Source organism: Miscanthus floridulus, unplaced genomic scaffold (assembly GCF_019320115.1).
Source record: "Miscanthus floridulus cultivar M001 unplaced genomic scaffold, ASM1932011v1 os_2624_4_5, whole genome shotgun sequence".
Taxonomy (NCBI): Eukaryota; Viridiplantae; Streptophyta; class Magnoliopsida; order Poales; family Poaceae; genus Miscanthus; species Miscanthus floridulus.
The window spans coordinates 21,059-93,147 of record NW_027098416.1 but is presented as its reverse complement, the minus strand read 5'-3'; the positions used below and the strand labels follow the sequence as shown (position 1 = coordinate 93,147).

The 72,089-nt window shown below is 43.2% G+C and overlaps 2 protein-coding genes and 2 pseudogenes across 2 annotated transcripts; all 4 read left to right on the top strand.

Annotated features, from left to right (window-relative positions):
• The window catches only part of LOC136535242 (wall-associated receptor kinase 5-like), an 8,711-nt pseudogene extending 2,738 nt beyond the window's left edge, over positions 1-5,973 (top strand).
• A 653-nt stretch (positions 5,974-6,626) lies between these two features.
• Positions 6,627-7,866, top strand: LOC136535243 (uncharacterized). Its single transcript, XM_066527542.1, has 2 exons — positions 6,627-6,757; positions 7,151-7,866. The coding sequence occupies exons 1-2, from the start codon at positions 6,723-6,725 to the stop codon at positions 7,632-7,634; spliced, it is 519 nt and encodes a 172-aa protein (XP_066383639.1). The 5' UTR covers positions 6,627-6,722; the 3' UTR covers positions 7,635-7,866.
• Positions 7,867-37,253: 29,387 nt separating this feature from the next.
• LOC136535241 (wall-associated receptor kinase 5-like) lies at positions 37,254-45,964 on the top strand (annotated as a pseudogene).
• Positions 45,965-46,617: 653 nt separating this feature from the next.
• On the top strand, positions 46,618-47,859 carry LOC136535240 (uncharacterized). The gene is made up of 2 exons (XM_066527541.1): positions 46,618-46,748; positions 47,142-47,859. Exons 1-2 carry the CDS (start codon positions 46,714-46,716, stop codon positions 47,623-47,625), a joined length of 519 nt encoding a protein of 172 aa, XP_066383638.1. The 5' UTR covers positions 46,618-46,713; the 3' UTR covers positions 47,626-47,859.
• Positions 47,860-72,089: the final 24,230 nt, after the last annotated feature.

Here is a 72,089-nt window from a genome sequence, read left to right as displayed (position 1 = left end):
ATTAATGGATTAAAGAAAATAGAAAAAGCAATTTTCCCTGTGGGTAAAATTCAAGGAAAAGAGAGTTTTTCCACGGCCAAAGAAAATATTGATTCTCCAGTTATTTTGAACCAATGTGGTATTTAATTGTAGAAAAAGAGATTTAACATGATTATGATGTTGTTATTTTCTGACCAACGTTGTTAATAACAATATCATAATTTTAATGATTTATGCATTAATTCTACTTCTGCCCAATGGTGATGTAGAATTAGTGTATAAGAAAAATTGATAATTTTAATGATTTATGCATTAATTCTACTTCTGTCCAACGGTGATGTAGAATTAGTGTATGAGAACAGTTGTAAAAGTTAATGATTTATGCATTAATTCTATTTCTGTCCAACGGTGATGTAGAATTAGTGTATAATAATAGTTGTATATTTTGATTTTGACCAACGTTGGAATCAAGGCATGCAAATGGTGTTATTTTTATGATAAGAAAAGTTTTGACATAGTTTTCATCTTGTCTAAGGTGGACTAGGTAGTCACCTCACCATGTTCCACTGAGTTTGTGGCACCGATGAGGGAGACAAAAGAGAATGATGCCACTTGGGCAACTAAAGAGAGAGATTTTGAATCTCAAAAGATAGTCCTATGACTTTTGTGCATAGGAAGTGGATCACTACCAACAAGAAATGTTTTGGCTGTGATAAAGAACATGATTGAACCTGCAATTGTGGGCTCAATCCCAGAATGTGACACAGTCACCGAGTATCTCGATAGAATAAAGAGTCAGTTCATTGGCTCTTCAAAGACATATGCTACCCAGCTGATAAAGCAGCTGGTGATAGAGTGTTACTCTGGAAATAGTGGCATAAGAGAGCTCATGATGCGTTGTCGAAATTATAGCACTGGTCGTTTAAGTCATATTTCGAGGGGGAGAATAGAAAGACAAGTTAAGAATGATATTCTTCCTCCATTAGAGCTCTCAGATTAAGAACAATGCAGGGAATGCATAAAAGGAAAGTATGTAAAGAAGATTAAGAAAGATGACAAATGAAGCACAGGAATTTTACAGATTATTCACACAGACATCTGTGGTCAACTTTCTTGTAAAGAGTGTGGGTGGTTATGATTCATTCATAACATTCACAGATGATTACTCTCATTATGGCTATATTTATCCAATCAAAGAAAGAACAGAAGCATTGGATAAATTTAAGATATTAAAGATTAAGATAGTCAGGTCTGACCATGGGGGAGTACTATGGTCGACATACCCTAAAAGAATGGCATAGTAGCACAGTATTCTATACCGGGTGAACCTCAGCAGAATAGAGTAGCTAAAAGAATCAATCGTACCCTGATGGATATGGTGGGCAGTATGATAAGTTACTCCACTTTATAGTTGAGCCTGTGGATAGAGGCGTTAAAAACCCCCCATTCATATTCTCAAAAGAGTACCAAGTAAGTGGTTGCCCAAAACACCGTATAAGTTGTGAACAGAAAGTGTACCCTCACTAAACCACTTGCGTGTGTATGGGGGAGCCCTACTGAGGCTAAAGTATTTAACCTAAACATTGGGAAGTTAGATCCCAAAATAGTAAGGTGCCATTTCTTTGGTTACCCAAAAAAGTCAAAAGGTTTTTATTTTCTACTGTCTAGAGAGACATACAAAGTTTGTGGAAACGAGACATGCTGTCTTTCTAGAGGACGAATTGATGAGGGAGAGCATGGTAGCTCGAGAAATTGACCTTGAAGTGAAGCGGGTGTAAGCGCCCACTCCAATGATTCATGAGCCAATTTTCTCACTACCTACTATAGCTGCACCGACAGTGCTAGATACTGTGGTGCCAGCACCTATTGTTATCCCACCTATGGCAACAATGAATGACGATAAAGAACCTGTTCTTTAGGATTCTATAGAACCTATTGCCACACATGAGAGGGAGCAACAATAGCCTCAAACAGAAGATGTGCCAAAAGTGGAGGTCCCTAAAAGGTCTCAAAGAGTTAGAAAATCAGCTATTACTGCTGATTATGAAGTGTACAACACTGAGGAATTTCAAATGGAGGATGATCCCACCTCATTTGAAGAAGCCATGAGAAGTGATCATTCATCAAAGTGGCTTGAGGCCATGGAAGATGAAATAAAATCAATGAATGCCAATATAGTTTGGGACTTGGAAATAATTCCTAAATGAGCCAAAACAGTAGGCTATAAAATGGGTCTACAAAACAAAACTTGACTCTCAAGAGAATATAGAGAAATATAAAGCGTGACTTGTGGCAAAAGGCTTTATGCAAAGAAAAGGGATTGATTACAATGAGACCTTTTCTCTAGTCTCATGTAAGGATTCCTTCAGAATCATAATGGCATTAGTGGCACATTACGATTTAGAATTACATCAGATGGATGTAAAGACGGCATTTCTCAATGGAGACTTGGAGGAAAATATTTACATGGCACAACCGAAAGGTTTTGTCATGGAAAGAAAGAACGAATGTGATGCCGCCTAAAGAAATCCATTTATGGATTAAAACAAGCTTCAAGACAGTAGTACTTGAAGTTTAATCAGACAATAAAGAATTTTGGGTTTAAAGATAATATAGAGGACAATTGTGTCAATACAAAGTTTAAGAATGGGAAGTTTATCTTCCTTGTCCTGTATGTAGATGATATCTTACTTGCTAGTAGTGATGTCAGTCTACTACTAGAGACAAAGAAATTTGATATGAAAGATCTTGATGAAGCCTCGTTCGTTTTAGGGATCGAGATTCACCGAGATAGAAGAAAAATGGTATAAGGACTATCACAAAAGGCATACATGAAAAAGATCTTACAGAAATTTAGTATGCACAAATGTAGTCCCTCACCTGCTCCTATAGTCAAGGGCGACAGATATGGGGATTTTCAATGCACCAGGAACCAATATGAGCTCAATCGATAAAGTGAAAGTGGTTCCATATGCTTCAGCTGTCGAAAGCTTGCAACATTCTCAAGTATGTACGCGCCCTGACTTGGCATTTGTTACCGGGTTTTACTTGGCAAATTCCAGAGCAATTCTGGAATAGAACACTGAAATTAGTAAAGAAAGTCTTGCATTATTTGCAAGGAACGAAATGCCTCATGATGACATATAGAAGATCTGATTCACTCCACATGGTGGGATATTTATATTCTGATTATGCGAGAGTGAATGCATATCCAGACGTGGATTTTCTATCATCTCGCAAAGGGGAGCTATTTCATGGAAAAGCTCAAAGCAAACTGTCACTATATCGTCCACAATGTTTGACAGTTTGTAGCATGTTATGAGGCAACGGGCAGGTGAACTGACTAAAGAAGTTCATACCCAGTTTGAAGATGGTTGACGACATCTATAGAGCACTTAAGTGATACTGCGATAATAATCAGGCAGTACAGTATACTCACAATATAAGTCAAGTGGTGCTGCCAAACACATTGACATAGAGTATTATATTGTGAAAAATAAAGTCCGGGATCAAGTCATAAGTCTTGAGCATATAAGTATCAAAAAGATGCTCGTGGATCCGCTTACAAAAGGCTCACCACCCAACATGTTCAGAGAACATGGTGTTCAGAGAACATGTAGCTAGCATAGGTTTAAGGGGAAGCCTAAAATTCTTGGACAAAAGAAGGCACAAAGATAAGTATCTATTTCAGAACAGAGTAGTGTGTTGTAGCTGTTAAGTCTATCGGCAATGGACCATGACGATGAGACATGCTCTATGCGCTAATCTATAATGGAATGAACAAAAGTAAATGATATGAAATTGAAAGATGGAATGAGATCAAGGGGGAGAATGTTAGTTGATCTTCACCGATAGGCCCAACGGCCTATTGGACCCTTGCCTCTGCACCCTGATCGGGGGCGTCCAACCCTAACTGGTTGGTGGGCCCTGTCGTACATCACATATATATAGAGGAGTGGGGGACTGGGCTCAGCTCACGAGGTTCGAAGGAGCCGCCACACCCACCTACAGAAAACCCTAATCCGATCAAAGGTCGTGCTGCTAGCGACGGGATGTGCCCCGCCACCGCCGTCGTTCCCCTACAGGTCTACACCGGACCGCCGTCTCGCCACCGAGCCAGAGCTGCCCCTACACTAGCGTCTACGCTGCTGCTGTGCCACAACAACAGTGAAAGACGATAAGAGTCTTCCCCGAATCTACGGGTTAACACACAGAGGTACTAATCATATCCTAACACCGGCAACTCGTCATGCCCCTCGGATGCGGCGAGGAGCGCCTGCCGCAGCAGCCACAGCACCTGCCACAACGTCACCAACAACTACCGGACTGGCTATATGTGCCGCTGCCAGAAAGGCTACGACGGCAACCCCTACCTGTCCGGCGGATGCCAAGGTACGCATGTTGGCATGTTGCAAGGGCACAGCACCGTTGGGTGCAGTAGTACTACTAGCACACAGCCTGTGTAACATACTCCAGTGCTTGTTTGCTTCATCAGATATCAATGAGTGCGCACTCCCGGGCAATTGTTTCGGTATTTGTACAAACACGGACGGATCGTACGAGTGCCGGTGCCCACGCGGTGCTGCTGGTAACCCGAACGTGGAACGTGGCTGTGTCAAATCTTCTCTAGGTGAGCAGAGAGCCACTCCGTCAGACATATTACTCAGCTTTTGTATTGCAATACTCCTTGATCGTTTCCTCCTCTGTTTCAACATGTACTTGCACGGAACAAGCACCAACTGTGGTCACTCTGACTGAAACTTTTTTTGTTTGTTATTGTATTATCAGGGTTAAGTATTGGCCTGGGAGTTGGCAGCGGGGCAGGTCTTTTGGTGCTGGTACTCGGTGCGGCCTTTGTGACTCGTAGGATTAAGCATCGCAGGGCAAGAATGCTGAAGCAGAAGATCTTCAAGCAGAACCGTGGACATTTGTTGCAACAATTGGTGTCTCAAAAGGCTGATATCGCTGAGAAGATGATGATCCCCTTGACAGAGCTGGAAAAAGCCACAAATAACTTTGACAAAGCTCGCGAGCTTGGCGGAGGTGGACATGGTACTGTCTACAAGGGCATTCTATCCGACCAGCAAGTTGTCGCAATAAAAAAGTCAAAAGTGGCAATCCAAAGAGAGATTGACGAGTTTATTAATGAGGTAGCTATCCTCTCTCAAATCAACCACCGAAATGTGGTAAAACTCTTTGGATGTTGCCTTGAGACACAAGTGCCACTGTTGGTTTACGAATTCATTCCAAATGGCACTCTTTATGATCATCTTCATGTTGAAGGACCAACATCACTACCATGGGAGTGTAGGCTTAGAATTGCAACGGAAACCGCTATAGCACTAGCCTACCTTCACACCGCCGTGTCATTCCCTATAATCCACAGAGATATCAAGTCCCATAATATTCTTTTAGATGCCTCAATGATAGCAAAAGTGTCTGACTTTGGAGCTTCAAGATGCATTCCGGCGGATAACACTGGGATTTCAACTGCTATCCAAGGAACATTTGGATACTTAGATCCCATGTATTCCTACACTGGGAGACTCACAGAGAAGAGTGATGTTTTTAGCTTTGGCGTTGTTCTTATAGAGCTGCTGACGAGGCAAAAGCCATACTCGTATAGATCACCTAAGGATGATGGTCTTGTTGCCCATTTCACAGCATTGCTCTCGGAAGGCAATTTGGTCCATGTACTTGATCCTCAGATCATAGAAGAGGCAGGTGAACAAGTGGGGGGAGGTAGCTGCAATAGCAGCATCATGTGTCAAAATGAAAGCAGAGGATCGACCGACCATGAGACAGGTGGAGATGACCCTTGAAAGCATTCAAGCACCCGTACAACAGGTTGTGCAACGTACGGGTACAAGGATATGTGATGAGAAACAAAAGGCTGTGATGTATCCATTACTGGAGGGTACAAGCAAGCAGGAGTCAAGTAGACAGTATAGTCTTGAAGAAGAGTTCCTCTTGTCAGCAAGATACCCGCGATAGTCTTTCATGGCTTTTATCTTTTTCTAGTTTGAAGACCTTTGCAATATTCATTTTTGAACACACTATCTTTAGTAGGCATTTATGTACATTTAAGTAATAAAGTCTATAGGTTTCCATAGGAGTAGCTTCGATAGCCCATCTTACTAAGACAGTCTGGCACTATTGCAGAAATCCTCATTTGTGCTAGTTCTAATTCTTATCCCAAGTTATCAAAGTTGACACTGTTAGATATTGTTAGATATTATGGGCTTGGCCCATTTATTTAATATCTCTATTAAACTCTATGGTCCGTACATGTACATTAATGGTTTTGTACCATATGGGAATTTAATCGAGAGACGACTCTACTTAAATACTTGATCATTGATCGATCTATTTGAGAAGTAAAAGTGGGTCACCTGGATGCCACACGCGCGCGCGCGCGCGCCGCCGCCGCCGCCGCCCGGCCCGAGCCCGTGGGCGTGGGCGTGGCGTGGCGTGGCAGGCAGGCAGGCAGGCGGGCGGCGGCGAGTCCAGCAGCGCAAGTTCTTCCCGTTCCACCTCCGGCGAGCACCAGAGATGGAAGAGTAGGCCTCCGAAACGCGTCTCCGTCGTGGGCTTCACCTGCTCGGGTGAAGACGGGCGATTACGTTTTTGGGGAGTGTCAGTGGTGACACGACTACTCGCTGGTGAACCAGTAGCGGTGCTTCTTCACGGCGTCCTTGTCTGCACTGCATCGAGCGGGACGACTACAACAACAAAGCACCACCATGGCCTTTCCTGGTGCGAGCGGCTCCGCCGCAGGGTATAATCTTCTTCACCCTCTTCTGAGTTTCATTATCAATATCATGATGTTTCTAGGCAATACTGCTTTCATATTCAACATGTTCTGTTTGGTTGATTTGGATGATTATGCTGGTTTTCTGGTTCCTTTTATTTTTGTGATCATCATGGTCTTGATATTTGAGAACACATTTTTAATATTTATGATCATGTCTGTGATGCTTCAGCTATGTAAAACAATGTTTCACATATGTTTCGGCTCTATAATTTGTCTTATCATCATGTTAACTTTTGTCATGAACTGTTTCTGTCTTTTCATTCATGACTTCATTCTCTTTTTTATTGCGTTATTTTTATGGATTAAAATAAATATGAAAATGCCTTATTTGTCAACAATCCAAAAACGTAATTTCAGGCCATTTTCATCTGTTGGCTTTGCGGGCATGCTAAAGCCTACGCCGTTTGAGGGCACTCACTACAAGAGGTGGCGTGAGAAAGCCCTTCTGTGGTTGTCGGCCATGCGCTGTGGTCATGTGCTCAATGAGCAGCCTGCTACTGTGAGATCCGATGAGGATGAGCAGGCTTGGGGACATGCTGAGACCATGTGCAAGGCTGCACTGTTGAGCATCATCAATGATTCTCTGGTTGATGCCTACATACCACTCCCGACTGGCAGAGCTGTGTGGGAAGCCCTTGAGGCCCGGTACGGTCTTTCCGACGCCGGTTCTGAGCTGTACATCATGGAGCAGTTCCATGACTACAAGATGGTGGATAACCGTCCTGTAGTCGAACAGGCTCATGAGATACAGGGACTGGTGAAGGAATTGGAGCTGTACGGCTGTCCTCTCCCTGACAGGTTCGTGGCAGGTTGCATTATTGCTAAGCTGCCACCTTCCTAGACTGATTTTGCTACTACCTTGAAACACAAGAGGCAGCAGTTTAGCATTGCTGAACTTGTTGGCACTCTTGATGTTGAGGACAAGGCAAGAGCAAAGGATGTTAAGGGAAAGAGCAAGGGCGGGAATGGTGAGGCGACTACTAGTGCACATGTGGTGCAAAAGTTTCGTCCTAAGCCACAAAAGAAGAAGCCCCAGCAGGAGCTTAAGCAGAAATCCACTACCTTCTTCAAGAAAGGTAATATTAAGAAGATGGGATTAGACAAGGCAAAGATGAACTGCTTCACTTGTGGGAACACTGGGCACTTTTCTAGAGAGTGTCCTGAGGCTAAGTGGAAGCCCCCACCAAAGGCGAAGACAGTCAACACCATTGAGACTGATGCAGACGCTGCTGGGTATGGTAATTTATCTGCATTTACAGTTTGTTCCTCACCTGATTGGTGGGTTGATACAGGTGCAAATATACATGTGTGTGCTGATAAGTCCTTGTTTTCTTTTTACCAGGTCGGGAGGAGTGGAGCCTTGCTGATGGGGAATGGCGCGCGTGCTGGTGTTCATGGTGTTGGTACGGTGGATCTGAAGCTTACTTCGGGGAAGACCGTGCAACTCAAGAACGTGCATCATGTCCCCTCAATAAGGAAAAATCTTATTAGTGGCTCTCTGCTATGTCGAGACGGTTTTAAACTTGTGTTTGAGTCGAATAAATGTGTTATGTCAAAGTATGGAACCTTTGTTGGAAAAGGCTATGAGAGCGGAGGCTTGTTCCGCTTGTCTTTGGTTGATACTTTACCTCTTGCAGTGAATAATGTCGTTAATAACGTTAATGTTGAGATGAATGTTTGGCATTCTCGATTATGTCATGTTAATCTTGGTTGCATGTCCCGCTTAGCTGGTTTGAATTTAATTCCTAAATTTGACGTTGCCAAAAGCTCCAAATGTCATACATGCGTTGAGGCAAAACAACCTCGCAAGCCTCACAAGGCAGCTGTGGCGAGAGAGTTGGCACCACTTGATCTCATCCATTCCGATATTTGTGAAATGAACGTAATTTTGACAAAAGGTGGTAAGAGATACTTCATAACGTTCATAGATGATTGCACTCGATATTGCTATGTGTACCTAATTAAAACAAAAGATGAGGCATTACATTATTTTAAAACCTTTAAAGCCGAGGCTGAGAATCAACTTGAAAAGCATATCAAACGGTTGCGGTCCGATCGCGGGGCAGAATATTTCTCTAATGAATTTTCTGAGTTTTGCGCGGTGCACGGTATAATTCATGAGAGGACACCTCCATACTCACCACAATCCAATGGGATTGCTGAAAGAAAGAACCGCACTCTAACTGACTTGGTGAATGCCATGTTGGAGACAGCTGGTTTATTTAAGGAATGGTGGGGTGAGGCAATTTTAACTGCGAATCATGTCCTAAATAGAGTGCCCACAAAGAACAAAGAAATCACTCCATTTGAGGATTGGGAGAAAAAGAGATTAAATATTTCTTATCTTCGCGTTTGGGGTTGTTTGGCCAAAGTGAATGTGCCAATAAACAAAAAGCGAAAGCTTGGACCAAAAACTGTAGATTGTGTTTTCTTAGGCTATGCCATTCATAGTGTGGGCTATCGTTTTTTAATAATAAATTCTAGTGCTCCTGATATGGCTGTTGGAACGGTCATGGAGTCTAGAGATGCCACATTCTTTGAGAATGAATTTCCAATGAAAATAGGTGCATCTAGAATGTCTAGTCATGATTCTATTCCTGAACTTCATGAATCAAATATACACGCTGATGATAACACCTATGAGCTTGAGCAAAATCCTGAGAAGGATGATAATACTGTCACTCGAAGGAGTAAGAGGCAAAGAGTTGCAAAATCCTTTGGAGAAGACTTTATTATATATCTCGTGGATGACACTCCCACAACCATTTTTGAGGCATACTCTTCTCCTAATTCTGACATGTGGAAGGAGGCAGTGCAAAGTGAGATGAACTCCATTATGTCCAATGGGACGTGGGAAGTGGTTGATCGTCCATTTGGTTGCAAACCTGTGGGCTGTAAATGGGTGTTTAAAAAGAAGCTGAGGCCTGATGGTACAATTGAGAAGTACAAAGCTAGGCTTGTTGCTAAGGGTTATACACAGAAGGAAGGTGAAGATTACTTTGATACTTACTCACCTGTTGCTCGATTGACGACCATTCGTGTGTTGCTATCCCTGGCTGCCTCACATGGTCTTTTCATTCATCAGATGGATGTTAAGACAGCCTTCCTAAATGGAGAGCTTGAGGAAGAGATCTACATGGATCAGCCTAATGGGTTTATTGCAAATGGTCAAGAGGGTAAAGTCTGTAAGTTATTGAAGTCCCTGTACGGCCTAAAGCAAGCCCCCAAGCAGTGGCATGAGAAGTTTGATAAAACTTTAACATCAGCCGGCTTTGTTGTGAATGAAGCTGATAAATGTGTATATTATCGGTTTGGTGGTGGTGATGGTGTGATACTATGCTTATATGTGGATGATATATTAATATTTGGCAACAATCTAAATGTGATTAAAGAAGTAAAAGATTTTTTGTCGAGTAACTTTGAGATGAAAGACTTGGGAGAGGCTGATGTTATTCTCAACATTAAGCTTTCAAGGGAGGAAGGAAATGGTGGGGTAACTCTTATGCAGTCTCACTATGTGGAAAAGGTCTTGAACCGATTTGGGTACAATGAGTGTACGCCTGCTCCTACTCCGTACGATCCAAGTATTCATTTGAGGAAGAATCACAGAATTGCAAGAGACCAATTGAGATATTCACAGATAATTGGTTCTCTTATGTACCTAGCTAGCGCAACCAGGCCTGATATCTCGTTCGCTGTAAGCAAACTGAGCCGGTTTGTGTCAAATCCGGGAGATACTCACTGGAATGCTCTTGAGAGAGTGCTGCGCTATTTGAAAGGGACAATGAGTTACAGCATTCACTTTTCCGGGTATCCGAGGGTACTAGAGGGTTATTGTGATGCTAATTGGATTTCTGATGCGGATCAGCTGTATGCCACGAGTGGATACGTGTTTCTACTTGGAGGTGGTGCTGTTTCTTGGAAGTCTTGCAAGCAGACTATCTTAACGAAGTCTACAATGGAAGCAGAACTGACCGCATTGGATACCGCTAGTGCTGAGGCAGAGTGGCTCCGTGATCTCCTGATGGATTTGCCGATTGTTGAGAAACCAATCCCAGCAATTTCCATGAACTGTGATAATCAAACTGTGATCACTAAGGTAAACAGTTCTAAGGATAACATGAAGTCCACAAAGCATGTGAAGAGACGTTTGAAGACTATCAGAAAACTGAGAAACTCCGGAGTAATTGCATTGGACTATGTCCATACATCAAATAATCTGGCAGATCAATTCACTAAGGGTCTGTCACGTAATGTGATAGAAGGTGCATCGAGGGAACTGGGTTTGAGACCCACATAGAGCCATCAACAGCGGTAACCTATCCTATGTGATCGGAGATCCCGTGAATTAGGATGGCGAAACAAGCTGTTGATTGACTGAGGGAGAGACCCCTTAGATTATAGCTCAGTTCGTTGGAGATGCACCGTCTCTCTAATACTGTTAGGCAGGATGATTAAGTTCTTAATGTGATCCGAGCGGCTTGGTATAGCGGGGATGTTGTCCTACAGAACATCCTATAAGGAACACACCTATATGAGCTCGATTGTTAGTCACAATCTATGAGATGTGGGTAATCTCTAGATGCTCATGAAAAGGCCTCGAAGTGTGACTTATATGCTTCAAAACAGAGGGAAGGCACTTGGCAGCCTAGTATCAGTTAAGAGGTTATGTGAAACTCATCTCGCACAAAACTGTCAATTCAAGGTTCTGTCCATTGTTCAGTTGTGGATGAGTGTAGCTAGCTTTCTAGATGGATGTTCAACTTAACAGTCTCCATCGAAACACTGGTATATAAAAGGAATGTGGTTCTGAGAATTTCAAACTGCGTACCCTAGAGTTTGGTGGGGATTGTTAGATATTGTTAGATATTATGGGCTTGGCCCATTTATTTAATATCTCTATTAAACTCTATGGTCCGTACATGTACATTAATGGTTTTGTACCATATGGGAATTTAATCGAGAGACGACTCTACTTAAATACTTGATCATTGATCGATCTATTTGAGAAGTAAAAGTGGGTCACCTGGATGCCACACGCGCGCGCGCGCGCGCGCCGCCGCCCGTGACTCCTGGTTCTCCGTCTCCGTCTCTTCCACCGCAGAAGGGAGGTGTGACCCCTTGGTGCCGTCGGCTTCTCGTCTTCTGGCCTCTGCCTATAAAACAAATCCTCCCCTCTCGGTTAAGCTCTCTTGGCGAAGTACACCACTCTCCAGCAGCGCAAGTTCTTCCCGTTCCACCTCCGGCGAGCACCAGAGATGGAAGAGTAGGCCTCCGAAACGCGTCTCCGTCGTGGGCTTCACCTGCTCGGGTGAAGACGGGCGATTACGTTTTTGGGGAGTGTCAGTGGTGACACGACTACTCGCTGGTGAACCAGTAGCGGTGCTTCTTCACGGCGTCCTTGTCTGCACTGCATCGAGCGGGACGACTACAACAACAAAGCACCACCATGGCCTTTCCTGGTGCGAGCGGCTCCGCCGCAGGGTATAATCTTCTTCACCCTCTTCTGAGTTTCATTATCAATATCATGATGTTTCTAGGCAATACTGCTTTCATATTCAACATGTTCTGTTTGGTTGATTTGGATGATTATGCTAGTTTTCTGGTTCCTTTTATTTTTGTGATCATCATGGTCTTGATATTTGAGAACACATTTTTAATATTTATGATCATGTCTGTGATGCTTCAGCTATGTAAAACAATGTTTCACATATGTTTCGGCTCTATAATTTGTCTTATCATCATGTTAACTTTTGTCATGAACTGTTTCTGTCTTTTCATTCATGACTTCATTCTCTTTTTTATTGCGTTATTTTTATGGATTAAAATAAATATGAAAATGCCTTATTTGTCAACAGACACTTGTAAGGATTTAGATGGTAGGGGGGGGGGGGTTTAAATAGTCTATAAAAATTACTTCTATAATTCATAATTCTACAAGCACTGGCTCTAGTTGACTTCAAGCAAGCCCCCTGCACTTGGTTTATAATATTTATCCCGCTACAAACTCTATGTATTTGATATGATGTTGCTTAATCGAGTACGGTCTTGGTTTTGAAGTGGATATATCAAGGTCCTTCATGCGTGACACTTGATAGACTATTAGGTTTATATGGGTTGAAGTGCGAATGTGTTGATGTCTTTAGCATTAACTGTTGTACTTTAGCTCTTATAAATTGGACGGTTTTATTACAACAAGAGGCTCAAGCATCTCTATTGGTGTGAGGCACTTGAAAGTACGTGCACACCTGCACCATTACAGTGGAGGAATCTACATCTATTCTCGGTGTGATATGCATGGTAATGCCACCTATGGTCGACATGAGTGGCCGTAAAGGTGCTGAAGTAACCGTGATCCATGCTGGTTTAAAAGATATATAAGATGATGGGGATATTTAGTAATACCTTTGGTATAGAACCTAAAGCCAATAATCGATCATATGGAAGACCGCTATCCTAAAAATTAAGATTATGTCACATATCCTGGTCTTTTCCAAATTCAACAGTGATGGTAATAGAAGTACCAAGGTCCATGGAGCACATAGGACAATTTTATTATACAATGTGGTGAAGCTAGCTCTATTGACATTTGCAAATAAAAGATTCTTCCCCATATCTTTATCGAGTGTTGCAGTCACAGTTTTATTTCCTTGCTATTCAACTCAGTTTACACCTTTGTTAATTTAGAACAAAAATTTCATGATTATTTCTTTACTAGTGAACGTGAGTTGAAACTATCACATCTTAATCGGTTAAGCATAAATTACATAAAAATGCTTTTGAATACATTAGAAGGTTTAGAGACACTAGAGACCGATGCTAGTTTGATAATTTCTGATATAGATTTGGCCAATTTATCTTATTCAAGCCAACTAGATCATCATAAAGAAAGACTAGAGGGTCAAAACTTTATAGATATTAGTCAAGTTTTGCATAAAGCTCTGGCTAGTAAAAGATGAGTCAAAGAATTTATTAGTTCACATAAATCAATGGAAAAGTCTAGTCGTCCTATTTACATTTGGATGTGAATCAGATAATTTGAATGACAAAGGCAAAGATGTGTATGCTACTGAATTTGTGTGGTCTCCCGAAGATAAATTGAATGTTTGTGCTCCTCTCAAGATAAAAAGGACGTTCTCAGTGCAGAGAGCTCCCGCTCTATGCGGGATATGAGGAAGGGTGTCAGTGGCAAGCCTTACCCTCGCCTGTGCAATACGAGGAGACCGCGACTCGAACCCGGGACCTTCCGGTCACAGACGGTAAGACTCTACCGCTTGCACCAGGCCCGCCCTTCTTATACTTCTCTCAAGATGATTAAAAAATCAGTAAAAAAATATTAAGTTTACTTTGGATGTAGGCAAGTGTGATAAAATCTTCAATGAGCTATTGGGCAATAGGAAAAATCTGAATATCTCATGCTATGCCGTCACCTGATGAGTAAAAGTGGCGAGCCTATTATAAATGACATAGTCCCTATTCTCCTGCAACCAAGGATTGCAGCACCTTTCGTCGGCAAATACAAATCGGCCATTAACGATGATTGATTTGTTGTTTAAGGATGCAAGTTGATCATATTATGTTCGCTATAAACACTATTGATTGCAAGATGTAAAAGTGTTAGTTCAGCCCAGTGAAGCCGAATCAACCATAGAAATAAACTGTACAGAAAGACCAGAGCCTTTGGAAAACAAAAAGGTGCTGGGGTAGGACGGAACTAAAACCGCTGGATTTGCCAATTTTAATAAAAAAAAGGTATATATAGATGCCTCAAAATTGAAGAAGAAGATGAGGCCGAGCTTTGAAGGGGCCAAATATCAAAAAGTGGAGGATACTGATAAGCAAAAAAAAATTTGCCAAAGAAAGTTGAAGATTCAAAACTGCTTGCAAGACAAAAGGTACAAGCTGACTCATCAATCATCGCAAGGTATTTTGCCATATTATTTTTCTGACTGGCTACACCATGGTCTTGGTCATATCCTTGAAATTATTCACCATGGAACTACAGTAATATGTATGTATGTGTATATATATATATATATATATATATATATATTTGTGGAGCATCACAATGACAGATTCTTGTTGACAATAATCGAGTCACGATTCGTTGACATCGAAGAAGGTGAGAAGGGCAACGTACAAGATGTTGATTATCTACAATCAAGGTGGTGTCCCTCAATCCTGTCTCACACACAAAAGAGAAGGCTTAATTCAACGAATACACAAGCAAGGATCAAGGGACTGACAAGTGGAGGTGTTTCTAGCAAAATCTACATCCATCAAGAAGGTACGAAAGCAAAACAAGTTGTTTCTATTTCACATTGAAATTGATCAAGTGCTATGGCCGATACATTAATAATCGCTCTCACAACAAATATGGTCGATGAGTTGTTGCTTATCATCACCCTTAGGTAACTTCTGTATAGAATATTGTTTTTTGGAACATAAGCCTTGCCGAAAAGCAGGGGTATATGTTTGCAGTCAAAATTGGCATGCCTTAGCCGAATACATGCACCAGACGATCTAGTGCGTTACACCGAATGGTCCTTTGTGACTTCCCAGGTCGAGTCTGAGAAGGACCCAATTTCCTTGTTTGATATAGGTCGATTTTGATAATGCATTCGTGATGTATTTGGACTCTACCTCGGGATAGACCTACCACCCTATAATTATAAAGGGCCACACCCGATTGAGGGAAAACACATATGTTTCATCTATTTTACCTTTTCCATCTCCTTTTGCCGGCCCTAATCTCTTCCAACCCCATATCTGCTGTTCTTCAAGCTTTGCAATGAAGTTTGTAGGCGTTAGTAGTCTTGTTGATCTTAGAACAACCCTAAGTGCACCAACCCCGATGGGGTTCTTCCCGGGTTGGTGTCCGATGGTCTTCCCGGTAAAACAGAGAGCACCAGATGGTCTGGAGCGAACGGTCAGATGGCTCTTACCGGACAATCTAGCGTGCTTGCTCCAATGCTGTGGGGATTGTCTGATGTGTACACTTCCACTTTTGTTGGATGGTCTAGTGTCCACAAATTCGCGGAGAGTTCATCGATCTGTGATCCACATGTTCTAGCATCGAGGGTACTGTCTGGTATGCATAATATTGCCATCAATAGACTGTCCAGTGCTTGCGATCTCGCTGATGGTTCACCAATCTGCAATCTGGGCGTCTAGCATTGTGGTGTGTGGCAGCCTTGTGCGCCAACACTTATTGAACTAATTTTTGTGCTCGATCGCTACATGTGTGACTAATGTGGTTAGTCTTGCAACGGGAAGCAGGAATATGCACACTAACTATAGAGACAAGCACAATATCAACTCTAGTAGTAAAATGGAATACGGATATTATACGATGACTTAAATCCTACATGTAATAGGACTCAACAGAGATGTGCTATTATGACTCATTGGTAGATCTTCAACGCTCAATAAATTGGAGGACGATGGGGGCATCCGCGTGAATTTGGCAAATGCGGTTTCGACGCCGGGCAATTTTTACTGACCCGGGCCGATTAATCGACTGATTTGCAACTGGTTCTCTTGGTTGCCTGTTCGTGTGCGTGGCTTTGTCGCTGCCGTGCGGGCCCATCGGCTGGCCCAAATCCTCACGCAGTCCCGTTTGTTGGCTGAGAAACCCATTTACCAGTCAACCGTCCTGCCAGCACATCGCCGACGTCGTCAGGGGCCAGGGTCAGGGCCGGGACCCGGGATTGGGGGGCGCTCATTTCCAGGTCCTCCTAATCATACTCTCTCGTCCAAAAAAAAAAGTGTCATTTTTTATTTTAAGATATCTTGTTTGACTATCCGTGTTATTTAAATTTTTTATATAAATATTATGTTATGACTTATTTTATTATTAGAGATACTTTAATAATGATTTATTTATTTTATAATTTATACAAAACTTTTTAAATAAGATAAACGATCAACCTCACCCCCTCCGCTCGGGAGGGGTCTCGGTTCGTGTGCATCCGGACCTCGCCCGCTCTGCTTGGTAGGTTCGTCGACCTCGTCGGCCTCTTCACGAAATCATGAAACTTCTTCGGAGATTCTTCGATTTGCAAGCATCGTACGTGACAACTTGCGCGAAACCTTCTCAAATTTGTATCATAGCCTCCACATATGATATCATGACATCTTGACAAGTTTCATGATTTTCGGACTTCGTTTGCTTTTTATAGAATTTAAAAACAACTCGACCGCAAGTTCGTGATCATGTTTCATGAATAAGATGTTCGAAATTGGTGGTCTGGTCCTGGATACGGCCTCACATTATACTAAATAACATGAATATCATTTTTTCATTCATTTTTTATTATTCAAATGACTACCAGTTATAATTTGAATTATCCAAGAAAATTCAATTAAATGAAATAAATTAAAGAAATATAGAAAAAGTCCGAGAAATGTGCCACATTAGAACATGGAGTATCAGGTATTGTATGAGGACTGCAGAAAAAGTTTGGAGGTCAAAAGTGAAAAAAAATATATGGTTTGCCGAGTGTCAAAAAAATGACACTCAGCAAAATCACCGATTTACCGAGTGCCAGGACGTATGACACTCGGCAAAGATTTTTTAAAAAAATTTAAAAACCCCTCTTTACCGAGTGCCAGTCCGGGGGCACTTGTCAAAGATTTTTTAAAAAAAAACCCTCTTTACCGAGTGCTAGGCCAGGTGGCACTCGGCAAAGAATTAAAAAAAAAACTTCGTCGAGTGCTAGATCGGGGGCACTCGGGAAAGGGGGGATTTAACCTCCCGGCCCAGCCGGCCCACACACACCGCACACACGCACCCGCTGCAGCCACTCTATCAGGGCTATCGTCTATGACATATGCAACAATGATATTATTTTAATGAGTCCATACATATTATGAAACAACACTTATTACAGAATTTAAACTACAATTATTAATTAATTAGCATAAAAAATAAGACGTTAGAAAATATTTCATACGATAGCTTGAATAGGGTGGTTTGGAATGGCCACATCAGGATCGAATGGATCATCGCTAGAGTGGAAACCTGGTTCTTATGGTGGGGGAGGTTCATTCATCCCACCTAATAAAATTCAAGAAATATGACTATAAATATATATTTCATTATATAAAATGTGCCAAGTAAAATGTAGCAAACTAAATAAATATAGAGCGATGCATATATATACATAGCTAGAATATGGAAGATGAGAATATATATATTGCATTGTACCTAATAAAATTCAAGAAATATGAATAGAAAAATATATACTACATTATATAAAATATGCCAAGTAAAATGTCACAAACTAAATAAATATAGATCGACGATGCATATATACATAGCTATAATGTGAGAGATGAGAATATATATACCTGTAATGAAATATCTAGGAGCCATGATCACGTAGAGTGAAAAGAGTGAGAAGTGAGAGTACATAAAACTGAGAAATGAGAGTGAAGTGAGGGTGTGTGCACGTGTATGTTCCTAGTGCCTTTTTATAGGGGCTAGACACATCACTGTCGGTTTTAAAACAAAACTGATACTGATGGTGTCCATCACTGCCGGTTTTGTAATGAAACCGCTAGTGATATAACCGTATCACACTATTAATTAATAAGATAGAAAAATATTCTAGAAATTAGTTTATATTCTATTTTCTTTTATTTAGACACACTATTAAAAGTTTTGTTCAATTTTCTTTTATTTAGACTGGGATTGATTTTGTTTTTCTTTTATTCGTTTATTGTTTGTAAATATTATTAGTTTATATTATAAAATAACACAAAAAATTGTGTCTTGATTATTTAATTCTATGGTAATTAATTAATGGTCTATAATTATCAAATAATAGTGTTTGTGAACATCATCTCAATATTTGATTACATAGTCAATAATTAAATTATAGAGATGCGCACAAAATATAAATTAGATATTAAGTGTGAATTACTGATACAACATCTGAATAATGATTACATAGTTAATAATCCTAACTATCTTCAACAGTGTGACAGAACCGTCTAATTTATAAGAGCATAAGTACAATGGCAGCCTACGAATGCAGTCGCACTATCATACTTGAGCCCATATAAATCCGGTAGTCCATCGAGTACCACGAATGGTCTTGATTAATCGCCAACATACAACCAAGATCATACATGATTCAATATACATGCCACATATTACATAGAGTTCACAAATACATTGCCATACATCAGAGTATGATTAAAGTAATTACAACTCAAGTTCCAAATAAAGTAGTAGTAGAAGCAAAGTAGTTTTAAAACCAACATCTCACACCATTGTTTAATACAATCTAGTTTGTGATCACCACCCACAAAAGCATCATAGATAAGATATATAAATAGAAGCACCATGCCCTGGCTTACTCCTCTTCCACAGCGGGCGAGAAGCAGTTCTTATAATACCCATGATACACTGTGTTATGTGTAACAAGTGGGAAATAAACCCTAAGTACAAGAAGGTACTCAACTAGACTTACCCGTCATAAACCAAAAATAAAGTGATTCTAAGGATCATGCAAGGCTTTATAAGTGGAGCTAGCTTGAGCCACTAGTTGAGCTATATATTTTGTAATTTGGTAACCAAGTTGATTATAGCTATTCATCTCTAGATTAGCAACTAACATATGTCAAACATGTGAGATATCATTAGTAACATACAATAGTAACCATAGCCGGTGTAATATTTTCCATGTTCATCATAACCATCACATTCCATAGTTCAATTATTACGATGAATGGTCTCCACCAAGTTTCTCACTATCCAGGATAGATGATGATTCGAATCGATTGCAACCAACTGGGCAGTTATTCCTAACACAAACCTAGACATACCTGCGCCAAGGTAGTCTTAGGTCACCTTTGGTACAACTCAGGTACACATTTCACGGGTTCGATCAGCGCCGCACAACTAGGGACAACCAGCTGCCAGGATGATCAGGACTACCCTACCCTTGGGCTCATGTTTGGCTCCCTACACATCCTTACTACCATCCAGAGTGCGCACTTTGACAGAACAAGGCCCAACCTGAGTTGAGCTACCTGGCTTCGCAGTCAAAACGAGTTATCTGGCCCGCTAAGTGAGAGGCATGCATTCAAAATGATAAGAGGACCTCCTACAATACGGTCCTTAATTGGCACAGATGGAATCACATGAGTCAACCTACACATAGACTTCGCCTGGCCTCCAATTATATTATCCCATGGTTCTTTTCCACGATAGCAAATACAGCCAACCGTGCTCTGGTATCCACCTATATCTCGCAGGTGATAGGATATCACCTGACTTCTACCGATCTAAGCATGGCTAAGCATATATTCGATCCTAGGACCTACACAGGGTTTAAAGTATATATCTGGACAAGGCTAGTTCTATGCATCAGATTTTTCCAAATCAACTCTTATAACCTAATGCATCAAACATAAAAGACTCAAATGATATTTTATAAAACATAGGAGACTTAGAATGCTCCACTGGCTTGCCTTTCAAGAAAGAAGCGGGTCGGTGGCCAGGGCACTCCAAAAGTTCTTTTGGAGCATGCTCCTCACCTTCGGGAGCTACGGGCTAGGGGTGTCTCTTGATTCCCCTCCTCCGCTACTTCGAACTCTAAGAGGGTGATTCCTTCGGGCGATCCTATATGCTGAGCACGAATAAGATATCATGGATGCATAGGTAATGACATGGACAATATGATGAAATGCATACTCATGAGTGTTCTTAACAGCAAGGTATTAGGGTGATAACAAGATTAAATTCTTTTACTGAGTAGGTGCATATCTCTTCTGTAGTAATTAAACAAATGTCCATTTAAGCATTTTCTGGACTACAAGACAGCAGCCACTTGTTTTGACCATAACTAGAGTTTTACACATCCAAACAATATGATCTTGGACTTTCTGGAAATCTTATGAAATTGCCTACAACTTTATTTTAATCATCTTAAGGTGATTCAGTAGTGATCGAGGTCAAACAATTCAATCTTTCAGATCTGTCTAGAGGACAAGCAAATCTGACAGCAGATTTCTAATAGCTATAACTCTTAAACCATTAGGCCTATGACTATGAAATTTTAGGACATGCTAGATGAGCAAGTTTTCTACAAATTTGTTATTAGTAAGTTTCATAGAAGAGGTCATTATCATCATGAATTTGTCAACACAACAGAAACTACTCATGCAGCCATTTAGTTGAATTATAAAGCAATAATTAACTAGATGCATATAACCAATTACGTCTAAGCACAACTATTTATCCCAACAAATCATATGCATCAAAACAAATCATGTGAGCAAGGGCGGGCTTCGGCGAGGAGGAGTAGGAGTAGGAGCGAGCACAGGCATGCTCTAGCGCAAGCCAGAGGAGCAGGAGCAAGCATGGACGGGCAGGAGAGCAGCGGCACCAGCGTTAGCCGCCTATCGAGGGAGGAGGAGGTGCGGGACGGAAGATACCGCGCAGGGGCTAGAAATTCTGATGCCGAATAGGCGCAAAAAATTATAGGAAATAAGAAAACAAAAAACCTGATAAATGACCCCACCTATCAGTGGGAGATCCTGCTTTTGATGTCCTCATACCAAACAGAAAATGGGTTGGTCTCATCCCTCTTCAACCAAGCAGAAATTATAGTCGTCCCATGTCCCATCCCATCCTAGAAATAAAAGACAGGAATGTCCCACCCCACCTTACTTCTAACCAAACCCTACCTAAGAATAGTTTATCCTCCATGCTCATGTTTAATATTGATGACTTTTATTCCTTATTATACTATGATTCGGAGCCAAATTTACCTGCTTTACCCTGTCCAAATGTGTTTATAGAAACAAATTTAAAAGCACTTATCTAGCTCAATTTAATTCTCCAAGAAAAATATCCCAAACAGTAGGTTTCATATTTTTATTAAATAGTACACTTCATGGTGAATCCAACAAAATTTGGATCACCTAATTTGGACACTCCTAACTCTAGATATGTTTTTTGCAAGTTTGCTACAAAATCTAGAAAAACAATAAAGAAAAATCAAATTTCCAACCGGGAGCTATAGCTAGGTACACCCGGTCTATGCACCCACTGTGGCTGATACCGGGGCCCATAGGTCAACCATTTCCACATGACAGAGAAACAGAGGCTGGGGCATGGCGGTTGACCGACGATAACTCACCGGTGGCGAGGTCACCGGCAGTGAGATCTTCACCATGACACTAGCCTAGTCAAGCCACATCAAGGGGTACCCTCAATTGGCTCAGCGCATCACCGAAGCAACCTTGCCGACGATAATGGCAGCACGACAGAGGTGCTCTACGGCGGGCTCATCGTCTCCGATGACAATACAGTTAGGAAAGAGTGGCTATAGCATCAAGGGTTCCTAGTAGAGCTCTAGGGTTAGGTCTAGGTCACAGTGGAGCAGTGGTGTGGTCCAATCACCTGCATGGCGGTGCGGTGGCACACAGCGCACGTGGCGGCTCTTGTCGTTCCGACGAGACGGTGGTCGGTGATGGGTCTCTGTCTTTAGGGATGGTGCTAGGGTTCATGGCATTGCATAAACACATGCTATAGGGGGGTAATGGGGTCTAGCTAGGGTAGGCCATGGTGAGCTTGAGCTCGCGGCCATGGTGAGCGCGCTTCGTGCAATTGTGGTGGTAGCGGTTAAACCGGCTATGGCATGAGCTTCTGTGACCTAAGGCGACGATGAAACATGGGAGAATGAGGTAGGAGGAGCAATAGAGAGGGCTAGCCATGGCGAGCTCGGAGCTTGGCAGCACTCCATGGCCATGGCGGTGATGGCGATGCGTAATGTGGCTTTACCTTGGCTTAGAAGGTGGCACTAGTGGGTCGTCGAGGTAGAGGAGATGGTGGCAGAGCTATGGGCATGATGGATTTGATGGTGGTGTTGTGGCTGTGGCATGCGACCATAGTGGAGGTGTGCGGCGGCGACGGTGAGCATGGCTCCACTCAATGAGCTAGCGAGAGTGTCAACAAAAGATGCTCGGCAGTCCACCAAGGGGTATCCCGCGATGGTAGATTTGTCAGTGGGGGTGCGTGTAATCAGGAACCGGATGGTGACACAAGGCGCAGAGATAGCGATTTAGACAGGTTCGAGCCATCTGATTGACGTAATACCCTACGTCCTATGTCTTTGGTGTATTGTATTGATCTGTACGACCAAGTAGCTTGATGTAGCATATCCGCTAGGGGACCCCTACCTCTCCTTATATACTCTGGAGGAGGTAGGGTTACAAGGTAAGTATCCTATTTGGTACTATACAATGTCTTGCGATGCACGCCGAGCAGCGCCATGCATGCCTTGATCTTGTGGGCTGGGCCACCTCCGATGGTGCGGTCCATGTCTTGGGGGCCATACCCCCACAGCTAGTCCCCAAGCCTAACAGTAGGTGACGTAGTCACGTGGTGCCAGGGTCATAAAGTAGAAGACTAGCCGAGCAGGCAGGTAGTCCCTAGGCGTAGCCTCGAGATGAGAACAAGCACATTCACCGCAAGGTGAAGTGTGCCCACTTAGTCCCCGAGCCTGCTAGAAGATGAAGAATGAATCTTGTAGTAGGGTCAAAGAAGTTTGAAAGCTTGCCGACGTCGTCTAACATGTGCGTATTAAGACCCCAGATGTGCTGCCCAAGATCAGCACCCTAATCCGAACAGCTTGGAGCAGCTTGATAGCACATTGACAAGACATAGCAAGATCCGAGCACCAAGGAGTCCCCAGCATAGCCGGCGATGTCCGACCAACCAGGGAGTTCCCAGCGTAGCTGGCGATGACTGAGAACCAAGGAGCGAGGAGTCCCCATTGTAGGCGGTGATGACCGAGCACCGAGGAGCGAGGAGTCCCCGGCGTCGCTGGCGATGACCGTGCACCGAGGAGTCACCGGCGTAGGCGGTGATGACCGAGCACCGAGGAGCGAGGAGTCCTCGGTGTTGCTGGCAATGACCGAGCACCGAGGAGTCCCCAGTGTAGGTGGCGATGATCGAGCACTAAGGAGCGAGGAGCGAGGAGTCCCCGGTGTAGGCAGCGATGACCGAGCACCGAGGAGCAAGGAGTCCCCGGCGTCAGCGGCGATGACCGAGCACCGAGGAGCGAGGAGTCCCCGACGTCGCTGGCGATGACCGAGCACCAAGGAGCGAGGAGTCCCTAGCGTTGCTAGTGATGACCGAGCACTGAGGAGCGAGGAGTCCCCGATGTAGGCGGCGAAGTCCGAGCACTGAGGAGCGAGGAGTCCTCGACGTCGCTGGCGATGACCGAGCACTGAGGAGCGAGGAGTCCATGGCGTAGGCGGTGATGTCTGAGCACCGAGGAGTGAGGAGTGAGGAGTCCCCAGCATAGGCGGCAATGATCGAGCATTGAGGAGCAAGGAGTGAGGAGTCCCCGGCGTAGGCGGCGATGACGGAGCACCGAGGAGTGAGGAGTCCCTGACGTCACTGGTGGTGACCGAGCATCGAGGAGTCCCCGGCGAAGCTGGCAATGTCTGAGCACCGAGGAGTGAGGAGTCCTCGGTGTAAGTGGCGATGTTCGAGCATCGAGGAGTCCCCGGCGTAGGCGGCGATGTCCGAGCACCAAGGAGTCACCGGCGTAGGTGGCGATGTACGAGCACCGAGGAGTCCCTAGCGTAGGCGGTGATGTTCAAGCACTGAGGAGTCCTTGGCGTAGGCAGTGAGGTCCGAGCACCGACGTAGCTGATGACATCCGTGTGGTGAAGTGTGCCCACTTAGTCCTCGAGCACAAAGAATCCGAGGGCCGAGGAGTAACCGGCGTAGCTGGCGATGAAGCATGAGCGGCGAACAGTCCAATCAACTGGTCGGTGACGGAGTCCATGAACCAAGTGGTCCGACCAGTTGATTGGTGGAGAAGTCCGAGCACCAGGTGGTCCGATCACCTGGACGATGATCCTGCAATACAAAAATGTAGAACGGGTAGTACATGATGTAAAAATAAATAAACTCCGGAGAAAAATCAGCAATGGTGATGAAACATGCAGTTTGATGATCAGTTGGTGTGAAAATATATTTATATTTAATATAAACCACTCGACCAGTTAGTGTGTAGCTAAGTCTCTAGCCCTAGCTAGCCCATAGTCCATAACGTTGAGCACGGAGCCTGTGCATGTGTAGGAGGAATAGGTGTGACCAAGGAGCCGCTGTCGACCACCCATAACGCAGAGCACAGAGCCCATAGCACGTGTAGGGAGGAGTCAGAGACAGGGCTATCTCTGGAGGCGTCCGAGCATCAACGTGACTGTTTAGGGGTTCGGCAAATCATTTGGAGAGCAAATATGGAGAAAACAGTTCAAAGAAACATTATGGCGATATACGGAGATCGAAGAATATTTAGAAAAATATTAAAGTGTGACTTAGCTTTGGACGGAGCATCTGGTCGGCGGCGTATGACATTATCTGGTCGACGTTGATGGCGAACACCTAGCGGGTGGTGAGTTGTTGGTGAAGGCGACCTTGAAGGTGGTTCTGAGATCGAATCTGCTATCGTAGGGGCTGGTGTAGCAGCGATGAATCGTCGTCATCGATCGGCATGGATCTCCACGAGATTGATGACGAGAAGGCATTGTTGATTTGAGGTCCATCTGGCTCGCCATGGATCAAGTGCACACCCCTACCTAGCACGCCAACTATCGACAAAAGATGCTCAACAGTCCACCGAGGGGTATCCCGCAATGGTAGATTTGTCGGTGGGGGTGCGTGTAATCAGGAACCGGATGGTGACACTAGGCGCAGAGACAATAATTTAGATAGGTTTGGGCCGTCTGATCGACGTAATATCCTACGTCCTATGTCTTTGGTGTATTGTATTGATCTGTATGACCAAGTAGCTTGATGTAGCCTATCTGCTAGGGGACCCCTACCTCTCCTTATATACTCTGGAGGAGGTAGGGTTACAAGGTAAGTATCCTATTTGGTACTATACAATGTCTTGCGGTGCACGCCGAGTAGCACCGTGCATGCCTTGATCTTGTGGGCTAGGCCACCTCCGATGGTGCGGCCTATGTCTTGGGGGCCATACCCCCACAGAGAGGGAGAGAGCAAAGCGAGAGAGTGAGAATGAGCGAGCACAATGGCTTTGCCTCCCTTTTGTCCACCTACTGGCTTGACCGGGTGGGCCGACGCCAGTGAGCGGCCACCACACGGCGCGTGCGGCCTGGCAGTGGTCAGCCATGATGCGCTCGACCGACTAATTCAATTTGGCTATCAGGCCAACTGACAAGCCATCTTCGTACCACTGTTACTCCTAATCCATACAGAATTAGCAAAAATTCCATTACTAAGAATTGTAGAGCTACACGTGATCTCTAACTTTGCTTTAGGGAGTAACTTCTAATTTAGTTATGGTTTTCAAAATGCAAAGCTCCAATGTGTGCTACTTTGAAACTTATGCATCTATATAATCAACATCACATGTGATAATAAGCAAAGAATAAGATGAAATTTCATATGCTCATGCTCATGAATGCTTGGATGATGCTTGTGCTCATGAAATGCAAGTGCTAAATGCAATGCTTAACACTAGGGTGTTACAATTGGGATCCAACAATGAGGGCCTCATCATGATCACGCTGGACAGTAAGCAGGTTCATCACCCTCTTCAAGGATAGGTAGGGGCACATTCACCCCAAATGCAGGCATTTCCTGATAGCCCGTGTAGTCTTCTTCGTCTGTCACTCCATCGACACCGACAATCTTCTTTTTTCCTTTCAGGACTACTTTTAGCTTTACTTTTGTTTTGTTGTCCCCTACATAGAAGATTTACATAATGTCTTTTGTAAGGACAAAGGGGTCGTCTCTGTATGTGGTCTAGGTGAGATCAACGGTAGTGAACCCTTCTTTGTTGGTGGTGATTTCCTTGAGCTAGACCCACTAGCAGTGAAAAAGAGCTGCCTTCAACCGATCGTAGTCTAGCTCCCATATCTCCTCTATGAAACCATAGTATGTCACCTGCACGTTGTTGTTTTCCTCATGAGCATCAAAATGAACACTATTGTTTTGGTATGTGCTCTTTCCATCTTGCTTTTTTGTGTAAAATGTAAATCCATTGATCTCATACCCTTGGTACTTAAGCAATGTACTCGAAGCTCCCTTGGCTAAGATATCTAGCTGATTACCCAACTGTTGTTTCGAATCAAGCGACATTGTAGCAAGCTGACAAATTCCTCCTTTTGTTTTTTATCAAGCCAAGCCTGCGACCTGCTCGGATACAAAGTTTGTAGCAATTGCCTATGCTCGTCAATATATGGCATCACATCCTCTACTTGCTGGAGAATAGCAAACTGTGCCTGTCTGAAAGAAATCGGGGTCGTCTACTATGATAGATTTCTCCCCGATCGTTCCTTTGCCACCTAGTCTTCCCTCGTGATAAGATTCTAGAACTCCAACCCTATTGATGTCTAGATAATATGTGCAAAACTCAATGGCCTCCTTCATTGACCATCCTTCAACCATGCCCCCTTCTGGCCTAAATCTGTTCCTAACATAACTCCTAAAAACTTTCATCAACCTTTCGAAAAGAAACATCTGATGCATGTACATTGGGCCAAGGGCTCTAATTTGGTCAACAAGATGAACAAGCAGATGCACCGAGATATCAAAGTAAGTTGGTGGGAAATGCATCTCAAGCCTAACGAGAGTTTTGGCTATGTCTCACTGCAGCTGGTCCAGCATGGACACATCTGAAAGGTCCTGCTATGGCTAGAGGGGGTGAATAGCCTATTTAAAATCTACAAATCAACTAGAGCAATTTGATTAGTACAACAAATAGCGAAATGCAAACTTGCTCTAGATCTACAAGGGTTGCAAGCCACCTATCCAATAATTCTAGTTGTTATGATCACTAGGCACACAATCCACTAGGTCACTACTCACTAAGAGCTCTCACAATTTCTACACTAAAGAGCTCCACTAGATGAACTTAATCCACAAAGCAAGCTCTCAATTCTAGCTACACTAAAGAGCTTAATATAGCTAGTTTGTGGGAATGTAAATGAGTAAGTGAGGTGATTACACCACCACGTAGAGGAGTGAACCAATCACAAGATGAATACTTTATCAATCACCGGGACAATATCAAAGGGCAAGATACAACCAATTTTCTCCCGAGGTTCACGTGCTTGCCAACACGCTACGTCCCCATTGTTTCGACCAATGCTTGGTGGTTCGGCGGCTAAGAGGTGTTGCACGAACCTCGTCTACACAATTGGACACCACAAGAACCTACCCACAAGTGAGGTAACTCAATGACATGAGCAATCCACTAGAGTTACCTTTCAGTGCTCCACCGGGGAAGGTACAAATCCCCTCACAATCACCAGAGATGGCCACGAACAATCACCAACTCATGCCAATCCTCCTCCGCTGCTCCAAGCCATCTAGGTGGTGGCAACCACCAAGAGCAACAAGCGAATTCTGTAGCAAAAACACGACCACCAAGTGCCTCTAGATGCAATCACTCAAGCAATGCACTTGGATTCTCTCCCAATTTCACAAAGATGATGAATCAATGATGGAGATAAGTGGGAGGGCTTTGACTAAGCTCACAAGGTTGCTATGTCAATGCAAATGGCCAAGAGTATGAGCTTGAGCTGACCATGGGGCTTAAATAGAAGCCCCCATGAAATAGAGCCATTGTACCCCTTCACTGGGCACAACATAGGGTGACCGGACACTTCGGTCAAATCGACCAGACGCTAGACCTCAGCGTCTGATCACACAATGCGTGCCACGTGTCCCCTCTCTTCAAATGTTGATAGCTCGATCTCAACGGTCAAGTGATGACCAGACGCAGCAGCTCAAAGTGATTGGACGTAGAACCCCAGCGTCCGGTCGTTTCTAGTAAGCATCCAGAGACGACTTTTCACGACCGAACGTGTCTGGTCATGCTCGACCGGACACACCTAGCATCCGGTCACACGGCGACTCCCCTATGTGCTGCCACGTCAGTAGGATCAGACGCAACCTTCCAGCGTCTAGTCACTAAGTGACCCAGCGTTTGGTCAGAGACTGACGCCAGCGTCTTCCAGCTTCACCTGCCAGGGCGCACCGGTCCTACCGAGACCAGTGTTCGGTCACTTACAGTGACCTCCGTCTTTTCTGTCTAGGGCACCGGTGGCACCGTCGAACTGTCTGCACTCTACGGGCGAACACTCTATCGGTGAAGTTCCTAACCCTTGCTCTAATGTGCCAACCACCATGTGTATCACCTTGTGCACATGTGTTAGCATATTTTCACAAACATTTTCAAGGGTGTTAGCACTCCACTAGATCCTAAATGCATATGCAATGAGTTAGAGCATCTAGTGGCACTTTGATAACCACATTTCGATATGAGTTTCACCCCTCTTAATAGTACGACTATCGATCCTAAATGTGATCACACTCGCTAAGTGTCTCGATCACTTAAAACAAAATGGCTCCTACTATTTATACCTTTACCTTGAGCCTTTTGTTTTTCTCTTTCTTCTTTTCCAAGTTCAAGCATTTGATCATCACCATGCCATCACCATCATCATGATCTTCATCATTGCTTCATTACTTGGAGTAGTGCTACCTATCTCATAATCACTTTGATATACTAGGTTAGCACTTAGAGTTTCATTAATTAACCAAAACCAAACTAGAGCTTTCAATCTCCCCCTTTTTGGTAATTGATGACAACCCTTTCATAAAGATATGAATTGAAATTCAATTGAATCCATGTTGCTTGTCCAAACATATTTACCATGTGTAAAAGAATATGGACAAGTTTCATGAATCCCATATGGTAGCGATTGCTCCCCCTACATATGTGCTAAGAGTTTGGATTGAAGCTTGCACATATGCTTAGATAGGAAATATAGGAGACAATGTCTACCTAATGATGCTAAGGTATAAGAGATGGACCTTTAAAGTGTGATACCAATCAAAGTGCACCAATATACATCCTTAGCACCATTGGTAACTAAACATACATAAAAACTAGAATACCCCATGAGATCAACATTACAAGCAAGGGTCTAGTTTCCATAGAATGACCATAAGTCTAGTTACTTTAGCCTATGCATGCTAGTTTCTCATTTCATCATTCAAGCCTATAACTAGCATACACCACACAAGCATGGATATTGAAATTTCAGACTTGTGACATGCAAGCAAATATATGAAATGCACATTCAAATACAACATACAAGTTTATGAGCTTGGTCCCCCTACTTGTGTGCATTTTTTATTGATCCGCTTGGTCCCCCTACTTGTGTGCATTTTTTATTGATCCCCTTACAATGTCATTTCATTTGTTTGCTCCTCCTATCTTACTATCTTTGTGAATTTCTCTCCCCCTTTGTCAACAATTAGCACAAAAGGTGAGCTCAAAGTATAGATAGGTTGAGGTGAAACCATGTGAAATGAGGATCATTTTCCCAATTTGGTTCAATCTAGATCACTTGCAAAAGATATTTAACTCAGTTTGATCCAAGGACAAGCTTCTTCACACCTCTAAATAAGGGTTATCTTATACCATGTTGAGTTAAACACTTATAGCTTATTTTCTAGATCAAACACTAGGTTTACAAGCCCACAAACATGTCATATGCTACCACTAGATCATTTCAAGCATACAAGCAATAGTGGTACCATACAAGCATCAAATTCATTTGATTTTCATGAATGAGCCTAGGACATGATAGGAATGACTAGATGCACTAAATAAGTCCTTAGCAATAGATGGATGACATGTCAATCAACTTTACCTTGCTTTACTCAAGGAGAGGCATGTCATATAATGGGGGTGCATCAACACATATTTGAGAAGTCAAGTATGTTCAATTCATTCCTTAGCTTGCAAAACCTCTTCTCATCAAGTGGCTTGGTGAAGATATCGGCAAGTCGATCTTCGGTGCCCACACCCTCGATGCAAATGTCCCTTTTTTGTTGGTGATCTCTTATGAAATGATGGCGGACATCAATCTGCTTTGTTCTTAAATGTTGAACTGGGTTGTTGGTGAGCTTTACGGCACTCTCATTGTCACATAGCAATGGCACTTTCTTGAACTTGATTCCAAAGTCATTCAAAGTAGCCTTCATCCAAAGTAGTTGAGCACAACAACTACCGGCCAAAATGTACTCCGCTTTGGCGGTTGAAAGTGCTACACTATTTTGCTTCTTTGATGACCAAGACACAAGTGATCTTCCCAATAGTTGACATGTGCCCGATGTGCTCTTTCTCTCAACTTTGCATCCCACATAATCGGAGTCCGAATATCCAATCAACTCAAATCTTGCTCCTTTGGGATACTATAATCCAACATTTTGTGTATGCTTCAAGTACCTCAATATTCTTTTTGTTGCCTTCAAATGACTTTCTCTTGGTGAGGCTCGAAATCTAGCACACATACATACACTAAACATCATATTTAGCCTTGATACGGTCACATAGAGTAGGCTTTCAATCATAGACCGATACATCTTTTGATCCACCATGTTACCACTAGCATCACTATCCAAGCTTCCACTTGTTCCCATTGGTGTACTAACAGCTTTAGCATCATCCATTCCAAACTTCTTGAGCGTGTCCTTGATGTACTTGCCTTGACTCACAAATATGCCTTTCTTCATTTGCTTGATTTGAAGGCCAAGGAAGTAACTAAGCTCTCCAATCATGAACATCTCAAACTCACTTGCCATCATCTTGCCAAACTCTTCACAAAAATCTTAATTTGTTGACCCAAATATGATATCATCAACATAGATTTACATTACAAACAAGTCATTTCCAAGATTCTTGGTGAAGAGAGTGGTGTCAACCTTTTCCATTTTGAATCCCTTAGAGAGTAGGAAATCCCTCAATCTCTCATACCATGCTCTTGGTGCTTGTTTCAATCCATACAAAGCCTTTCTTAACTTATAAACATGGTTGGGTTTCTTTTCATCTTCAAAACTGGGAGGTTGCTCAACATACACAAGCTCATTGATGTACCCATTGAGAAATGCACTCTTCATATCCATTTGGTACAACTTGATGTTGTGGGCACAAGCATAGGCTAATAAGATCCTAATTGCTTCCAATCTTGCAACCGGGGCATTTGTTTCTCCAAAGTCAAGACCTTCAACTTGAGTGTAACCTTGAGCCACTAATCTTGTTTTGTTCCTTATTACTATCCCATCTTAATCTTGCTTGTTTCAAAAGACCCACTTGGTTCCAATCACATTATGATCCTTAGGCCTCTCAACTAACTCCTATACTTGGTTTCTTGTAAAGTTGTTTAGCTCTTCATGCATAGCATTGACCCAATCAACATCCTTCAAAGCTTCATCTATCTTCTTAGGTTCAATGGATGACACAAATGAGAAGTGCTTACAAAATAAAGCCAATCTTGATCTAGTTTGTATACCTCTTGAAATATCACCAATTATAGTATCCAATGGATGATCTCTTGCAACATTGGTTGGTTGAAGCACTTGCACTTGATTGCTTGCATTTGATTTATCACTTGGTTGAGATGATGAACTAGCCACTTGTTGTTGATCTTGCACTTTGTCATCACTTGTTCTTGCTTGAACTTGATCATGGGAACCACTAGCTTGTACATTTGAGTTAGAGAGCACTTGATTCTTGTCATCTTCAACATCAATCACCTCTCTAGGCCTTATATCACCAATGTCCATGTTCTTCATTGCATTGACTAATTGAGTGCCTCTTACATCATCTAGATTCTCATCTTCCTCTTGGGAACTATTTGTTTCATCAAATTCCACATCATGAACCTCCTCAAGAGTACCACTAGCCAAATTCCAAACTCTATATGCCTTGCTAGTATTGAAGTAACCAAGCAAGAAGCCTTCATCACATTTCTTTTCAAACTTGCTCAATCTAGTGCCTTTCTTCAATATGTAGCATTTACAACCAAAAATCCAAAAGTATGCTATGTTGGGCTTTCTTCCATTCAATAGCTCATAGGGTGTCTTCTCCATCATGGGGTGACAATAGAGTCGGTTGCTATAATAGCAAGCCGTGTTGATTGCTTCGGCCCAAAATGAATGACTAACATTGTACTCACTCAACATTGATCTTGCCATATCAATCAAAGTTCTATTCTTTCTTTCAACTAGGCCATTTGATTATGGAGTGTACTTGGCCGAGAATTGATGTCTAATTCCAAATTCATCACACAACTCTTGTGTTCTTGAACTCACTTCCATTGTCACTTCTCACTTTCTTGATGGTTGTTTCAAACTCGTTGTGAATGCCCTTGACAAATGATTTGAATGTTGCAAACACATCACTCTTGTCAACAAGAAAGAACACCCATGTGTATCTAGTGAAATCATCCACAATCACAAGTCTGTATTTGTTTCCACCAATGCTAGTGTATGTGGTTGGTCCAAACAAGTCCATGTGGATCAACTCAAATACCTTAGATGTGCTCATTATGCTCTTCTTAGGATGTGTGTTACCAACTTGCTTTCCAGCTTGACATGCACTACATAGCTTATCCTTTTCAAATGTGACATCTTTCAAGCCTCTAACTAAGTCATGCTTGATCAACTTGTTCAATTGTTTCATTCCGACATGACCAAGCCTTCTATGCCATAACCAACCCATGCCAGACTTAGTGATCAAACATGTTGTCAATTGATCTTCTCTAGCATTGAAATCAACCAAGTATAGATTCTCATATCTAAATCCTTTGAAAATCAAATTAGAGCCATCTACACTTATGATCTCTACATCATCCACACCAAATATGCACTTGAAACCAAGATCACACAATTGAGCTACCGATAATAGATTGAAGTTCAAGCTCTCTACTAGTAACACATTGGAGATACTCAAGTCATTGGATATTGCAATCTTACCAAGCCCTTTGACCTTGCCTTTGCCATTGTCACCAAATATGATACTATCAATCCCATTGCTCTTGTTTTCATTGATTGAATTGAACATTCTTGGATCACCGGTCATGTGTTGTGTGCACCCACTATCAAGCACCCAACGCCTTACTCTGGCTTTATAATTGTCCTACAAAAGAAGATCAATTCTTTTTAGGTACCCAAACTTGCTTGGGTCCTTGAAGGTTAGTTACCAAGGTCTTTGGTACCTAAATGGCCTTCTTCTTTGGGCCCACAATTGGTGTACCAATGAACTTAGCCTTCACACCATTGGCACCCTTAACAAGCATATAACAAGAATTAAATTTTTTAGAGTCTCATATTCATTATAAGATCCACTAAAGTGAATACCAAAAAGAAAGAAACATTCACTAGGTCACAAATTACATTGTGATGTAGTGGTAAGTGATGATTCACGCAAAACATGGGGTCACAAGTTTGATTACTAGCTACAGCAAACGTGTGACTTTTTTTTCTTTTTTGCCTATATATATCCTTGATGGTTACCAGTTATCAAGAAAATATGTAATCTTGGCGGTTGTTAGATATACCTTAGGGGGTGGTCTAGACCTCGCCTTTGTTTCCTTGGCAGCTAAATCCCCAAGGAAATCATTTGTGGCTATCAACCCTCAAGGTAATAGCTATTTCCCTTCCTATCTATCCTTGGCGGTCCATCCTTAAGTGTTGGCTGCCACAAATAATTTTCTTGACAGTTTTCATGGTTTCCTTGAGAGTTTTTATCCTCAAGGATATTCTGTTTTATGGTAGTGAATGACTATCAACAATCAACTTGTGCTCGATATTGATCTTGTGTCTTGTCTACATTCCTTCCATGATCACATCTTGACGACGAGGGTACACCATGGACATGAGATTATCCATGATGAAAGACTGGATCATAAAGGACTTGTACTTGAGGATCTTCATCTTTATTTTGATTTTGAGCTTCCCTAGACCTCACTTCACCAATGGCAAGTCTTTTAATAGCTCGGTGAGGTGGTTTTTCATTTCTTAACCTAATGACTTTATTCTTTTAGAGCCATCTGATTCATCAAATGTCACATCTATCTCTATTTCGACACAACTGATGGTTTTATTGAAGACATGATATCCATGTTCATTGATACCATAACCAAGTAAGAAACCTTCATCTACTATTGTGCGCAAACTTTGAGCTTTTGGATAAGTACTTAATATCAAGTAAAACGAGTAGGATGCGAACTCAGCTGGTTGGGTTACTTGTGGTGGAACCTGGCCACTTGGATTTAAGTCCTTGACTTAATGCAGGTGCCCGTATTTCCTTGGATTTATTACAAAATTTAAGTACTCGAATTGATACGGGTGATCGTATTTTTTGGATTAATTATAGGATTCAATTGCATTATTTTTATGTGGAAGGCGACATGTCCATCGATAGTGAGCTAATCGGTGATTTTATCAATCTCAGGATTTTCTTTCAGTGGAAGATGACGTACCTGTCAATAACGAGATTCTTATGGTGACTTAATTAGTCTTGAGATCGTCCGACTCAATTTTTCGAGGTGCTTATAGGAGTAGGATAGACGCTCGACGCTCGACGCTCGTAGTAACTTTACCGATCTCGAAATTTGTTGACTCAACTTTAGTGTTTTGAAGGTGCTCATAGTGGTAGGATGTGTATGCCTGTGTCTATAGAGGTGAGTGTGTATGCATGTACGAGTCTTTACGTCTATACACTGATTGGCAAAGAAAAAAAAAGTAAAACGAGTACACACCTGAATGCATATTAGAATCTGATATATATATTTATATTCATATTCAAATATTCGCATCTGTATATGCATCCGGCAAAAAAAAAGTAGATATCCCACTAACAAAGATTCCATTTCCACCTTACTAGAAATCAACTACCCTTATTATACATTCGTAGAGTATGGACTAGCCGACTAGGTCATCCATAGGTGATGAATTCGTTGAATTGGATGATAAGTGCATGTGGGCACGTGGCTCCTATTGTTGGATAGGATAAGTGAGTATTTGGTTGCTAGGATTTGGTGGGATGGGACTAGGATAGGATAGGATAGGATAGGATAGACCTCCATATCAGTCTGTTTTGTTTATAGTCGAGGAGGGACTGAGACGTCCCAATGGGAAATATTCAGGGCATATTCGCGTGACTCCCATCCCTCCAAATCGAGCGGACCGGGGCAGACTAGATGGGACGACACAGGAGAGGAAGGAAGGAGAGGAGGCTCCGGCTGGCAGGTGCAGGGGCGGTGGGGCATTCCAGGCGTCCGGGGGTGAGTCCTGGCTCCTGGCAGGCTGCCCCTAGCTCCGGGCGTGGACGGGCAAGCGCGGCGGCGAGCAACATCCCTGGATCCACCGAGTGGGCGGGTGAGCAAGGGCGGGCTCCGGTGAGAAGGAGCAGGAGCAGGAGCGAGCACAGGCGTGCTCTGGCGCAAGTAGGAGGAGCAGGAACAAGCATGGACGGGCGGGCGAGCAGGGGCACCAGCGCTAGCCGCCTATCAAGGGAGGAGGAGGCGCAGGACAGAAAATACCGCGCAGGGGACGGAAATTCCGATGCCAAACAGGCGCCGAAAATTACGGGAAAGAAGAAAAGAAAAAAAAACTAACAAATGACCCCACCTGTCAGTGGGTGATCCTGCTTTTGATATCCTCATACCAAACAGAAAATGGGTCGGTCTCATCCCTCTTCAACCAAGCAGAAATTGTAGTCGTTCCGTGTCCCATCTCATCCTAGAAATAAGAGACAGGAACGTCCCACCCCACCTTACTTCTAACCAAACCCTACCTCAGAATAGTTTGTCCTCCGTGCTCATGTTTAATATTGATGACTTTTATTCCTTATTATACTATGATTCGGAGCCAAATTTACCTGCTTTACTATGTCCAAATGGGTTTACCCTCTAGGATACTTGTTTCAAGTTTGAAACTTATTCAAATAGTTGGTATGAATTACCGAATAAAAAATCACAGTAGTAGCCGTTCTTAATGAAATCCCGTCCTTGCAGACAGAACCACCGCTACTGATGGATCGTTGGTGAGAAAAGCAAACAGTAGATCGATGGCAAGCAATATCGTGGAACACGCAGCTTTAGCATGTGCGCAGATTCAAGATTATGGCAAGCCATTCGACGTATGCGCGTGCTAGGTGAAAGTGAAACCATGCTGTAGGAAGGATCCGGTCAACTTCCATGTCAAGTGGCAGTGCAGGTAGTGGCGGAGCCACGGCCCGGCCACACGGCCGGCTCCTCGGCAAACTTCAAAAGAAAAATTTATATATATCAAAGAAAAATGTTATAATTTATTAGGTAAATGTTCTTGGGCAATGAGTATCGCCCGGGCTTCGAAAAACTTCTGACTCCGCAACTGAGTGCAGGTCACCTTCCTACAGCATGCTAAAGCTGTACTGCCACAGTGCCACTTGACGTTTGACGTGGAAGTCGATGCTAAAGCAGGTGCAAGTGTAACTCGATGTTTCCTTGACCAAAAGGCAAATGGCATGCATTCTTTTTCGATATATCTCGAACTATTTAAAATGGATAGACAGGTGGATGGACATGCCACAACTACTCGAAACAGCATAGAAGACATTCTGGTTCTGCAGGCGGCGCGGTGATGGTTCCGGCAGCGGCGCTGATGCTGGTTCTGCAGCTCTCCTTGGCTTCAGCAGCTCAGTCCGGAAATGCAGCAGGCCCGCCGCCGACCTGTCCATCCAGCTGCGGCAACCTGAGCGTGCCGTATCCATTCGGCATCGGCGCCAGCTGCTCCCTCCCTGGCTTCAACCTCACCTGCGATCGAACGCGCCACCCGCCGCGGCTGCTGCTCGGAGACGGCTTCCTCCAGATCGTGGACATCTCTCTGGCCAACTCCATGGTCCGGGCCCTGTACACTGCGGGCGCCGTGAACATCAACTTCAGCACATCCGTCGACGGCAGCGGCACCTGGAGCGGCGGCCGCGGCGCTGTCAGTGGCAGTGGCAGCCCGTACGTGGTCTCAGAGTGGCGCAACCAGTTGGTTGTCACAGGGTGCAACGTTCAGGGGACGCTGCTCGGGGGCAGCGGCAACGTCATCACCGGCTGCTCCTCCTTCTGCTCCATCGACGACAAGTGGGCCGGCGCCGTGGTAACCACCCCTGGCGATGGTGCCACCGCGTGCTCCGGGATCCGCTGCTGCGAGACGCCCATCCCCATCGGCCGCCCGTCCTACGCCGTCCAGTTCAAGTACCTGGACGTTGAGAACACAGGCTTGCTACCTGTGGCAGTGCGCATCGCCGAGCATGGTTGGTTTGACAGTGTCGCCGCGCAAATGCTCAACAACTCGGTGCGGGATTCCACGTCCTTGACGCCGGTTCCGGTGGTGCTGGACTGGGCGGTGGCGTCGACCCCAATAGTCCCGGCAACGGCTCCAGCAGATGCCGCCGGCTGTTAGGTGATCTCCACCGATAAGTACCAACGGCCTATTGGGCCCTTGCCTCTGCGTCCTGATCGGGAGGCGTCCAATCCTAACTGGTTAGTGGACCCCTGTCGCACAGCACATATATATAGAGGAGTGGGGAACTAGGCTCAGCTCACGAGGTTCGAAGGAGCCGCCACACCCATCTACAGAAAACCCTAATCCGATCAAAGGTCGTGCTGCCAGCGACGGGATGTGCCCCGCCACTGCCGTCGTTCCCCTGCAGGTCTACACTGGACCGCCGTCTCGCCACCGAGCCGGAGCTGCCCCTACACCAGCATCTACGTTGCTGCTGTGCCGCAACAGTGAAAGGCGAGAAGGGTCTTCCCTGGATCTACGGGTTACACACACAGAGGTACTAATCATTGATCCTAACAATGGTACCAGATCTAGGTTGCCTCTGTGTAACACTAACCCTAACCGGGTAAAAGAAGAAAGAAAGAGAGACCGGGGTGGACGGACAGTCACTGTCTACCGATCACCACCGCCACCGCGCGGGGGAAAAGAAAACAAGATCCATTCGGATCAGAGAAGAGATAGGACCCTCGGCTCACGAAGCCGAACCCTAACCCAAGAACAGAACAGATCCAATTCAGATCTAAGAAAAGAAAAGAGTTCCTTTCGGATCTGAACAGATAAAGGTTCCCCAAGCCTAACCCTAACTGGGTGAAAGGAAGGGCTATCGGCACTTCAAGCCGAACCCTAAACCCGTAAAAGCCTTCAACGGGAAGAGAAACAGTAGAAGAAGAAGAAGAGTGGATTCGGATTTGGCCAAACCCTAAGACTAACCCTAATTTTAACCCCAATCCCAAATCGGGTTAATCCCAAAAGAAGAAGGGGAAAGGGGAAGAAGGGAAAAGAATCCGGGTTCAACCGAACCCTAACCCTAACTCGCATGGAGTAAGGGAAAAGGGAAAGCCATTCGGATGAACTCCAAAAGAGGAAAAGAAATCAAAAGAAATGAACCCTAACACTAGATCCCCTTTTCGGGTGAACAAGCGAAAAGAAAAGAAAGAAAATGCAACTCAAATCCGAAGGGGAAGATCCAAACCCTAACCAGTTCGGAAAAGAGAAATGAGATCCAAATCAAAAAGAAGGGGATGGGAAAGGAGAAAGGGAAAGGGGGACGGGAAAACCTCGCCAGGCGTCGGGAAAACCCTTCGCCGGCGCGAAAGAAGAAGACCGAGCCGGGCTCGCTGCTCGCCGGGCTCGGCCAAGGGGTCACCGTGGCCAGGCCGCTCGACGGCGGCGCGCTCACCCGCTGGGGAACGCACACGCCGGCGAGGGGGCCGGCGGCGGTGCCATAGTCGCCTTCGCTCGCTCTCGGTCACTTGTTGTGCTCGCTGCACTGAGGTAGAGAGAGGAGAGAGCGGACGAAGAAGAGAGAGGAAGCAGCCGAAAGAATGAGCTAGGGTTTCGCTCACAGGCGCGTGGCGTCGGCTTTTATACGAGCGAGATGCGCGCTCGGCCGTCGGATGTGAATGGATGGCCGAGATTGAATGGGCCAAGTCGTAGGCCCAGGCGGGCGAGCGGGCGCGCGGGACTTTGTCGGCCCAGGCCTAGGTTGCGGCCTGGGTGCGGCCTGCGCACGTGAAAAGAAATGGGTCGAGCCGTTTCTGCGGTTTTTGGGCCGAAACAGTAAAGTTTGAGTCTAGTTTTGCATTTTTTTCTTTTTTCAGAAAATTGAAAAATGCAAATTGGCTCAAAAGAAAAATAGAAAAATAATTTTTCCCTATGGGTAAAATTCAAGAAATTGAGTGAAAATTTTTCCGCTGTTAAAGAAAAAGTATATTCTCCAGTGATTTTGAAGCCGACATGAATATTTAACTGGAGAAAAATGAAAGTTTTTCCAGTAAATGTTTATTTCCTAGAAATTGATTAATGGATTAAAGAAAATAGAAAAAGCAATTTTCCCTGTGGGTAAAATTCAAGGAAAAGAGAGTTTTTCCACGGCCAAAGAAAATATTGATTCTCCAGTTATTTTGAACCAATGTGGTATTTAATTGTAGAAAAAGAGATTTAACATGATTATGATGTTGTTATTTTCTGACCAACGTTGTTAATAACAATATCATAATTTTAATGATTTATGCATTAATTCTACTTCTGCCCAATGGTGATGTAGAATTAGTGTATAAGAAAAATTGATAATTTTAATGATTTATGCATTAATTCTACTTCTGTCCAACGGTGATGTAGAATTAGTGTATGAGAACAGTTGTAAAAGTTAATGATTTATGCATTAATTCTATTTCTGTCCAACGGTGATGTAGAATTAGTGTATAATAATAGTTGTATATTTTGATTTTGACCAACGTTGGAATCAAGGCATGCAAATGGTGTTATTTTTATGATAAGAAAAGTTTTGACATAGTTTTCATCTTGTCTAAGGTGGACTAGGTAGTCACCTCACCATGTTCCACTGAGTTTGTGGCACCGATGAGGGAGACAAAAGAGAATGATGCCACTTGGGCAACTAAAGAGAGAGATTTTGAATCTCAAAAGATAGTCCTATGACTTTTGTGCATAGGAAGTGGATCACTACCAACAAGAAATGTTTTGGCTGTGATAAAGAACATGATTGAACCTGCAATTGTGGGCTCAATCCCAGAATGTGACACAGTCACCGAGTATCTCGATAGAATAAAGAGTCAGTTCATTGGCTCTTCAAAGACATATGCTACCCAGCTGATAAAGCAGCTGGTGATAGAGTGTTACTCTGGAAATAGTGGCATAAGAGAGCTCATGATGCGTTGTCGAAATTATAGCACTGGTCGTTTAAGTCATATTTCGAGGGGGAGAATAGAAAGACAAGTTAAGAATGATATTCTTCCTCCATTAGAGCTCTCAGATTAAGAACAATGCAGGGAATGCATAAAAGGAAAGTATGTAAAGAAGATTAAGAAAGATGACAAATGAAGCACAGGAATTTTACAGATTATTCACACAGACATCTGTGGTCAACTTTCTTGTAAAGAGTGTGGGTGGTTATGATTCATTCATAACATTCACAGATGATTACTCTCATTATGGCTATATTTATCCAATCAAAGAAAGAACAGAAGCATTGGATAAATTTAAGATATTAAAGATTAAGATAGTCAGGTCTGACCATGGGGGAGTACTATGGTCGACATACCCTAAAAGAATGGCATAGTAGCACAGTATTCTATACCGGGTGAACCTCAGCAGAATAGAGTAGCTAAAAGAATCAATCGTACCCTGATGGATATGGTGGGCAGTATGATAAGTTACTCCACTTTATAGTTGAGCCTGTGGATAGAGGCGTTAAAAACCCCCCATTCATATTCTCAAAAGAGTACCAAGTAAGTGGTTGCCCAAAACACCGTATAAGTTGTGAACAGAAAGTGTACCCTCACTAAACCACTTGCGTGTGTATGGGGGAGCCCTACTGAGGCTAAAGTATTTAACCTAAACATTGGGAAGTTAGATCCCAAAATAGTAAGGTGCCATTTCTTTGGTTACCCAAAAAAGTCAAAAGGTTTTTATTTTCTACTGTCTAGAGAGACATACAAAGTTTGTGGAAACGAGACATGCTGTCTTTCTAGAGGACGAATTGATGAGGGAGAGCATGGTAGCTCGAGAAATTGACCTTGAAGTGAAGCGGGTGTAAGCGCCCACTCCAATGATTCATGAGCCAATTTTCTCACTACCTACTATAGCTGCACCGACAGTGCTAGATACTGTGGTGCCAGCACCTATTGTTATCCCACCTATGGCAACAATGAATGACGATAAAGAACCTGTTCTTTAGGATTCTATAGAACCTATTGCCACACATGAGAGGGAGCAACAATAGCCTCAAACAGAAGATGTGCCAAAAGTGGAGGTCCCTAAAAGGTCTCAAAGAGTTAGAAAATCAGCTATTACTGCTGATTATGAAGTGTACAACACTGAGGAATTTCAAATGGAGGATGATCCCACCTCATTTGAAGAAGCCATGAGAAGTGATCATTCATCAAAGTGGCTTGAGGCCATGGAAGATGAAATAAAATCAATGAATGCCAATATAGTTTGGGACTTGGAAATAATTCCTAAATGAGCCAAAACAGTAGGCTATAAAATGGGTCTACAAAACAAAACTTGACTCTCAAGAGAATATAGAGAAATATAAAGCGTGACTTGTGGCAAAAGGCTTTATGCAAAGAAAAGGGATTGATTACAATGAGACCTTTTCTCTAGTCTCATGTAAGGATTCCTTCAGAATCATAATGGCATTAGTGGCACATTACGATTTAGAATTACATCAGATGGATGTAAAGACGGCATTTCTCAATGGAGACTTGGAGGAAAATATTTACATGGCACAACCGAAAGGTTTTGTCATGGAAAGAAAGAACGAATGTGATGCCGCCTAAAGAAATCCATTTATGGATTAAAACAAGCTTCAAGACAGTAGTACTTGAAGTTTAATCAGACAATAAAGAATTTTGGGTTTAAAGATAATATAGAGGACAATTGTGTCAATACAAAGTTTAAGAATGGGAAGTTTATCTTCCTTGTCCTGTATGTAGATGATATCTTACTTGCTAGTAGTGATGTCAGTCTACTACTAGAGACAAAGAAATTTGATATGAAAGATCTTGATGAAGCCTCGTTCGTTTTAGGGATCGAGATTCACCGAGATAGAAGAAAAATGGTATAAGGACTATCACAAAAGGCATACATGAAAAAGATCTTACAGAAATTTAGTATGCACAAATGTAGTCCCTCACCTGCTCCTATAGTCAAGGGCGACAGATATGGGGATTTTCAATGCACCAGGAACCAATATGAGCTCAATCGATAAAGTGAAAGTGGTTCCATATGCTTCAGCTGTCGAAAGCTTGCAACATTCTCAAGTATGTACGCGCCCTGACTTGGCATTTGTTACCGGGTTTTACTTGGCAAATTCCAGAGCAATTCTGGAATAGAACACTGAAATTAGTAAAGAAAGTCTTGCATTATTTGCAAGGAACGAAATGCCTCATGATGACATATAGAAGATCTGATTCACTCCACATGGTGGGATATTTATATTCTGATTATGCGAGAGTGAATGCATATCCAGACGTGGATTTTCTATCATCTCGCAAAGGGGAGCTATTTCATGGAAAAGCTCAAAGCAAACTGTCACTATATCGTCCACAATGTTTGACAGTTTGTAGCATGTTATGAGGCAACGGGCAGGTGAACTGACTAAAGAAGTTCATACCCAGTTTGAAGATGGTTGACGACATCTATAGAGCACTTAAGTGATACTGCGATAATAATCAGGCAGTACAGTATACTCACAATATAAGTCAAGTGGTGCTGCCAAACACATTGACATAGAGTATTATATTGTGAAAAATAAAGTCCGGGATCAAGTCATAAGTCTTGAGCATATAAGTATCAAAAAGATGCTCGTGGATCCGCTTACAAAAGGCTCACCACCCAACATGTTCAGAGAACATGGTGTTCAGAGAACATGTAGCTAGCATAGGTTTAAGGGGAAGCCTAAAATTCTTGGACAAAAGAAGGCACAAAGATAAGTATCTATTTCAGAACAGAGTAGTGTGTTGTAGCTGTTAAGTCTATCGGCAATGGACCATGACGATGAGACATGCTCTATGCGCTAATCTATAATGGAATGAACAAAAGTAAATGATATGAAATTGAAAGATGGAATGAGATCAAGGGGGAGAATGTTAGTTGATCTTCACCGATAGGCCCAACGGCCTATTGGACCCTTGCCTCTGCACCCTGATCGGGGGCGTCCAACCCTAACTGGTTGGTGGGCCCTGTCGTACATCACATATATATAGAGGAGTGGGGGACTGGGCTCAGCTCACGAGGTTCGAAGGAGCCGCCACACCCACCTACAGAAAACCCTAATCCGATCAAAGGTCGTGCTGCTAGCGACGGGATGTGCCCCGCCACCGCCGTCGTTCCCCTACAGGTCTACACCGGACCGCCGTCTCGCCACCGAGCCAGAGCTGCCCCTACACTAGCGTCTACGCTGCTGCTGTGCCACAACAACAGTGAAAGACGATAAGAGTCTTCCCCGAATCTACGGGTTAACACACAGAGGTACTAATCATATCCTAACACCGGCAACTCGTCATGCCCCTCGGATGCGGCGAGGAGCGCCTGCCGCAGCAGCCACAGCACCTGCCACAACGTCACCAACAACTACCGGACTGGCTATATGTGCCGCTGCCAGAAAGGCTACGACGGCAACCCCTACCTGTCCGGCGGATGCCAAGGTACGCATGTTGGCATGTTGCAAGGGCACAGCACCGTTGGGTGCAGTAGTACTACTAGCACACAGCCTGTGTAACATACTCCAGTGCTTGTTTGCTTCATCAGATATCAATGAGTGCGCACTCCCGGGCAATTGTTTCGGTATTTGTACAAACACGGACGGATCGTACGAGTGCCGGTGCCCACGCGGTGCTGCTGGTAACCCGAACGTGGAACGTGGCTGTGTCAAATCTTCTCTAGGTGAGCAGAGAGCCACTCCGTCAGACATATTACTCAGCTTTTGTATTGCAATACTCCTTGATCGTTTCCTCCTCTGTTTCAACATGTACTTGCACGGAACAAGCACCAACTGTGGTCACTCTGACTGAAACTTTTTTTGTTTGTTATTGTATTATCAGGGTTAAGTATTGGCCTGGGAGTTGGCAGCGGGGCAGGTCTTTTGGTGCTGGTACTCGGTGCGGCCTTTGTGACTCGTAGGATTAAGCATCGCAGGGCAAGAATGCTGAAGCAGAAGATCTTCAAGCAGAACCGTGGACATTTGTTGCAACAATTGGTGTCTCAAAAGGCTGATATCGCTGAGAAGATGATGATCCCCTTGACAGAGCTGGAAAAAGCCACAAATAACTTTGACAAAGCTCGCGAGCTTGGCGGAGGTGGACATGGTACTGTCTACAAGGGCATTCTATCCGACCAGCAAGTTGTCGCAATAAAAAAGTCAAAAGTGGCAATCCAAAGAGAGATTGACGAGTTTATTAATGAGGTAGCTATCCTCTCTCAAATCAACCACCGAAATGTGGTAAAACTCTTTGGATGTTGCCTTGAGACACAAGTGCCACTGTTGGTTTACGAATTCATTCCAAATGGCACTCTTTATGATCATCTTCATGTTGAAGGACCAACATCACTACCATGGGAGTGTAGGCTTAGAATTGCAACGGAAACCGCTATAGCACTAGCCTACCTTCACACCGCCGTGTCATTCCCTATAATCCACAGAGATATCAAGTCCCATAATATTCTTTTAGATGCCTCAATGATAGCAAAAGTGTCTGACTTTGGAGCTTCAAGATGCATTCCGGCGGATAACACTGGGATTTCAACTGCTATCCAAGGAACATTTGGATACTTAGATCCCATGTATTCCTACACTGGGAGACTCACAGAGAAGAGTGATGTTTTTAGCTTTGGCGTTGTTCTTATAGAGCTGCTGACGAGGCAAAAGCCATACTCGTATAGATCACCTAAGGATGATGGTCTTGTTGCCCATTTCACAGCATTGCTCTCGGAAGGCAATTTGGTCCATGTACTTGATCCTCAGATCATAGAAGAGGCAGGTGAACAAGTGGGGGGAGGTAGCTGCAATAGCAGCATCATGTGTCAAAATGAAAGCAGAGGATCGACCGACCATGAGACAGGTGGAGATGACCCTTGAAAGCATTCAAGCACCCGTACAACAGGTTGTGCAACGTACGGGTACAAGGATATGTGATGAGAAACAAAAGGCTGTGATGTATCCATTACTGGAGGGTACAAGCAAGCAGGAGTCAAGTAGACAGTATAGTCTTGAAGAAGAGTTCCTCTTGTCAGCAAGATACCCGCGATAGTCTTTCATGGCTTTTATCTTTTTCTAGTTTGAAGACCTTTGCAATATTCATTTTTGAACACACTATCTTTAGTAGGCATTTATGTACATTTAAGTAATAAAGTCTATAGGTTTCCATAGGAGTAGCTTCGATAGCCCATCTTACTAAGACAGTCTGGCACTATTGCAGAAATCCTCATTTGTGCTAGTTCTAATTCTTATCCCAAGTTATCAAAGTTGACACTGTTAGATATTGTTAGATATTATGGGCTTGGCCCATTTATTTAATATCTCTATTAAACTCTATGGTCCGTACATGTACATTAATGGTTTTGTACCATATGGGAATTTAATCGAGAGACGACTCTACTTAAATACTTGATCATTGATCGATCTATTTGAGAAGTAAAAGTGGGTCACCTGGATGCCACACGCGCGCGCGCGCGCGCCGCCGCCGCCGCCGCCCGGCCCGAGCCCGTGGGCGTGGGCGTGGCGTGGCGTGGCAGGCAGGCAGGCAGGCGGGCGGCGGCGAGTCCAGCAGCGCAAGTTCTTCCCGTTCCACCTCCGGCGAGCACCAGAGATGGAAGAGTAGGCCTCCGAAACGCGTCTCCGTCGTGGGCTTCACCTGCTCGGGTGAAGACGGGCGATTACGTTTTTGGGGAGTGTCAGTGGTGACACGACTACTCGCTGGTGAACCAGTAGCGGTGCTTCTTCACGGCGTCCTTGTCTGCACTGCATCGAGCGGGACGACTACAACAACAAAGCACCACCATGGCCTTTCCTGGTGCGAGCGGCTCCGCCGCAGGGTATAATCTTCTTCACCCTCTTCTGAGTTTCATTATCAATATCATGATGTTTCTAGGCAATACTGCTTTCATATTCAACATGTTCTGTTTGGTTGATTTGGATGATTATGCTGGTTTTCTGGTTCCTTTTATTTTTGTGATCATCATGGTCTTGATATTTGAGAACACATTTTTAATATTTATGATCATGTCTGTGATGCTTCAGCTATGTAAAACAATGTTTCACATATGTTTCGGCTCTATAATTTGTCTTATCATCATGTTAACTTTTGTCATGAACTGTTTCTGTCTTTTCATTCATGACTTCATTCTCTTTTTTATTGCGTTATTTTTATGGATTAAAATAAATATGAAAATGCCTTATTTGTCAACAATCCAAAAACGTAATTTCAGGCCATTTTCATCTGTTGGCTTTGCGGGCATGCTAAAGCCTACGCCGTTTGAGGGCACTCACTACAAGAGGTGGCGTGAGAAAGCCCTTCTGTGGTTGTCGGCCATGCGCTGTGGTCATGTGCTCAATGAGCAGCCTGCTACTGTGAGATCCGATGAGGATGAGCAGGCTTGGGGACATGCTGAGACCATGTGCAAGGCTGCACTGTTGAGCATCATCAATGATTCTCTGGTTGATGCCTACATACCACTCCCGACTGGCAGAGCTGTGTGGGAAGCCCTTGAGGCCCGGTACGGTCTTTCCGACGCCGGTTCTGAGCTGTACATCATGGAGCAGTTCCATGACTACAAGATGGTGGATAACCGTCCTGTAGTCGAACAGGCTCATGAGATACAGGGACTGGTGAAGGAATTGGAGCTGTACGGCTGTCCTCTCCCTGACAGGTTCGTGGCAGGTTGCATTATTGCTAAGCTGCCACCTTCCTAGACTGATTTTGCTACTACCTTGAAACACAAGAGGCAGCAGTTTAGCATTGCTGAACTTGTTGGCACTCTTGATGTTGAGGACAAGGCAAGAGCAAAGGATGTTAAGGGAAAGAGCAAGGGCGGGAATGGTGAGGCGACTACTAGTGCACATGTGGTGCAAAAGTTTCGTCCTAAGCCACAAAAGAAGAAGCCCCAGCAGGAGCTTAAGCAGAAATCCACTACCTTCTTCAAGAAAGGTAATATTAAGAAGATGGGATTAGACAAGGCAAAGATGAACTGCTTCACTTGTGGGAACACTGGGCACTTTTCTAGAGAGTGTCCTGAGGCTAAGTGGAAGCCCCCACCAAAGGCGAAGACAGTCAACACCATTGAGACTGATGCAGACGCTGCTGGGTATGGTAATTTATCTGCATTTACAGTTTGTTCCTCACCTGATTGGTGGGTTGATACAGGTGCAAATATACATGTGTGTGCTGATAAGTCCTTGTTTTCTTTTTACCAGGTCGGGAGGAGTGGAGCCTTGCTGATGGGGAATGGCGCGCGTGCTGGTGTTCATGGTGTTGGTACGGTGGATCTGAAGCTTACTTCGGGGAAGACCGTGCAACTCAAGAACGTGCATCATGTCCCCTCAATAAGGAAAAATCTTATTAGTGGCTCTCTGCTATGTCGAGACGGTTTTAAACTTGTGTTTGAGTCGAATAAATGTGTTATGTCAAAGTATGGAACCTTTGTTGGAAAAGGCTATGAGAGCGGAGGCTTGTTCCGCTTGTCTTTGGTTGATACTTTACCTCTTGCAGTGAATAATGTCGTTAATAACGTTAATGTTGAGATGAATGTTTGGCATTCTCGATTATGTCATGTTAATCTTGGTTGCATGTCCCGCTTAGCTGGTTTGAATTTAATTCCTAAATTTGACGTTGCCAAAAGCTCCAAATGTCATACATGCGTTGAGGCAAAACAACCTCGCAAGCCTCACAAGGCAGCTGTGGCGAGAGAGTTGGCACCACTTGATCTCATCCATTCCGATATTTGTGAAATGAACGTAATTTTGACAAAAGGTGGTAAGAGATACTTCATAACGTTCATAGATGATTGCACTCGATATTGCTATGTGTACCTAATTAAAACAAAAGATGAGGCATTACATTATTTTAAAACCTTTAAAGCCGAGGCTGAGAATCAACTTGAAAAGCATATCAAACGGTTGCGGTCCGATCGCGGGGCAGAATATTTCTCTAATGAATTTTCTGAGTTTTGCGCGGTGCACGGTATAATTCATGAGAGGACACCTCCATACTCACCACAATCCAATGGGATTGCTGAAAGAAAGAACCGCACTCTAACTGACTTGGTGAATGCCATGTTGGAGACAGCTGGTTTATTTAAGGAATGGTGGGGTGAGGCAATTTTAACTGCGAATCATGTCCTAAATAGAGTGCCCACAAAGAACAAAGAAATCACTCCATTTGAGGATTGGGAGAAAAAGAGATTAAATATTTCTTATCTTCGCGTTTGGGGTTGTTTGGCCAAAGTGAATGTGCCAATAAACAAAAAGCGAAAGCTTGGACCAAAAACTGTAGATTGTGTTTTCTTAGGCTATGCCATTCATAGTGTGGGCTATCGTTTTTTAATAATAAATTCTAGTGCTCCTGATATGGCTGTTGGAACGGTCATGGAGTCTAGAGATGCCACATTCTTTGAGAATGAATTTCCAATGAAAATAGGTGCATCTAGAATGTCTAGTCATGATTCTATTCCTGAACTTCATGAATCAAATATACACGCTGATGATAACACCTATGAGCTTGAGCAAAATCCTGAGAAGGATGATAATACTGTCACTCGAAGGAGTAAGAGGCAAAGAGTTGCAAAATCCTTTGGAGAAGACTTTATTATATATCTCGTGGATGACACTCCCACAACCATTTTTGAGGCATACTCTTCTCCTAATTCTGACATGTGGAAGGAGGCAGTGCAAAGTGAGATGAACTCCATTATGTCCAATGGGACGTGGGAAGTGGTTGATCGTCCATTTGGTTGCAAACCTGTGGGCTGTAAATGGGTGTTTAAAAAGAAGCTGAGGCCTGATGGTACAATTGAGAAGTACAAAGCTAGGCTTGTTGCTAAGGGTTATACACAGAAGGAAGGTGAAGATTACTTTGATACTTACTCACCTGTTGCTCGATTGACGACCATTCGTGTGTTGCTATCCCTGGCTGCCTCACATGGTCTTTTCATTCATCAGATGGATGTTAAGACAGCCTTCCTAAATGGAGAGCTTGAGGAAGAGATCTACATGGATCAGCCTAATGGGTTTATTGCAAATGGTCAAGAGGGTAAAGTCTGTAAGTTATTGAAGTCCCTGTACGGCCTAAAGCAAGCCCCCAAGCAGTGGCATGAGAAGTTTGATAAAACTTTAACATCAGCCGGCTTTGTTGTGAATGAAGCTGATAAATGTGTATATTATCGGTTTGGTGGTGGTGATGGTGTGATACTATGCTTATATGTGGATGATATATTAATATTTGGCAACAATCTAAATGTGATTAAAGAAGTAAAAGATTTTTTGTCGAGTAACTTTGAGATGAAAGACTTGGGAGAGGCTGATGTTATTCTCAACATTAAGCTTTCAAGGGAGGAAGGAAATGGTGGGGTAACTCTTATGCAGTCTCACTATGTGGAAAAGGTCTTGAACCGATTTGGGTACAATGAGTGTACGCCTGCTCCTACTCCGTACGATCCAAGTATTCATTTGAGGAAGAATCACAGAATTGCAAGAGACCAATTGAGATATTCACAGATAATTGGTTCTCTTATGTACCTAGCTAGCGCAACCAGGCCTGATATCTCGTTCGCTGTAAGCAAACTGAGCCGGTTTGTGTCAAATCCGGGAGATACTCACTGGAATGCTCTTGAGAGAGTGCTGCGCTATTTGAAAGGGACAATGAGTTACAGCATTCACTTTTCCGGGTATCCGAGGGTACTAGAGGGTTATTGTGATGCTAATTGGATTTCTGATGCGGATCAGCTGTATGCCACGAGTGGATACGTGTTTCTACTTGGAGGTGGTGCTGTTTCTTGGAAGTCTTGCAAGCAGACTATCTTAACGAAGTCTACAATGGAAGCAGAACTGACCGCATTGGATACCGCTAGTGCTGAGGCAGAGTGGCTCCGTGATCTCCTGATGGATTTGCCGATTGTTGAGAAACCAATCCCAGCAATTTCCATGAACTGTGATAATCAAACTGTGATCACTAAGGTAAACAGTTCTAAGGATAACATGAAGTCCACAAAGCATGTGAAGAGACGTTTGAAGACTATCAGAAAACTGAGAAACTCCGGAGTAATTGCATTGGACTATGTCCATACATCAAATAATCTGGCAGATCAATTCACTAAGGGTCTGTCACGTAATGTGATAGAAGGTGCATCGAGGGAACTGGGTTTGAGACCCACATAGAGCCATCAACAGCGGTAACCTATCCTATGTGATCGGAGATCCCGTGAATTAGGATGGCGAAACAAGCTGTTGATTGACTGAGGGAGAGACCCCTTAGATTATAGCTCAGTTCGTTGGAGATGCACCGTCTCTCTAATACTGTTAGGCAGGATGATTAAGTTCTTAATGTGATCCGAGCGGCTTGGTATAGCGGGGATGTTGTCCTACAGAACATCCTATAAGGAACACACCTATATGAGCTCGATTGTTAGTCACAATCTATGAGATGTGGGTAATCTCTAGATGCTCATGAAAAGGCCTCGAAGTGTGACTTATATGCTTCAAAACAGAGGGAAGGCACTTGGCAGCCTAGTATCAGTTAAGAGGTTATGTGAAACTCATCTCGCACAAAACTGTCAATTCAAGGTTCTGTCCATTGTTCAGTTGTGGATGAGTGTAGCTAGCTTTCTAGATGGATGTTCAACTTAACAGTCTCCATCGAAACACTGGTATATAAAAGGAATGTGGTTCTGAGAATTTCAAACTGCGTACCCTAGAGTTTGGTGGGGATTGTTAGATATTGTTAGATATTATGGGCTTGGCCCATTTATTTAATATCTCTATTAAACTCTATGGTCCGTACATGTACATTAATGGTTTTGTACCATATGGGAATTTAATCGAGAGACGACTCTACTTAAATACTTGATCATTGATCGATCTATTTGAGAAGTAAAAGTGGGTCACCTGGATGCCACACGCGCGCGCGCGCGCGCGCCGCCGCCCGTGACTCCTGGTTCTCCGTCTCCGTCTCTTCCACCGCAGAAGGGAGGTGTGACCCCTTGGTGCCGTCGGCTTCTCGTCTTCTGGCCTCTGCCTATAAAACAAATCCTCCCCTCTCGGTTAAGCTCTCTTGGCGAAGTACACCACTCTCCAGCAGCGCAAGTTCTTCCCGTTCCACCTCCGGCGAGCACCAGAGATGGAAGAGTAGGCCTCCGAAACGCGTCTCCGTCGTGGGCTTCACCTGCTCGGGTGAAGACGGGCGATTACGTTTTTGGGGAGTGTCAGTGGTGACACGACTACTCGCTGGTGAACCAGTAGCGGTGCTTCTTCACGGCGTCCTTGTCTGCACTGCATCGAGCGGGACGACTACAACAACAAAGCACCACCATGGCCTTTCCTGGTGCGAGCGGCTCCGCCGCAGGGTATAATCTTCTTCACCCTCTTCTGAGTTTCATTATCAATATCATGATGTTTCTAGGCAATACTGCTTTCATATTCAACATGTTCTGTTTGGTTGATTTGGATGATTATGCTAGTTTTCTGGTTCCTTTTATTTTTGTGATCATCATGGTCTTGATATTTGAGAACACATTTTTAATATTTATGATCATGTCTGTGATGCTTCAGCTATGTAAAACAATGTTTCACATATGTTTCGGCTCTATAATTTGTCTTATCATCATGTTAACTTTTGTCATGAACTGTTTCTGTCTTTTCATTCATGACTTCATTCTCTTTTTTATTGCGTTATTTTTATGGATTAAAATAAATATGAAAATGCCTTATTTGTCAACAGACACTTGTAAGGATTTAGATGGTAGGGGGGGGGGGGTTTAAATAGTCTATAAAAATTACTTCTATAATTCATAATTCTACAAGCACTGGCTCTAGTTGACTTCAAGCAAGCCCCCTGCACTTGGTTTATAATATTTATCCCGCTACAAACTCTATGTATTTGATATGATGTTGCTTAATCGAGTACGGTCTTGGTTTTGAAGTGGATATATCAAGGTCCTTCATGCGTGACACTTGATAGACTATTAGGTTTATATGGGTTGAAGTGCGAATGTGTTGATGTCTTTAGCATTAACTGTTGTACTTTAGCTCTTATAAATTGGACGGTTTTATTACAACAAGAGGCTCAAGCATCTCTATTGGTGTGAGGCACTTGAAAGTACGTGCACACCTGCACCATTACAGTGGAGGAATCTACATCTATTCTCGGTGTGATATGCATGGTAATGCCACCTATGGTCGACATGAGTGGCCGTAAAGGTGCTGAAGTAACCGTGATCCATGCTGGTTTAAAAGATATATAAGATGATGGGGATATTTAGTAATACCTTTGGTATAGAACCTAAAGCCAATAATCGATCATATGGAAGACCGCTATCCTAAAAATTAAGATTATGTCACATATCCTGGTCTTTTCCAAATTCAACAGTGATGGTAATAGAAGTACCAAGGTCCATGGAGCACATAGGACAATTTTATTATACAATGTGGTGAAGCTAGCTCTATTGACATTTGCAAATAAAAGATTCTTCCCCATATCTTTATCGAGTGTTGCAGTCACAGTTTTATTTCCTTGCTATTCAACTCAGTTTACACCTTTGTTAATTTAGAACAAAAATTTCATGATTATTTCTTTACTAGTGAACGTGAGTTGAAACTATCACATCTTAATCGGTTAAGCATAAATTACATAAAAATGCTTTTGAATACATTAGAAGGTTTAGAGACACTAGAGACCGATGCTAGTTTGATAATTTCTGATATAGATTTGGCCAATTTATCTTATTCAAGCCAACTAGATCATCATAAAGAAAGACTAGAGGGTCAAAACTTTATAGATATTAGTCAAGTTTTGCATAAAGCTCTGGCTAGTAAAAGATGAGTCAAAGAATTTATTAGTTCACATAAATCAATGGAAAAGTCTAGTCGTCCTATTTACATTTGGATGTGAATCAGATAATTTGAATGACAAAGGCAAAGATGTGTATGCTACTGAATTTGTGTGGTCTCCCGAAGATAAATTGAATGTTTGTGCTCCTCTCAAGATAAAAAGGACGTTCTCAGTGCAGAGAGCTCCCGCTCTATGCGGGATATGAGGAAGGGTGTCAGTGGCAAGCCTTACCCTCGCCTGTGCAATACGAGGAGACCGCGACTCGAACCCGGGACCTTCCGGTCACAGACGGTAAGACTCTACCGCTTGCACCAGGCCCGCCCTTCTTATACTTCTCTCAAGATGATTAAAAAATCAGTAAAAAAATATTAAGTTTACTTTGGATGTAGGCAAGTGTGATAAAATCTTCAATGAGCTATTGGGCAATAGGAAAAATCTGAATATCTCATGCTATGCCGTCACCTGATGAGTAAAAGTGGCGAGCCTATTATAAATGACATAGTCCCTATTCTCCTGCAACCAAGGATTGCAGCACCTTTCGTCGGCAAATACAAATCGGCCATTAACGATGATTGATTTGTTGTTTAAGGATGCAAGTTGATCATATTATGTTCGCTATAAACACTATTGATTGCAAGATGTAAAAGTGTTAGTTCAGCCCAGTGAAGCCGAATCAACCATAGAAATAAACTGTACAGAAAGACCAGAGCCTTTGGAAAACAAAAAGGTGCTGGGGTAGGACGGAACTAAAACCGCTGGATTTGCCAATTTTAATAAAAAAAAGGTATATATAGATGCCTCAAAATTGAAGAAGAAGATGAGGCCGAGCTTTGAAGGGGCCAAATATCAAAAAGTGGAGGATACTGATAAGCAAAAAAAAATTTGCCAAAGAAAGTTGAAGATTCAAAACTGCTTGCAAGACAAAAGGTACAAGCTGACTCATCAATCATCGCAAGGTATTTTGCCATATTATTTTTCTGACTGGCTACACCATGGTCTTGGTCATATCCTTGAAATTATTCACCATGGAACTACAGTAATATGTATGTATGTGTATATATATATATATATATATATATATATATTTGTGGAGCATCACAATGACAGATTCTTGTTGACAATAATCGAGTCACGATTCGTTGACATCGAAGAAGGTGAGAAGGGCAACGTACAAGATGTTGATTATCTACAATCAAGGTGGTGTCCCTCAATCCTGTCTCACACACAAAAGAGAAGGCTTAATTCAACGAATACACAAGCAAGGATCAAGGGACTGACAAGTGGAGGTGTTTCTAGCAAAATCTACATCCATCAAGAAGGTACGAAAGCAAAACAAGTTGTTTCTATTTCACATTGAAATTGATCAAGTGCTATGGCCGATACATTAATAATCGCTCTCACAACAAATATGGTCGATGAGTTGTTGCTTATCATCACCCTTAGGTAACTTCTGTATAGAATATTGTTTTTTGGAACATAAGCCTTGCCGAAAAGCAGGGGTATATGTTTGCAGTCAAAATTGGCATGCCTTAGCCGAATACATGCACCAGACGATCTAGTGCGTTACACCGAATGGTCCTTTGTGACTTCCCAGGTCGAGTCTGAGAAGGACCCAATTTCCTTGTTTGATATAGGTCGATTTTGATAATGCATTCGTGATGTATTTGGACTCTACCTCGGGATAGACCTACCACCCTATAATTATAAAGGGCCACACCCGATTGAGGGAAAACACATATGTTTCATCTATTTTACCTTTTCCATCTCCTTTTGCCGGCCCTAATCTCTTCCAACCCCATATCTGCTGTTCTTCAAGCTTTGCAATGAAGTTTGTAGGCGTTAGTAGTCTTGTTGATCTTAGAACAACCCTAAGTGCACCAACCCCGATGGGGTTCTTCCCGGGTTGGTGTCCGATGGTCTTCCCGGTAAAACAGAGAGCACCAGATGGTCTGGAGCGAACGGTCAGATGGCTCTTACCGGACAATCTAGCGTGCTTGCTCCAATGCTGTGGGGATTGTCTGATGTGTACACTTCCACTTTTGTTGGATGGTCTAGTGTCCACAAATTCGCGGAGAGTTCATCGATCTGTGATCCACATGTTCTAGCATCGAGGGTACTGTCTGGTATGCATAATATTGCCATCAATAGACTGTCCAGTGCTTGCGATCTCGCTGATGGTTCACCAATCTGCAATCTGGGCGTCTAGCATTGTGGTGTGTGGCAGCCTTGTGCGCCAACACTTATTGAACTAATTTTTGTGCTCGATCGCTACATGTGTGACTAATGTGGTTAGTCTTGCAACGGGAAGCAGGAATATGCACACTAACTATAGAGACAAGCACAATATCAACTCTAGTAGTAAAATGGAATACGGATATTATACGATGACTTAAATCCTACATGTAATAGGACTCAACAGAGATGTGCTATTATGACTCATTGGTAGATCTTCAACGCTCAATAAATTGGAGGACGATGGGGGCATCCGCGTGAATTTGGCAAATGCGGTTTCGACGCCGGGCAATTTTTACTGACCCGGGCCGATTAATCGACTGATTTGCAACTGGTTCTCTTGGTTGCCTGTTCGTGTGCGTGGCTTTGTCGCTGCCGTGCGGGCCCATCGGCTGGCCCAAATCCTCACGCAGTCCCGTTTGTTGGCTGAGAAACCCATTTACCAGTCAACCGTCCTGCCAGCACATCGCCGACGTCGTCAGGGGCCAGGGTCAGGGCCGGGACCCGGGATTGGGGGGCGCTCATTTCCAGGTCCTCCTAATCATACTCTCTCGTCCAAAAAAAAAAGTGTCATTTTTTATTTTAAGATATCTTGTTTGACTATCCGTGTTATTTAAATTTTTTATATAAATATTATGTTATGACTTATTTTATTATTAGAGATACTTTAATAATGATTTATTTATTTTATAATTTATACAAAACTTTTTAAATAAGATAAACGATCAACCTCACCCCCTCCGCTCGGGAGGGGTCTCGGTTCGTGTGCATCCGGACCTCGCCCGCTCTGCTTGGTAGGTTCGTCGACCTCGTCGGCCTCTTCACGAAATCATGAAACTTCTTCGGAGATTCTTCGATTTGCAAGCATCGTACGTGACAACTTGCGCGAAACCTTCTCAAATTTGTATCATAGCCTCCACATATGATATCATGACATCTTGACAAGTTTCATGATTTTCGGACTTCGTTTGCTTTTTATAGAATTTAAAAACAACTCGACCGCAAGTTCGTGATCATGTTTCATGAATAAGATGTTCGAAATTGGTGGTCTGGTCCTGGATACGGCCTCACATTATACTAAATAACATGAATATCATTTTTTCATTCATTTTTTATTATTCAAATGACTACCAGTTATAATTTGAATTATCCAAGAAAATTCAATTAAATGAAATAAATTAAAGAAATATAGAAAAAGTCCGAGAAATGTGCCACATTAGAACATGGAGTATCAGGTATTGTATGAGGACTGCAGAAAAAGTTTGGAGGTCAAAAGTGAAAAAAAATATATGGTTTGCCGAGTGTCAAAAAAATGACACTCAGCAAAATCACCGATTTACCGAGTGCCAGGACGTATGACACTCGGCAAAGATTTTTTAAAAAAATTTAAAAACCCCTCTTTACCGAGTGCCAGTCCGGGGGCACTTGTCAAAGATTTTTTAAAAAAAAACCCTCTTTACCGAGTGCTAGGCCAGGTGGCACTCGGCAAAGAATTAAAAAAAAAACTTCGTCGAGTGCTAGATCGGGGGCACTCGGGAAAGGGGGGATTTAACCTCCCGGCCCAGCCGGCCCACACACACCGCACACACGCACCCGCGCCGCCGGCCCACACACACCGCACACACGCACCCGCGCCGCCGGCCCACACACACCGCACACACGCACCCGCGCCGCCGGCCCACACACACCGCACACACGCACCCGCTCGAGCCTGCGCCCGCGCCGCCGGAGGTGGAGGAGAAAGAGAGGAGGAGGAGGAGAGGAAGAGAGGAGGAAGAAGGAGGAAGAAGGAGGAAGACAAGGAGGAGGAAGGAGGAAGGAGGATGAAGAAGGAGGAGAAGGAGGAGGCGTCCCGGCCACTACCAGCAACTCGTCGTGGACATCGCGCGGATTGTCCTCGGCACCATCTCTGGTCTGATCCTTTGATTCATTTTGCTTGACCACTAACATGTCCTACAAATCCTATAGTGTGTCTTGCTTTTTTCGGATGGATGGAGTAGTTATTAGTTGATATGATCATATATAGTTTAATTAATCTGGTGTATAGTTGACTCTACAAATATTTTGATGACAACTAATTTAGTCGATCAATGTATAGTTGTATGCTTCTGTACCAATTCTTTATGCGAATGTCTAACTGTATTTTTAATGTGCTCTCTTCTAGAATAGATAGGTTTCGATTACATCTCTCTTCCATGCACAATTTCCTTGGATCTAAGGCTGGTCATTTACCTACAGTTTGTCCAAATAATCTCTCTGTTTCACCGACTATTTGTGAAAAAAGCAGATAAGTATCTACCTACCATCTAGAAGTACTGAGAAGCCTTACAATGTTAGAGAAGAAGAAAAATGACCGATTATTTGTGGAAAAAAAACAGATGTATCTACCCCATCTAGAAACAGTGTCAAGCCATAGATATGTCGGAGAAAAGGAAAAATGCTAAATAAAAAAATGTGAACTCATTTTTTAGTGATATAACATAGTTAATATCCAAGATTCTTTGAATATTAATAGAGAAGATAGCACGATGGGTCTTCTTCAAAATTAATGAGCACTTATTGTACTGGAATGGGGTTAACTTTCCCTATGGTTAGTTCAAGCATTTCAATCAAATCTTTCTATTTCATTATGACTTGTCAAATTATATGAATGAACATTATTTTTTTGCGAGGATATGAATATGAATGAACATCTAGCTAAACATCATACAAAAAACAAAATCAAGTAAAGACAAATATATATATATATATATATACCATTTTTCTCACTAGCCATGTTTTCATTGGCAGACTTTTTTCTTATGTGTTACAGTTCTTGCACATTGTATCAAGCGATGAGCTACAACAACTGAAGAAACTAATTACAATTTTAACGGTTCTCATACATTCATATATATATATATATATATATATATATATATATATATATATATATATATATATATATATATATATATATATATATATATATATATAACTCATTCTAAAAAAAATCTTACTACTTTTTTCATAAGCAACATTGAGCCCATCACAACATAAACAAAATTAGGGCCTGTTTGTATGGGAGCTAGCTAAATTTGTGTCCAGGCATCCATCCCAGGCATCCGATTTTGACGCTGGCGCCAGGATGCATTTGCCTGCCAACGCTGCATCTAAACAGACCTTGCACGCGGGGACGGGACGACGTAAAACCTTATAAAAATTTCCAAGGAGTGCTACATCTAAACAAGTGCTAGCAGAGTTGAGCTACTTATTCCGCCAGCTTTTGCCAAGGAGCTCTCTCAGACCGTCATTGATGACTTGGAAAAAGCGGCACCCGTGTTGCTCTGTAAGTTGGAGAAGATCTTTCCACCCGGCTGTTTCTTGCCGATGCAGCATTTGATTGTGCACCTCTCGTATGAGGCACAGATGGGGGGGGACGTGCAGGACCGTTGGTGCTATCCAATCGAGAGATGTCTGAAGACTCTTCACAAAAAAGGTAGAAATAAAGCCAAAATTAAGGCTTCCATTGCAGAGGCATATATTCTAGAGGAGGTGTCGAACTTCACAGAGAAATACTACACTGAGAACCTTCCTAGGTTTGACATAGACTTAACCGAAGAGATAGGAATGGAAGTAGACAATGAAAGGGATGATGACGAGGACGCTGGAGACGAGGTGCGAAATCTGAAGGACATACAAATGCTTGAGCGATTACGTTTAGGCAATGACAATGAAGACAACATTCCTCCTTCAGATAGTGTTGATGAGTTGGACAATGTTGATAGTGATGACGAGACCTATGATCCAGCTAATCTCAATCATGAAGATTATTTCTAATACATGTAATACTATATTTTTTGTAATTATGTTTTGTTCATTTTTGCATATATTTCTAATACATGTATTACTATGTTTTTTGTAATTATGTTTTGTTCATTTTTGCACCTATTTCTAATTACGTCTTGTTTTTTTTATTTCAGGTGATTGAACAAAGATGGCGGGCGACCATCATAGGTCCGTGAACTCGATTTACCAAAGACCATGCCGGCTGCAGGAGGTGGTGAAGGGGCGGCGGAGGGATCGGACAGGAGGAGGAGGAGGACCACCAGCCACAGGAGGGGGCCGTCTCCTCCCACGCCGCATGAGGAGGAGCTAGAGGAGGAGGTGGCGCCCGTGGACGAGTCGGACGAGGAGCTGGTTCGGCAGACGGACGAGGAGGAGGGGCCGCATGAGGACAACGAGTGGGAGGCGGTAGGCACAGGTTCCGCTTCCTCCGACTCCTCTTCGAGTGTCTACTTGTGAGGTCCCGTGAGTCTCCCACAGGTTTCGCTTCCTCACCAACGCCCAGTGATTCGCCCCGAAGGGCAAAAATAAGTAACTTTATATGTTATCACCACTACTTCATATGATATGATGAAAAAAACTAATATTTTTTCTTAATCACTTGTGCAGGAACTGGGTGGTTGTGTCGGGTGGTAGCGCACGGCTAGTCAACAGCATCCTGGGTCTTCTGTGCAGGCAACACATCCCCGGCATTGTCACGTATGCATCGAAGACGGAGCCGGCCTACTCGTTTGACCACTACGCCATCGCCCTCGATGCGGAGTACCCCAACAAGGCGGCGCGGGTGAAGGCAGAGTTTTGGATAAGTCTTCCTCACACAACATTGCTCAATACGTCGCATTCATTGGACTTTTCTTGAAATAATGAATGGATACATCGCTTTTGTATGCAGACTTATTACAGATGCGAGGAGGGATTTGAGGCCAGGGCAGAGTAGGTGACTACCAAAGCCTGTAAAAAACTTGTCACCAACATGCATCATGAGGTGCGCATCCAGGCCATCGTAACCTACTATGGGTCGAAGCTTGGAGAGAGGAAAACCAAGAAAGATGCAAGAGAGATGCAACTGACCTGGGAGCAGTACCTTGAGGTAAATAAAGAACATCAATATTGATTCATTTTGAGATTAAGTTGGTTTAATTTGATCTTCTTATATGTCCAATACTTGATGACGTGTAGATGATTCCCTGGTGGTGCCAAGCGTATCCCGAGTGCTGGGCGATGATGGTGGAGAGGTGGTTCACGGAGGAGTACCTCAAGATGCACAAGGATGCCTGGGACCATCGTTTGCAGATGCAAGGTCCAGCACACCATCAAGATAGTCGCAGCCTCGCCAGATACAAACAAGCATAGGTACGCGAATTCATTCATCTATTGTGATGCTCAGTTCTGTCTGATTTCTAATCATCGTGCTGTCTTTCTCGTAGTCGTCGTCATATAGTGGCCAGGCTTGCTCAGACTTCTAGGCATGGTGTATGGCCCACAAGGGCAAGGCGACGTCCGACGTCTCCTTCAACCTGGAGGACCCGCCCGAGTCATACACGAACTCGAGCGTCCACTCCTGCATCAGTGAGTACACTGAGGTGGCAAGGTCGCTCCATAGGCCAGACCACGATCCGAGCACCCAGGACTTTGATGGAGAGGCCGTCATGAGGGCGGGGCAAGGCAAGAAGCATGGGCGGTTCTAGCTTGGCGACGGCGTCATCGACACGGCCTCTACTCCCTCTCTCTCCCAGATCCGAGCACGGAGCACGAGCGAGAGCCTGGCCATTCGCACACGGCCGACCGCTACACAGCACTGGGTCGATGCACTCAAGGTTATTCGTGTTTTACTCGTTATACATTGATCTTTACACACCTTAATTAGCTTTGCATTACTGAAACATTGGAGTAAAATATTGCAGGCCCGTCTAGAACAAGAAATGATGCAACATCAAGAGCTGGAGGCCGGGCAGCAGAGGATGGTGGCCCAGCTGGAGGCCGAGCGGGCCGAGCGGTAGGCCCAGGCATAGAGACTGACGGACATTACGAAGTTCCTACAAGGGCTTGGGCAACATGTGGGCTTCTCTCTGTCAGCTGGACTGTTGGTTCCACCTCCGCCTCCGCGTTCTGCAGCTGCAGCTACTCCTGTGAGTATGAAAGTTTTTTACTTTTGCTTGTGCTTTACTTGTATGGCCTCTACCTTCCTAGATTAGCTATCCAAATAATCTTGTCTCATATGCAATTTTTTCTCCTTTGTGCAGTCTCCATCTGACGGTGGTTCGAATAATCCACCTCATGCACCTCCGAATGATGGAGCTGTGCCTTCACCACAGTCGTAGTGGCTAAGATGAGTGCACGTTGTATTTTTTTCATTTGTTGTTCACTTGGTGATGGACTTGTGATATACTTGTGATGCACTTGTGGACTTTGATGGACTTGTGATGGACTTGTGGATTTATTTGGATGGACTTGAGCATTTATTATTATATATGTGATATATATTGTGATGAATGTGATATGTGTGGATGGATGTATGGATGGATGAGATATATATGTGATGGATGAGATATATATGTGATGAATGAGATATATATGTTTGTATAAATTTTTTTGTCATGATGGAATGTAAAAAAAATTAAAAATTACCGTTTTTTGTCACTTTGTCAAGTGTTGCAATCGGCAAAGGACCCCGTTGCCGAGTGCCATGGTCACAGCACTCGACAAAGCTGAAAAAATGGGCGCTCGGAAAACCATTTTTCCAGCTTTGCCGAGTTCCATGACCATGGTACTCGGCAAAGAATTTTTTTTAAAAAAAAATCAAACTTTGCCGAGTGCCAGACAGAAGGCACTCGGCAAAGAAATTTTTTTTAAAAAAATTCAAACTTTGCCGAGCGCCGGCCAGGGGGCACTCGGCAAAGAATTTTTAGAAGAAAAAAAATAAAACATCTTTGCCAAGGGCCGGATAGAGAGTACTCGGCAAAGAATTTTTTAAAAAAAAATAAAAAATCTTTGTCGAGTGCCTGTAGGGTTGGCACTCGGCAAAGCGATCGTCAATGGGGCCGGCGCCGTGATGGTCGTTTTTCTTTGCCGAGTGCCCCTGGAGCTCTCGGCAAAGCCTTTGCTGAGTGCCCGATAAAAGACACTTGACAAAGAGGGCTTTGCCGATTATTTTTTTACCGTGTGTTCTTTGTCGAGTGCCGCACTCGGCAAAGGCTTTGCCGAATGCAATTTGGCCATTGCTGAGTGCCTCAGGCACTCGGCAAAAAACCTGAATCCAGTAGTGACAGCTATGGTGCTGCTTATGACTACAATTACCACAACAACGACGGTGCGCACTTCAATGGTCCACGCTTCAACCCTAATCTCGGGGCTCATCCGCCAAACTATGGCCCCGGATGGGAGTACGGGCAGGGACGAAGGGGACGGTATGGAGGTAACGGAGCTTGCGGGTGGAACCGTGGGTACCGACAGGCTCGCAGCTATCAGCGGCAGCGGATGCCACCTCAAGCACCTTCTTAACAACATGTACCTTCGCAGCAACACATGTGCCACCGCATTAGCATATGCCTCCACAGCAGCATGTGCCTCAACCACCATTGCAGCAGCATGCGCCACCGCAGCATGTGCCTCAAGCACCTTCACAGCAGCACGCGCCACCGCTGCAGCATGTGTCATCACAGTAGCATGTACAGAATCCCTCTCAGATCCTGATGCAGCAATCAGTGAATCAGCAGCAGTACACATCTCAAGCTCCTCCAGCGGCATCGGCCACGGTGGCTCAGACATCATCAGCACAGCCCGGGCTGGGTTTGAAGCAGCAGCAAGGTGCCAATGCGGAGCAGCAGCAGCTAACAGGAAAGGGGGCACAGGTACAGAACATGGTGTCAACACAGATATGATGCAAGGATCTCAAATTTTGCAGGGCTCTTCTTCGGCTGCTGCACCAGGTGATGTGCGGGTTGAGAACTCAGTGATAGAAACAACAAATGTGGGTGCTGCGGGTGTGACTCAGAGTCACCACTAAAATTTGCAGAAGGTGTGGAGTGTAGGGCCACCTGATGTTTGAGTACATGGTGATAGTGTTTTGTGAAATTTGCAGAAGCTCTGATCATACCATGAGTCGGTGCCCGATTCTCAAGCAACCAAAACCAGTAGCCCAATTGGTTGGTCAAGCGGCGGATGCACTAGCTAGTTTTCACATTCCACATGCACCAATTCAGCCGACAAAGAGAGATTTGAGAATGGCTCTAATCTCGACTTCTGGTAAAAATCTGACAGACGAGGATGTCGTTGCTTTTTTACGTGTATTGGTTTCTGATACTTTTGATCGGGAAGTAAAACGACACAGTGGTTCTAAGTTCAAGGTTCTTTTTCCTACAAAAGGTGATCTAGCAAAGATGACAAAGTTCAATGCCGAAATGGAGGGTGTGACTCTCGAGTTCCAAGAATTCAAGGAAGATGAGAAATATTTTAGTCATGCTCTACCAGTAGTTTGGATGCGAGTTTTGAACCTTCCAACAATTCTAAAAGAATATATGATTCTGTGGGCTTTAGGAACTCTTTTTGGGTTACTCAAGATATAGACACGGTGACTACCAGAGCAAGTAGATTTGGACGGTTTTGCAGTGGCAGTGCTAGAACCTGAGGCAATTCCGACCAAGCTAGATATCATCATTGGTAATAGGTACTTCCAGTTGATTTTTGAGGTTGAACCTTATTTGCCAAACATTGAGCTACGGAGCATCTAGGACACCCAGAATGATGGGAATTAAAATCATGGCAATGGGGCACCAAAGGACACTGAGATGGGGGAGACACAAAATCATGGTGATAATATCATCTCAGATGCAAGTGGAGCAAATGCAATGAATAATACCAAAGTGGGAAAAGAAGTAAATGCTCTGAAGACACAGATGGTCATTGATTTTTCAGAGGATAATTTATTAGGCGAGGAGAATGAACTTAGTGAGGCGGCATGTGATTTTGTTGGAGTGAAAAAAGGTCAATCGGTGAATGTGAGGACTGCAGCTTCTTTTGGGACATTGTCAGCACCAACAGTCTTGCTGCAGTGACCATCGCAGCTAGCAAGGTCAGGCGGCAAATTGGTCACGGTGGCCGAGCTGAAAGTGTAGGAGAAAATATTGACAGCGGGCAGCCCAATGAGCCAAACGCAGCAGCAGCAGCCCATAAAAGGGGTAGGGGTACAGGCTGCGTGTGCAACTGGGACTATAGGTCTTGACTCACAAGAAAATCACAACCAGCAGTCTGTAACACCCTAGGTGTTTGGCTTACACATTTGTACTTGTAATTCATAAACATGAGTATCATTCATCCATTCATGAGCTTAGATTGTAGGAAACATGCTTTTGAAATATTGCAACATATTGTTATATTCCATGTGTGTTTGTTTTAGGAAATGAATAGTGTGCAACACTCAAGTGCAACATGTGCAACTCACTTTAGTGAAACATGGTTAGCTAGTACTATGCCACAAACTCATGAAACATGGCTTTGAAACAAAAGTAGCAATTCACTTATTTTTCCTTGTTTCAATGCATGTGGTGCTTGATTTTTGTGTGATCAATATGTGGTGTGGCTAATTATCCTCTTAAACAACTTAACTACACTTAGAATGTCCTTAGGAACAATGTTCATGTTGATCATTTTGCCTAATTAAGTTTCCAAGTGATAGTTTGACTTGTGTTGACCCTAGAACTCTTTTGTTTGACTGATTAAAAAGTATAGCTTGAAGTGTTTGCATGTCTAAACAACCTAAAGTAAAGTTGTAGCAAATTTTATAAGGAACAAAAGCTATTTTATGACCATCTCATGAAAATGTAGAGAACATGCTCAAAAAGGGCCCACAACTTAGTGTTGAGGGCTGATTCAACACTTAGAAAAATTTCTAAGTATTGATTTCATTTACAGTTTGGTGAAGCTAACATTGGCATGATTTTACTCTGCATTGGTTGAGAATTAAGCTTTGATCCTTTAATAGAAATTGTAGCTGGTATTTAGGTGTACAACTTTCATTTAGATTGTTTTCACTAATGATTAACGGATTTGGAGAATTTTCATCGCCAAGTCTTGCTGACAGTCGTCCGATCGAAGTCTGAATCGGTGCTACAGTACCCGACGGCGTTCAGGGCTTGAACGCCGTGTGGCACCGCACATCGCTGCCGGCCTACTCGGTTAGGCCATGATGGGCCAATGAGTGCCACATCAAGCCCCAACACGCGCCCGTGAGCCTCCCAGCGCCCCAGTTCATTTCGCTTCTCGCCTCAGCGCAGCAACGGCGACAATAGCCACCGCCTCCGCCATTGATGCCAAGCACACCGCCGTCGCCTAGCGCCCTTGCCGCCGCAAAATTGCTGCCTCCAGCTAACCCACAACTCCACCGTAGCTTCCTCTAGCTCGTCCACCTTGCCGTTGAGCCGAAGAACCAAGGTAGTGGCCACATTTTCATTTCCGCCGCTGTCCGGACCTCGTCGGAGTTGTGCTCTCCGTGGCCAGCACAGCACCGCTTCTCTCCTCCCTCCCTAGCTCTCGTCTAGCCTTCTCCATCATGTACAGATGCTCGGGTGAAGATGCCACCATCAACGCCGGTCCAGCTAAGCCGGAACACAGCCGCGCGCCGCCGTGCGCCATGGCCGAGTCGCCAAGCGCCATGGCCGGGGTACTTAGAGGCTGGTAGGGTTTAGGGTTAGGCTGTCAATCGGTGCGGGAGGTCATGGTGAACACGGAGGTACCCTTCTCATCGCCGGTGACGCCGCCGTCAGCGAGCTTCGCCGGTTCCGCGTCGAGCAAGCCACCTCCCCAGCTTTCGTTTCACTGACGCGCGGGCTCAGCTGACCGGTGGACCCCGCCTGCCAGTGACTGAGTGTTAAAAGGATAGTTCAAATAATTCAGATTTGAGTGCTGTTTTGTAAAAATTGTATCTCTAGTTTTGTAGATCCAAATTGGGTGGTTCCAATTTTGTTAGGATCATGGTGAAGTGTAGTATTTAGGAAAAATATAACATGAACACTTGTAGTAGAATGTTTGGATGAATTAAATTGAAACTTGAAATGTGTTTTTAAATGAATGCAAACTTGTTTAATTTATATCTTGAGTTCCTGTGCTCCAAAAATTATGAAATTTTGTTGGTGAGCTCTTCTTGATGAGTAGAAGCTCTAGTAAAAATTTGAAAGTTAGTGCATGTATGGTTTGTGAGTTATAGATTTTCCTTTTATCATTGGATGATCCTTGTGTGAATTTTAGTAATTTATCTATGAATCCAATGACCATGAAATTTATTGGAGGATGTCCTAGTCCCTTAAGGATGCTAGGAAAAATATAAAATCTTTTTCTTGATACTTTTCACTAGGGTTTCCTATTTATGTCATTTTAAGCCTTTATGCCTTGTCATTTTTGTGTAGGATGTTATACTTGCTCAAATGATGTGAAATTTTCACAGTAGCCTACTTGGAGCATATAGTACCTACTGTAATTTGTATAGATTAAATGGTGCAGTTTTCATATATGTTTATCATTCCTCTTAAATAATTAAATAAATTAAGAAAGGCATTAAAAGAAAGGAATTGGTGGTGAACACTTTACTTTCTGGTGTTCTTGTGATATGTGTGATAAGTGAGTAAAGTTTGTTTTGTCCAATTATATGTTTACAACATAAGTTAATAAATATTTCCTTGCATTATGTCTTTCTAAACAGTTCTCGGAACTTTACAAAGTTCACCATGATAATTTGGTTTGCTAGGAAAGTGGTGAATACAAAAGTTGTAGATAAATTATGTATCTAGCTCCTGTTAAAATTTGGTGGCATTTAGCTCAGTAGTTTAGGAGTTACAATCGTTCAAAGTTGGATCATAGTTTTGCTTGCTCTCTGTCTTGTTTGGACCTAATTATGTGGTTCTGTAAATTAGACATGGTAAAGTTTGGAATCATGCCTTGAGGTCTGAAAATGAATTGTAGGCAATTTCATAAGCTTTCTAAATTCTCTTGTTTCCTATCATTTCGATTTGTAGATCTCCGGTTATGATCAGTTTACTGTACCACTACATAGTACCTATTTTGCCGAAATATGAATGTTTGTGTGTATGCTTTGTTACTATGTTCTTGTTGATTGTTTAGGTGCTAGCCTAACTTGAGAACATGCTTAGGTGCTGGTGCTAGGTCCTTAACTGAAGATGAGCAATTATACATTAGGTTGTATAAACTTGGTAAGTTAAAGTGATTTGAATAGAGCTTAAGTCAAAAAAAATGCGGACTGCAGTAAGCATGTGCATTCCCTGAGCATTTCTAACTTCGTTCATGTGCATCCATGATATTTATCTTGCGCATACATGCAATAGGTGTGCCGGAGAGAGTGACGCTTCTAGAGTTCAAGGGAGTGAGCCAAGAGGAGAAGCCCGAGGTTTAGGCAATTGACGAAGCAGCCGCCGAGGAGGAGTTGCCCAAGTGCCCTGACCACCACCCATCCTCTTTCCTGAAAGGCAAGCCCCAGAGCATTCTAAGTCTCCCATGTTTTTACAAATATCTTGAGTATCTTTTATTGTTGATGATGCATTAAGTATAGGAATTGGTTGGAACCAATTGTTGCATTATATATCTATCCTTGTCCAGATATCGCACTTGAATCCTATTTAAGTTCAGGAACGGGTTAAATGCTTAGCCATGCTTAGTGCGGTAGAAGTCAGGTGATTTCCTGTCACCTGCGAGCTTTAGGATGAGGTGGATCACGGTTGGCTATATTTGTTATCATGGAAAAGAACCATGTTAATAATGAATGAAGACCGAGCGGAGTCTTCTGTAGGGTTGGACATAGTGACTCCGTCTATGTCATTTAAGGACCGATACGCTGTATGTCCTCATGTCATGTTGAACGCAGCCTAACACATAGCTGGCCGAATACCTCATTCCGACCGTGAAGCCTAGTAGCTTGACTCAGGCTGGGAACGTGAGCAGTGGCGCGCATTCTGGAGGTAGTAAGGATGTGCGGAGAGCCATTGGCATAAGCCCAAGGTGGGTTAGAGTCCCAATCAACTTTGGTAGAGTGGTTCTCTAAGAATGCTGATCTGTTCGGACTCGTGACTCCGGAGTTGTGCCAAAGGTTGATTGCGACCCTGACGGGGAAGCAGGGTTTGTGTTTAGGAATACCCCTCCAGCTGGATAGAAATCGATTCGAATCGCCGTCTCTCCCAGATATTGAGAATTTGACTGAGCAGCGGCAACATAGATTCAATTAATTTAACGATATGGTTAAATGGATGATGATGATGATAATGTTGCCACAATTTATACCTGCTATGGTTATTAATGTTTGCATCTTAATCAAATGATTGCTTAGTACAGGTGCTAATATAGATGACAGGTTAATGGCTAAAAGTCACCGCTAGCTCAGGTTAAGAGTTGATCATTATTACTTATGCTTTTCCGCAAAAAGGAAGTGTCAGCCAGATCCACTAAATTAAGCTATGCATGATCTTTGGTGTCATTTGTTTTGGTTTCTGACGGGTAAGTCTAGCTGAGTACATTCTCGTACTCAGGGTTTATTGCCTCTTGTTGTAGATAACATTCTTTATCAGAGCTTCTATAAGTATTGTCTCCACCCAGCGGGTGACGAAGACTAGATCACGGGCATGATCTCTGTTTATCTTATTCGAATGCTTTTGTGGGATGTGATCAGTAAGCTGGTACTTGTATTTGAACTCGTGTGTGTGAGTTAAACTATTTGCTTCCGCTACCTTACAAGACTTGGTTTGTAATAACTATGACTCTGAGGTGTTGTAATCTATGTGCAAAGTGTTTGTGAAATATTATAACGTGTGATGTGTTATGTTGAATTACTGTGATCTTGGTTGTATGCAAGTTGGTTTGAAATCCTTCGTGGTTTCAGTTGACTACCGGGTTTATATGGGCTCAAGTGCAAGAATTTGATCATTTCGGCGATTGTTTTTGTACTTGTGCTCTTATAAATTGGTCGGTTCTGTGACATAGCCTTCCATGTTAGATGAGGGGGCTGATTTTGTTTGGCATTGACGATGTCGTCGGGTATGTCCAGGGATGCTAATGGGAATAAATCAAGAATGTTTCGATGTAGAAAATATTGTCGATGGTGATTACCATATCAAGTTTGTCTTATGAAATAAGGTAGACGGTTTTTTATGAGCAATTTTATCTGTATATGGCGCAGCACAAGAAAAGCACAAAGAGAACTTTTTATCAGAGTTAGTACGAGCTTGTACTAGCTGCGGGGATCTACCTTTTCTAGTAGGGGGGATTTCAATATAATCAGGAACCCATCATAAAAACATAATTCTAGATATAATAATAAGTGGCCACTTCTCTTCAATGCCATTATTGAAACTTTGAATTTAAGGGAACTAGAGATGACGGGTAGAAAATTCACATGGGCTAATTATGCTGAAATTCCAACTTATGAAAAGTTAGACCGTATCTTGGTCACAACTGACTAGGAACAAAAATTTCCGTTGGCTATAGTCTAGGCACTCACCCGATAAATCTTCGATCACACACCACTTTTACTAGATGGAGGGGAACCATCTCACAGAGGCAATGCTAGGAATTTTAAATTTGAGCTTGGGTGGCTGACAAGGGATGTTTTTTTTATCTGGTAAAAGAGGTTTGGGAGTCTAAGAATAGGGGTAGATCACCCATGGAACGGTGGCAAAATAAGATTAGAAGGCTATGACGTTTCCTTAGAGGTTGGGCTAGAAATTTGGTTTTCTAAAACAAGAAGCATAAATTAGACCTGATGGATAAGATAGACATCTTTGATAGAAAGACAGACACAAGTTTGCTATCACCTCAGGAGGTGGAGCTTAGACATCATCTTAAAGGGCAATTAACTAAGTTGCTGAGAGAGGAGGAGATCTATTGGCTCCAACGATCGAAAGCAATAAAGTTATTGCAAGAGGATGATAATACTAAGTATTTCTATCTGGTGGCTAATAGGGGACATAGAAAAACAAAAATCATACAGCTAAAACAAGAAGAAGGAATTATTGTGGGGATGCGAATTTGAAAGATTATATAAACAACTGTTTGGACCCCATATACAGAATTCTTTCTCAATGGATGAGACTTTGAAGCATGATATGCCTCAAGTGTCGGAGGAGGAGAATGAAGTATTGGTGGCTCCATTCAGTGGGGAGGAGGTCAAAATGGAAGTCTTCGATATGGAACATAACAAGGCACCTAGCCCAGATGGCTTTCCTGCAGAATTTTACCAATTTTTTTAGGATGTTGTCAAGCTAGATTTGATTAGCCTCTTTTATGAATTCCATATGGGGCGACTGCCTATTCATAGTTTAAACTTTGGGGTAATTACACTATTATCCAAGATCATTGATGCGACCCGGATACAACAATATAGGCCTATTTATCTCTTACATGTGTCCTTCAAGATTTTTACAAAGGTGCTTAACATTAGAATTTTGAAAGTGGCGGATAAACTGATAGGTCTGTCTTAGATGAACTTTATTTCGGGGCGCTATATAATGGAAGGAGTTGTAATACTACATGAAACAATTCATGAGTTGCATAGGAAAAAACAAGATGGAGTGGTCTTAAAACTAGACTTCGAAAAAGCGTATGATAAACTTAAGTGGCCTTTTATACAACAAGTCCTCATAATGAAAGGATTCTCACCGGTTTGGTGTGAATGGATTTCAAAAGTCATTACTAGAGGGGGTGTTGCAGTAAAAGTCAATGATAATTTAGGACATTATTTCCAAACAAGAAAAGGAGTACGCCAGGGGGATCTGTTATCTCCAATCTTGTTTAATATAGTGATTGACATGCTAACAATTCTTATTTCACGAGCAAAAGAAGCCGAACATATCCAAGGAGTGGTTCCGTATTTGGTAGATAAAGGACTCTCAGTCCTTCAATACGCGGATGACACTATTATCTTTATGGACAATGATTAAGAGAGGGCCAAAATCATGAAGCTCTTGCTTTGTGCTTTTGAACAACTATCAGGACTCAAGATCAATTTCCATAAGAGTCAATTATTTTGTTATGGAACAGCCAAAGCTAATCAAAATGAGTATGCACAAATTTTTAGATGTAACGTAGGATCATTCCCATTTAGATACCTAGGAATTCTTATGCACCATAGAAAACTCTTGAATAAGGACTGGAAACATGTTGAATAAAGATTTCAAAAGAGACTAAGAGGTTGGAGGAGTAAGATGATGTCGGTAGGAGGGAGGTTTATTCTTATTAACTCGATTCTAAGTAGTCCTCCTATGTTCATGATGTCTTTCTTTGAAAT

Coding starts and splice junctions, on each gene's coding strand:
- LOC136535243 (XM_066527542.1), top strand. CDS start 6,723: ATGGCCTTTCCTGGTGCGAGCGGCTCCGCCGCAGG. Junction 6,758..7,150: donor GCGAGCGGCTCCGCCGCAGG/GTATAATCTTCT, acceptor ACGTAATTTCAG/GCCATTTTCATCTGTTGGCT.
- LOC136535240 (XM_066527541.1), top strand. CDS start 46,714: ATGGCCTTTCCTGGTGCGAGCGGCTCCGCCGCAGG. Junction 46,749..47,141: donor GCGAGCGGCTCCGCCGCAGG/GTATAATCTTCT, acceptor ACGTAATTTCAG/GCCATTTTCATCTGTTGGCT.